Here is a 60,948-nt window from a genome sequence, read left to right as displayed (position 1 = left end):
GCAAGATTGTGGATGTACCCATTTGTCTTCTAACTGCCCTGCAGGCCTGGCTGCCCAGGCCAAGCCTCTTCCTCACAGGAGGCAACAACCTGGGGGCTCCTCCAGGGCAGGGCAGTGACCATTAGTTCAGGCAGGCAACTGAATGACGAGGCATAGGGCTCAGAATCCATAAAACACCTAGTTGAACAGTTGAACAGAGTGGCATTCTGCACATGCTCAGGGACATGTTCCCCTTCTATCGTCCAGAGACTTTCAGCTATTGGGCAGTATAGAAATGGGGGGGGGGAATTCATTAACACCGCCCCACTCCACTTCTTTCTCTCAGGACAACGATCTCTGCATCTGTCCAGAGGCACTCGGCCAATTACCCCACATGCCCAACTACTCAGAGCAACGCTTGGGGCTGGGTGGGTTTGGGCCACTGCGCCTCTGTGGCGCCCTGAGGCCCTGTGGGTCGGGGTGGGGGACGTATAGGGAGCGCGCGCTGCCTGGGCCTACGCAGCACCGCCACTCCCTGCCCGGCCTCGTGGCTAGGCCAGCTGACGAGGCCAGGCTCAACCAGCCGCCGCCACCCCCGTCACCACGGCAACGGACGCCGGCGCGGTGCATGCCGGCCCGCAACAAAATGCAACAATAAAACTCTACTGGAGGCAGAGGCGGATTACCCAATGGGCTGCCGGGCTTATTGTTGTCGTAGCCAATGACCGTCGCCGGCGGAGGGGGGTTGGGCGCGGCTGCCGGCAGCGAAGGGAGGGAAGGGCGGGAGCGGCCGGCCGAGGCGGCACTCGAAGTCTGTCTGTCGCGGGCGAAGGCGAGCAGGGCGGCTGAGCGCGCGCGGGCCTCTCCTCAGTTCGTTACGCGACGGGCGAACCGGACGAGCGCGGAGGGGACAACTTGCTCGTCCGCTCCACCAACATCCCTTCCCGCCGTCCTCGGAAGCAGCCCAGCAGCACACGGTGAGGGGCGCGTTAAGCTGCGCAGGGGCCACGCTGTCCGCGGGCGGCTGAAGGGGCTGCGAGTAGGGTGCCTGGCGGAGCCGCAACGCCGGGGCTGAGGGGGGGGGGGGGCTGAGGGGCGTCGGCTGAGGGGGGGCGCTGTTACGAGTAATGCCGACACCGCCGTCTATTCGGTCTGAAACAAGAGCCGAATGAAGCCACGAGGGGTGGGGGGCAGAGGGGGGGGCACTGAACAGGCGCAACGGCCCTCACTGCTTCTAATAAAGCCTTAGAGGTTCTGCTTCTTTTTTACGCCCCCCCCCAAAAAAAAACCCCCAATCACAAACGCTTTAAAACGTTTTGGAATAGCCCTTGTGTTAGGCGCTGCACAATACCGAAATCCGTATAAAATCCCAGCTAGACCCTGGGATTTGCAACAACGTGCGAATGGGAGGAGCCATGAAAATGGGATTTTGTAAACGTTGGGGTGGGGATATATTTTTCGGAACAACGGGGGGGCTGCTGCTGCTGCTGCTGCTATTATTATTATTATTATTATTATTATTATTATTATTATCTGCTAGGTAGTGTACAGCTTAAAGCATCGCAGATGGGTCTGTAGTTAGCGTTTGGGGTGGGGACGCAAAGCATGTGGAAAGGTATAATTAAAACGCGCAGAATAGTTGTGTGGGTGCGGCTGGGATTCTTGGATACGCCTCGTGGGCAAAATGGGCAGCTGAGGGGGGGTGCCCTTAAATGCCAAGTGTACTATGTGGGAGGGGTCCTGGGATGGTGGAAGGGAAGATGTATAGGGAGTTTCTGGGGCAGGCGTGGAGTTTTGGGAGGGCGGCTTGTGTGTGGTGGTGGTGGGCATATTGTGAAATGTGTAGGGCATTGCAACTTCGGAAGTAGATCTAATGTCTCTTACAGTTTTGTAAGAATTATTTATAAAACACCCAGACTCCTTATATGCATTGATTTGGGGGCGGGGTGTCTCTCTGGGTGTCTCCGGATATTCTCTAAATTAAAATCCCTTAAAATAATGTGCTAGACATTTGTGCAATGTTTTAAGTCCCAGTTTACAGTTTAAAATTTAATACAAGCAATAGACAGAAGGTATAGGGAATATGAGAGGGAAGGAATCAAAATTTATTTATTTATTGCATTTTTATACAGTCCAATAGCCAAAGCTCTCTGGGCGGTTCACAAAAATTAAAACCATTCAAAGTATAAAACAAACAGTATAAAACATGATATAAAAACAATAGTTTGAGGGGCGGGCCTCTTGAGGGGAGCAGTGCATAAACAGTGACTCCTGTCTGAGGGTGAGGATAGCACAGCCTCGCCCCATTTTTCCTTCCCTCCTGTATGGAGAAAACTATTTTGGGTGTGTTCATTTGCAGGGATGATTTCCCTGCATGGATCCATTAACATTTGGGGGGAGGGGGGGGCTATGACTGTGGAAGGCTAATTGGTGATTAGGGGCATTATGTTGGGAATTATGGATTGTTCTTTGTGGGTGTTAACTGTTGGGGGCCTTACAGGAGTGAAGGAGGTGGGTGGAGTTTATTTTTGAGATAGTAGCCTTAAGATGGGAAGGGGCACGACTGGGTAAAGTGATTTCATGGAGTTAATATCTCGGAGTGTTTCTGAGGGAGAAATGCACCAAGGGCTATTGGCACTGAAAGTGATATATCAGAATATGATTTGAGTGACAGGGACTGTGGGTGTCTTTGGAGGATTATTAAGGAATATTGGTGGAGCTGCTGGGTGTTTCTTAGTAATTCTGAATAAATAAGCTTTCAGGTTGAATGGTAATGAAGGATATATGTTAGTTGCATTCCTGTGGGGTGGGTGGGCACTGAGACATCTGGGAACAGTTAGGTTCTGCTCTCATATAATGTGATCTGCACGACAGAAAGGTGCATGTAATGTTTCCTTCGTTCAAGAGTCTCATTTCAGTAGTGTGTACATTGTTCAGCTCAGCTTCCAAGATAGGGTCTGTGTTGTACTGCTGCACATTTGCCATGCAACTTAAAGTGTTTAGCATATTGGTCTCTTCCTGCAGAAAGAGTCTTATAGACTGGATCTGTTAAAACAGTGGGAGGAAATCAACTGCATAGGTATTCTTTAGCTCATCAGAAATGGTAACAAGCGATCCTGATCTCCTCATGTGTTTCTAAGAGATTGGAGAGATACTTCTGGAAACTCTGCTTCCATTACAGAACTGATGGTGCTACTAGCATGGGTTATTAATTCTTGACCATTGTGCTTCCCAGGTAACCATGAGTGATCGAAAAGCTGTGATCAAGAATGCGGACATGTCTGAGGAAATGCAGCAGGACTCTGTGGAGTGTGCTACACAGGCCTTGGAAAAATACAACATTGAGAAGGATATTGCTGCCCACATAAAGAAGGTAATTCCAAATCATTATTGCATACTGCTAGTTCAGAATTCTTAGTATAGAGAAGCTACTACTGAGAAAATCTAAGCACATGAAATTGTGCCCACAAAATTCTTAATTGGCAAAGGTGGTAGAGTGTGTGCGTGTGTGTATAGGGGGGCGGAATCTTAGGAATGATCCAGTCTGCCAGGGAGGAGTTGGCCATTTCCCTACAGCTTCACAGTCTGGTCAATGTGGGTGGTTCAGTTGCATGTCTGTATCTGAATTAATCCTAGAGGGCTGAAAAACATCTATAGTTCTCTGAACTTGGCTGAGCTGCTGAGAAGAACATAAGACTCTCTGTGAAAACATATGCCATTGTTCTTTAAGGAGGCAGTGGAGTGTACGTAACCTAAAAGCATTTCTTAGCATAGCTCTTAGGCTTGTAGCAAGATACTGACACTGGCTGGCAGATATTGAATGACATTAGTGACAAACCCTTAACATTTGATTCATTGACAACTACATGTCAGACTGAAGACTTCTAGCACAATGACACAAATTACATCAGCTGAGATACATAGACTAGCACAAATCTTACAATGTGAAGTTAGACCTGTAAAACACACACAGAATCAGCCCTCCATGTGGGATTTGGTACAAAATTGACATAAATTAGTTGAAAATGGAATTACTCCAAGCCTTTGTAAGGAAGAAACTCTGTTGTAAGGCACATCAGCGGTATGTTTTACCATTAAAAAATCACAAGCCATTCACAACATTGTCTTTCAAAATATATAGAGAGAGATTGGAATGGAATGGGCAACTTGTGGCTCCCCAGATGTTAGTGGACTGTAACACGTATCATTCCTCACCACTGGTGATTCTGACTAGGGCTGATAGGAATTGCAGTCCAACAACATCTTGAAAGTGATAAGTTGCCCTCTGTGGATTAGAAAGTACTGCTGCCATCAGCACATAAACAGCTTTTAAACACTGTAAGGAATAATATTTGCAACACCTTATTGTGGGGATTGTCTATGAAATTTGAAGAATCGCTAATGCTGTCATCACTGTTTTATATCAGCCCCTGTATACTTCTCTTGCAAGCCATGAGTTAGTTTTCATAATGGCTTGTTTTGGTGCACATAGATTTACTATGCTTAGTGTTCTGGGGGTTTAAACTGATGTACATTCTTAACAATTCCTAGACCATGCCCTTTTAAGTGAATTGAATTAAGAGTCCAGACCTTCATATGTGTGGAGTCCTATACTACTAATCAGTAGTGTTCTCTTCCCCTGGTGCTATTCGAAACCTGTGAGTTTGCATGGAATGTCCTTGCAGCCGTTCTCAAGCAACTTGCTCCAATCATGTAGTAAAAATATGTTCACAGTGTGGCCCAGCCCAAGTGATTAGAATAAGGCAAATTCATTCTTGCTCAAGATTATTTAGCATACCTCATTGAGTGAAACTGTTTAACACCTTTGAAACTAAGATGTTAAGTTATTCTCTTCCAGGAGTTTGACAAGAAATACAATCCTACTTGGCACTGCATTGTGGGACGAAATTTTGGCAGTTATGTGACTCATGAGACAAAACACTTCATCTACTTCTACCTGGGTCAAGTTGCTATTCTCCTCTTCAAATCTGGTTAGAATATGGGACTGTTACACCCAAATATGCATTCGGTTACAGGACTGCACGCTAATTCCAAATAGACTGAAGTCTTCAGCCTTCCCCAGGGAACATACCTTGATCTTCAAGCCTTTTGTTTTAACGGACAGGTACTCCTCTGTACCAATTTGTGTTTTTGTTGTGGCCATAAAAAAATAGCAAAAAAGTGAACTTGTATGTATTTTCTTTCTTTCAAAAAGTTCCTTTTTCTAATAAAACTGTTGGGCATACTCAGCCTTTAATAACTTATTCTAATAGTTCTATATTTAGCCCAGTTCATCTAAATGACTATCAGCTCTTGCACTGTGGATTTAAAATTGAAACGGCTACGTATTTGTCTAAATTAACTGGATTCTTCCCAAGCTTAATCACAAGATTCGTGTCCTGCTTGCTTTTGGCAATAATACTCTAGCGGTTGAGCTAATGGAACCTGATAACTCCTCCCTGAGCTTGCTAATATATGTGGATTCTGAGCATATTTATGTGGAAATAAATTTCATTGACTTCAGTGGGACTTTCAAACAAACATATTCAGGATTGCATAATTTTATTGATGAGTTAGAAGGAAGTCCCACTGTGTTCATGGGTTTATGTCTAAGTAATTGTGCATAAGATGACAGCCTAAGGGTTTGACACGGGTGTAACTAAGAATGCTTTATCATGCATCTCCTGGATCTTTAATGCAATATAGTAATTATGAATTCAAATGCATATTCTGGGGGCAAGTGATTCTTCAGTTAAGTGTCAGTTCAGAAATATTTGTAGAAATGCCAGGTTACTTGGTACATAAATTCTAAGCCAAGACTAGGGAACCAAGTGCTAAATTAAATTTTTGAGAAGCTTGGGTGCCTCATTTCACTGTTGGTGGGGGTGAAGGCAGAGGTTGAAGACAAAGAGTAGGGCCAAAGGCAAAAAATTTAAAAAATCAGCATCTAGTAAGCTCTTCCTGCCAGTAACTCAGCCTTAGGAGAGGCATTTCAACATTTTGGAATGGGGAAAAACTGCACAAAAGCCATGAAAACACCAAAGGATCTGTGCTGGGATGGGGAGGATTCCTTGAGGGCTGGATTCTGCCCCCAGGAAGACCAGAGGTTCCCCACTCCTGAATGTAATCAAAATAGAATGTTGGACTGGTTTGCTGGAAATCATTGCCTCTACTTGCATTGCCTGTAGAAAATAAAACCTAGTGCAATGTTAGGTAAAAAATATAGGTTAATGTGCATCCCCTGTAGACACAGGTAAGTTAATAGGGAGCCATGGAAATTGTTTCTGTATGTCTTTCAATTATCCGTGGAGCTTCTGTACTAGAACTTGACCATACCCTCCCATGAAATATATAGAAAATAGGTAGGTCCCTTCCTTTCTCAAGGAGAGTTGTGTGTCATCACAGGTCTCCTGCTGAGAGCTAGTACTTCCTTGGAAATTTCCATGATTGTTTACTTTTAACACAAGGGAAATTGGAGTAAATATCTAAGAATTTATCTTGTATTTATTTATTTATTATTTATTTAGAATATTTATATACCGCTCCTCATTGAAAAAAAATTCGGAGCGGTGTACAAGGTAAAATGAAAATAAAAACAGAATAAAACAGTTAAAACAAAATTTAAAAAGAAGCAAAAAACAACAACAACACAGAAATCCAAGGCTGCATGTTAAAGAAAGGCTTCTTGGAATAAAGATGTTTTCAGGAGGCGCCGAAAGGAGTACAAGGTTGGAGCCTGCCTGACCTCCAGAGGCAGGGAATTCCACAGGAGGGGCGCCACCACGCTGAAGGCTCTTCCCCTGGTGGATTCCAATCGGAGGATGGATCTAGATGGAACCACCAGGAGCAGGACCTCAGTGACCAGGCAGGTTGTTAAGGGAGAAGGCGCTCTCTCAGGTATCCTGGTCCCAAGTTGTTTAGGGCTTTGTACACAAGTACAAGAGGTATGTGATCAATGACATAAATGCTGGGTTGAAATAGATCCATTCAGTATCCTGGGGAAGAGGGTCTGTCTGCATACCAACAACCCACTGGGCTATTTAACCCATGGTGAGGCTGGGGTGTGCATGTGGCTGCCATCCTGAATAAGCAATCCCCACTTGGGGATTGTCATCTTGTATGAATCCAGCGAGCATGGGTTATACAAGGGTGTCCAATCCTCACATAACCCATGTCTGATTTAGGGTTGTGTGAGGGCGTAACCAATGTTCACTGGCTTTGCATGGCACAACAAACCCTGAGTGGGGGTTATATATGTAACCTAGTAACTGGGTGCTGCATCTTATCATGGGTTAAATAACCCATTGTCCCGGTCAGTGAGTTCTTTGGAGATTTTTAAAATGTTTTGCCTTGAACCTATATTATGGAGGAAGATTTACATATCAAAACATTGTTTTTGATAACCTTTAATGCCTTAAAATCATCTGGCTGTGGAGGAAACATCTTTAGCTAGCATAAACTTAGGAATACTGTTCTATCCCAACAGGATAGTGTCATTCGGTTAGAAAACTTACATTCTTATAATACCTTTGCTTAAACCACTGTCTAAAAGGATGTAATGAACGAATAAAGGGCTTGGAAGGAATGCTAGGATACAAATCACCCCCAGACTGGAAGTACATTATCATCACAGGCAGAAGCTTTAACTAACTTGCCTAACCTTACCCCTTAGCAAGACCGAAAGTTATCTGTATGATCCAGGAGTTTCTTACGTCAAAGGCTAGAAACTGGTAAAAGATGACTGCCATGTTTAAGGCTGAGGCAGTTTTATTCAGTTTTGCAACCACAATGCCAGGAACTAAGGTAGCTACACAGCCTTCCACAACATGGTCCCTACCAGATATGTTGTACTACAACTCCCACCATCCTCAGCCAGGATGGCAATTGACCACGCTTGCTGAGGGTAGTGGGTATGTGGCAGGCATCAGGTTGGGGAAGGCTGCACCCTTGAACTCAGTCATGAAGCAATTAAAAAAAGCCACCTAAAAGAGTTAACTGTGCTGCTGAAAAACACCATTGGCAACTTGGGAGAAGGAAGCTCTTTAAACAGAACAAACCACTTTTTCTAGTTTCAGAGGGGGTGGGGGAAGCAAGAGACTTCAACTATTGGTTGTTTTTATCATGTTCCTCATGGTTTTAATTTTTGTGAACTGCCCAGAGAGCTTCGGCTATTGGGCAGTATAAATATGAAATAAATAAATAAAATAAACTAGGACAGTCTCTGCCTAGACAGCATATAGCCCCTTCTGCTTGTGAGTGGGGTGTGTATATAAAACTCCTTAGGAAAAATGTTCAGGAACTCTTAATTTCCTCAGCAGACTCCTCACCTCTTGTTTCTGAGGGAGGAGGGGAGGTCTAAACTTCGCAGAAATAAAGCACTGGAACTTAGGATTCCCCATCAGAGTTTGTTGCCCTTTCTGTTTCTGAGCACAGAGTTCTAGCTCAGTTAACCACTTGATATGTTAAGGTACAGTCACCTCACATTACACCAATTTGGAGTATCCTGGACTCGTTTTCATATCCTGAGATTTCCTTGTAACTACTCAACTTCATTGGAATGCTGTGGTCTTGATGAGTCGGATTGAGGAGAGAATGTGGGGAAGGAAGCGACTTCTACTTTTTGTCACTGAACCTGTGGATATAAGGAATCCTGGTAGATCGTGCTGTGGCAAATCAGTGCAGAATGACTGTAAACTCCAAGGAATAAAACGTCCCACTGCTTTGAGACACACACACACACCTAAGTTTAAACTGTCATCTAATGTGGCAGGATGGACAGATCTTGCCCCTTACTTTTCCCCCATTCAGGGCACTTAAACCAGCATAGGATTACCCTGTTACCACAGAATACAATCCAACTCAGGTTACGAACTTCAGTTTATGTTGGAAGGAAGCACATACTCTACTTTTCCACTGAAATCAGTGTTTTCCCTTGGCTGGATTATGCCATTAATGTTTAACATAACCTATTTTCTCTGTTTAATTTGTAATTATTGTGTTGTTCTTCAGGCAGTCAAACCTTTTAGCAGTGACTACTGCTTCTTGCACCTTGGCTGGTGCAAAAGTACCCCTCAATTGATGGGGGGTTACTGAACAAGCTGTAAGCTTGGCTCCTGCTTTCAGATGGAGGCAGGCATGAGAGCAACCGTGTCCAGGATAGAGAGCAACTTACCACTTCTAGGGTTGCAGCAGAATCTTGAAGCAAATGCTAAGGCAATATGCTTTTTTGCTTTGTATTGTTATTATTCAGTCTTAATACTCACTATAATGTGTCATCTGTAATCGTAAAACCCCAAAAGGGTTCTGCATACATCTATAATGATGTTAACTTCTGCCAAAGGCATGGTAATTATGAGGCAGTCAACTATGACCATCATATGGAGAGCAACTGTCACTCACAACACCATATGGTGACATACAGAGGAGTGTGAAGAATAGGTGCTTGGCTATGGAGAGCAGCCTTTACTGGACTGGGTTCAGGTGACACCGCGACATAGCTGGAATGGCTTGATCATGTGGGGATCTGGTCTCTAATACAGGGATCAGTGCCCAAGCTTTCATCACATCTGGGACTAGTATATGGCAAAATGGGTTTCATGTGATAAACTTCCCCATAGATCATTATATATTCGCATCCATATATGCAATATTTTTACAAAAAAAATGAGATAACTAGTCCTTACCCAACATAGTCCAAGGGCCTGGGTCTGAAAAAGGGACAGTCACTACAATCTAGACTGAACTAAAGTAGCAGCCTTTTTATAAAAAAAACAATAGCCTATGACCCTAGTAAAATTATTAGCCATTATGCCACATTGTGTAAAAATAATCCAAAATGTGTAGCAAGTGGTGCGATAAATCTGGCATTCCTAATTGGACCCCAGATGGTTTAAACTGACCAGAAAAGATCCCTGACATACTGAGAATTTTGGGGGATTCTGAAAATTGCACATTCTAAGTAAGTATTGGGCAAATCTTGGTTTTTAGATTTCATGTATGGACAAAATAGTTGATAGCCCAGGTATGGTCTGTCTTCTGCATATTATACACCACACTGATTGATCATATCTCTAGTGATCCAATGTTCCTACTATGAAGCAATACTCCCCTCCCCCAACATCTGTCAGCACAGTTCCTTCTGGATTATTATTATTTATTTATATAGCACCATCGATGTACATGGTGCTGTACAGATAACACAGTAAATAGCAAGACCCTGCCGCATAGGCTTACAATCTAATAAAGTTGTAGTAAACAATAAGGAGGGAAAGAGAATGCAAACAGGCACCGGGAAGTGTAAACAGGCACCGGGAAGGGTGAAGCTAACAGTATAGAGTCAGAACAAGCTCAAAGTTTAAAAGCTATAGGGAAAAGAAAAGTTTTTAGCTGTGTTTTGAAAGCTGTGATTGAGTTGGTAGTTCTCAGGTGTTCTGGAAGAGCATTCCAGGCATGAGGGGCAGCAGAGGAAAATGGACGAAGCCGAGCAAGGGAAGTAGAGACCCTTGGGCAGGCAAGAAGCATGGCATCAGAGGAGCGAAGAGCACGAGCGGGGCAATAGTGTGAGATGAGAGAGGAGAGATAGGCAGGAGCTAGACCGTGAAAAGCTTTGAAGGTCAACAGGAGAAGTTTATATTGGATTCTGGAGTGAATTGGGAGCCAATGAAGAGATTTCAGAAGCGGAGTGACATGGTCAGAGCGGCGGGCCAGGAAGATGATCTTAGCGGCAGAGTGGTGGACAGAGACCAGCGGACTGATGTGAGATGAGGGGAGAACCGAGAGATAACCAGTGCGTGAACGAGAGTCTTGGCAGAAGAGACAGACAAAAATGGTCGAATCCTGGCAATATTATACAGGAAGAAACGACAAGATTTAGCTACTGCCTCGATATGAGGAATAAAGGAGAGCGAGGAATCAAATATAAAGCCAAGGCTACGAGTTTCCTTGACCGGAGTAAGCGTGACATCGTTGACAGTAAGAGAGAATGAGAGATGAGGAGAAGGTTTAGGAGGAAAAACAAGCAGTTCAGTTTTTGCCATATTGAGTTTCAAACGGCGATGAAGCAGCCAGGCTGAGATATCTGAAAGACATGCTGAGATACGATCGTGGACATCAGGAGAAAGTTCCGGAGATGAGAGATATAGTTGTGTGTCATCGGCATACAGGTGATATTGGAGGCCATGAGATTGAATAAGTTTACCCAAGGGCAGCATGTATAGAGAAAACAGCAGCGGGCCGAGCACCGAGCCTTGCGGAACCCCTACTGAAAGGGGAAAGGAGGAGGACGAGCTGCCGTTAGCCGACACGCTGAAAGAGCGACCCTCTAGATAGGAGGCGAACCAGTTATAGACAGAGCCACAGAGTCCAAGGTCATGGAGGGAATCTAAGAGAAGATCGTGATCAACCGTGTCAAAGGCTGCAGTTAGATCAAGGAGAATAAGGACGGAATAATGGCCCTTAGACTTGGCAGTGAGAAGATCATTGGTGATCTTGGTAAGGGCTGTTTCAGTGGAATGCAAAGGACGGAATCCAGATTGAAAGGGATCCAGAGCAGAGTTACTAGAGAGAAAGTCAAGACAGCGAGAGTAGACCACACGTTCCAGAATCTTTGAGACAAGGGGCAACAGAGAGACAGGTCGGTAGTTAGACAGAGAAAGTCGATCAAGAGTGGGTTTTTTGAGAATGGGAGAGACAGTAGCATGTTTAAAAGCAGAGGGAAATGAGCCAGAGGACAGAGAAGAATTAATGATGTGAAGCAAGGACGGGAGGATAGCGGGGATAAGATTAATAAAGACGCGAGAGGGAATTGGATCACGGGAACAAGTGGAAGGCTTCGACGAGCGCAGTATTTTAGACAGTTCATCAGCTGAGACTGAGGGGAACGCCGAGAGAGTTGCAGGAGGAACTGACAGGTGAGGCACAGGAGCTGGGAGCGGAGCAGAGCTGGCCAGATCGGAGCGAATAGTTTGGATTTTAGCATTGAAGAAAGAGGCAAAGTCATTGGCAGATAGAGAGGCGGGGAGAGATGGTGGATTAGGTTTCAGGAGAGAATTGAAGGGCTTGAAGAGCCGCTGAGGGTGTCTAGCATTTGACTGGATCAGCGTTGAGTAGTGCTGCTGTTTGGCCAGTGAAATGGCAGAAGAGAAAGAGGAGAGAACAAATTTGTAATGGACAAAGTCCGCCAAGTCCCTGGTCTTACGCCACAGGCGTTCGGCTGCCCGGGAGCAAGAGCGAAGGTAGCGGAGGAAAGAGGTGAGCCACGGTTGGGGTTGAGAGGGGCGAACTATCCGAGTTGTAGATGGAGCAAGATTATCAAGAGTTGAAGACAATGTGGAGTTAAAGGAGGAGACGGCTGAGTCCAAGGAGGCGGCTGTGAAGACAGAAGGAAGAGAGGAGGCTAGAGACTGAGAGAAAGCCTCATAGTTGATAGAATGCAGGTCACGACAAGGGCGTGAAGCAGGACGTGAAGGCGGGGGATTGTGAGTAATATTGAAAGAGACTAGATGATGATCTGACAGAGGAACGTCAACAATAGAAAAGTCCAGGACAGAGCAGTTCCGAGTGAGGACAAGATCCAGACAGTGTCCAAGGGAATGTGTGGGTGCTTCAGAGCAGAGCTTGAGATCGTAAGAGGAAGATAAGGAGCGAAATCGTAGAGCTGCAGCATCGTGAGGGTCATCCACATGGATATTGAAGTCACCCAAGATCAGAGTAGGAGAGTTGTCAGAGAGGAGAAAGGACAGCCACGAGTCCAGATCAGAGAGAAATTTAGAGGATGAGCCAGGGGGGCGGTACAGAACTGCAACCCGCAGTCGCAGCGGAGCGAAGAGTCTCACCACATGTGCCTCAAAGGAGGAGAAACAGTGTGAAGGTGGAATGGGAAGAGGCTGGAACTGGCACAAACTCGATAAATAGGCTGGTACCATCTTGAGGGATTAAATGGCTCCTTACTCTTATTTGGGATTGCTACTGAAATTCTACATTATGAAAAGCTTATTGCTATGACCTATATAAATATGCAAATTAAGCAAACTGGTATTTTGTTTGTTTTGCAGAGATATGCAGGGCACTAAAGCCCCACCTCCAATAAGCGGAGGTATTATTTCATCCTTTTGAGATTTCAGCTGGCCTTAGCTGCTTCTCAGGAAACCGAGTCCTGCCCTCAGTATCATGTCTCAGGTTTCTACACTCCTTGGGAACCCCCATCAGCTTCTCCTATAATCCTTGACATGTTCCAAGCAAGAAACACTTAATTTGTATTCTTTCTTTCAGAAAAGTCAAAGGCTGAAACTAAACTTTTTGACAAGTCGATGTATCTTTTGACAGTTGATGTATCTTCACATCTGGTTCTAATGGAATACAGGGGGCCAAACCTGTAAGGGAGCACAGGCTAAACCTTTCTGTCCCAACTGCGATCACTGACAAATATGTATTGCCCCATCAAGAAAAAAGTTGCTGGGTTGAGGAAGGGTATGCACCCTCCTGCACTAGAGATTCATGGTGGCTGCCAATCATCTCATTCCACTCAAAACAACGCTTACGTTATTAGGTCTATCTATGGCTATTGTCCATAACGAAATGGAATCTGAATATGCAGAGACTGTATACCTTTGAATAAAATGTGATGAGGGGGCACACAGCAGGGATGGGTTTATGAATTTTCCAGAAATATCAGGCTGGCAACTCCTGGAAACAGGATTCTAAATATTTGGTGTGATCATAAGACAATGAGAAGTGCCATGTTGGATCAGACAAGGGTCCATCTAGTCCAGCACTCTGTTCACACAGTGGCCAACCACCCATCGGCCAAGGACCAACAGTTGCTAGGGAACATGGGTGGGAGGGTGCTGTTGCACCATGTACTGGGCGATGGCTGGATGGACCCTTGGTCTGATCCAGCATGGACATGGTGCAACAGCACCCTCCCACCCATGTTCCCCAGCAACTGGTGCACACAGGCTTACTGCCTCGAATACTGGAGATAGCACTCAACCATCAGGGCTAGTAGCCATTGATAGCCTTCGCCTCCAGGAATTTATCCAACCCCCTTTTAAAGCCATCCAAATTGGTGGCCATCACTACATCCTGTGGTAGTGAGTTCCATAATTTAACTACGTGCTGTGTGAAGAAGTACTTCCTTTTATTTGTCCTGGCTCTCCCACCAATCCTGCAAGGCAATATGAATAATTCTTAAACAGTACAGAAATATCAATAGAAACACAACACTATATAAACTCCCATATCCCAATGGGACAATATAAATATTTGAAAATCTAAATACTATTTTTAATAAATACACCAAAGAACCTTACCAGCTACTATCTGTTGTTGACAGACTGGATTAAAGTCCCTTAAATACAAGTAGGTACAGACCTTTCATTTTAAGGCGAGTTTGTCTTCAATCTCCTTTGTGACGCATTGCTACTCCAATGGTAGCTGACTTGGAGTTTTATAATGTGACTGTTCTCCTATGCAGCTGCACTTCACAGAAATCCATCAGATATAAAAGTAATTTTAAATCACTGACTTTAAGCCCCAATTTCAAGTGGTTAATGTAGTCCTTTTGTTGTCATGCAGCAAGATGAACAGACGTTTTAAGTAGGCACAGCTGTCAAATGACTTCCAAAAATTTAACAGTTGCCTTTTTTGAGGCTTGAAATTTAGATTCTTCTAGGGGATCAATTCATTTTCTGTTTTGGTGACATGGCACCAAATATGCTGGCAGGACCAGGCATTTGAATTTTACCATCAGAAAATTCTGTCCACCTTTCTATTTTCCTTCAAGACATAAAAGATGAAGGTCACAGCTTGAAGCCAGAATGAATGGCGACAATGCCTGAACCCAGGTTTTGATATTCCACCTTCAGAAAGCCTGCATCTTCAATCATCTCCTTGAATGTCTCCTGAAATGCAGCAATAGTGATACTGACATTAAACGATAAAACTCATATACTGATTCCTGAATTCTTCAGATTGGCACTAGTAGATGTTATTATATTTTCCAATCCTATGCATTTTTCCTCAGAACTATATGAAGAAAGTACAATTGTACTAATTCTTAGGCAAATATGCACAGGAATGCAGTTTTAATGTTCAAAGTCTATGTAGAGGACATTTTACCTGATCCGGAAAGCGTCGGATGCTTTCTACAAGATACTGGTAGGATTTCCAGTCACCAGCAATAACTTCACCCAGCACAGGGATAACCTGAAAGCTATATAGATCATACAGACTGAAAATAAAAATGTCAGGTTAGTGCAGGTACCACAGATCTATTCACACTGGACTTTCCTTAAACTGGTCTGTGTACAGTAATTAACGTATTTTCAAATGTTTGAGGTATAAGTTCAACAAGGGCACCTACAGAAGTTTTCCTTCCTCTAGAGGACCAAAGTCCAAACCCAAATACTTCCCAGAAGAATTGTAAGATGTTCCTCTTGGAACTGGCATTTTGTAGCAACAAATAAATGGGAAGAAACTTATATTTAATTAGGTACTGACCTGGTTCACACAACACAACAGCCCAACATTGGTTAATTTACCCTAAAAACAAGCTATGTGTTATTCAAGCAGCCTGTCGTCTTGGTTCACGTGACATGGCAAGCTGGATGTCTGCCACGACACGCCAACCCTGTGTGTGTAAATTAGCACACCGTGGTTTGTTGTGTCATGCACATGTCCATTGTGTTTTCTCTCTTGGCTTCCAGAGGGCATTTTAAATCCTTTTGAGAAGAAGCAGGGCCAAAAACCTAGGCTGACCCCTCCAGTTCAGCCCTGCTTAGTGATAAGAAAGAGGGTCTAAGCAGACTTTCACAAGAATTTACCTTTCCAGTTCCTTTTCTTTGCAAGCAAGATCTTCTCTTCCCCCCATGCTGACACACAATAGGTGGGGACTGAACTCCTCAAAAGTCAGGAGAGGGGACTTCCCCTGTGCCGTTGTCCCATTAGAATGACCTTTCCCCACGGCTGGACTCTGCTACAACTGGTAACAACTAGCAGTGACTGAAACTGCAAAGCACATTGGTACTTGTTTGAGGTACAACTCCATGCCCCTTGGTAGGGCTAGAAAGAGATATCACCATACCAAAGCACCTTGCCTCCCTCCCTACTTTGCAGGGCAGATGAGGGACAGCATCACAGAAACGCACCTTGCCCTGACCTTCAGTGCCAAAACAAAATCACACTTTCTTCAAAGAAAGAAGTGAGTAAATTACATAAATTATATTGCAGGTCTGAACAGTGATTTGGCTCATCTAGTTCCTAGCTGGATGCTAGGGAGCCTTCCTAGTACCCAGTTTGGAACGAGAGAAGCAAGGTAGGATAGAGACTACAACTTATAGCCAAGCCCACTCCAGTGCTATTAGATAGCTAACCTTCTGGTTCCAGGAACACCCAAGGAACATTCAACCCAAGATGTGGTCTTTTTGACACCATTCCTGCACGGAGATATGCCAAACCATGACATGGCCTCAGCCAACAATGTTCATAAGGCATTATAGGCTGGATGAGTGGGCAAGAACAATGCCTCTTCTAATTGGGCAGTGCTCTCATCACTGGTGGCTGACATACTAAGTTAGGTTGCTAAACACTCACATGTGTGATGCACAGAGTGTGATGTGTGATGCACAGAGATCATGAAAAAGAAAGACAGGTCACTTACATGTAACTAGCTCTTTTGAGTGGTCTTCTGTACATTTGCACAAACCACCCTCCATCCCCTTGCAGGTGTGTGTCCATCTTCCTGTCATTTATCTACCTGCTACAATGGTCAACAGAAACTGAGCAGGAAAGGTTGGGGATGCACAGCGAGAGTAGGGTGGGACTTTCAGCGTAAAGCTTTCTCTGCTCTAGAACATCCCGAACAAGGCTCTGCACAGGTGCATACCTCATATGCATGAATGCACAGATGACCACTTCAGGAACTACCCTGACAGGTAAGCAACCTGTCTTTCTCATAGATTGTTATCTAAACACTATTTCCTCAAGGGGTGAAAAAATGAGAGAAACCCAAATCCAACCTCGAAATAAGTGAGTTGTTGACTTGACTAAATTCTAGACACAGAAACCGTCCTCCTGGTTTCAAGACTCGATAAGCCTCCTGAAGTGCCTGGAACAAGACAGATGTGGAATGAAAAACACAGTAGGCATAGGGTGGGGGTGCAAGTAGTGTTCGGGTTAATCAACCCTCTGAATATCAGCAAGACTCTCAAATCATGGGGTAGTAGCCAATATTCCTACTTAGAGTAGACCCACTGAAATGAATGGGCCTTAATTCAAGAACATCCATTTCAATGGTCTACTCTAAGAATTAACTTGGTTCCTATCCATGGAGAGCTTTTCAGCTATATACTAGCCCCCCTCAAAGTGCAACACCTGAATCACTGCCAGTTTTGAGCAGTGGAGATGGTCGAAATGAAACGCTCAGCTGGTATAGCTGGATCCTATTTTAGCATCCCTTTTGCTCATCCCTGTTTTCCAGGTCTAGTCCCCAATTTTCGTCTTGATTTAATGATGTCCACCAAAAACATTTATCACTGTAGTCCAGTAAGAGAAGTCAAGATCCTTTAATGGATCCTTCATGCACAGGACAATATCCCTCCTAATACCAATTTTTCAGGAGAAAAAAATGCAAAGACATGCTGCTTTGCAACTCCAAGAGACACCTGACCTCCTACTGTTAGAAACAGGATGTTGGACTACTACTTGGACTTCAATCTAAGTTAGCAAGACAAACTACTCTATCATTAGAAGAATAAAATTAGGCAAGATGCAATCAATGACCCACACGCTCACCTGGTCAATATGAGTGACATTCCGGATACCAAATGCAATTGTGTAAACATCAAAGTTGTCATCACTGAAGGGCAGCTCTTCAGCATTTCCAAGTACCCAGGACAATCCTTCAAAAGAACATAGAAGGAATTGGGCAGTGACACACCCCAAAACTGCTTTCAGAAAGGTTCTCTCACCAAAGAAAGTTTCTTATGAAGAGGCAACACCCACCATCATTCTGAGAGTTGCAAAAGGCAACTTACAGCAAATCGTGCCCCTCCTCCACAGTCTGATGCAATGCACATGCATGGAGTTAAGTTTAGAAAGCCTCCACTGTAGCTCCACTATAGATAGCTGCAAAGCACAACTCATGGTTTCTAAGGACCGGCATAACTGTGTATGCAGTGCTTGTGGTCAGGATGCTAAGAGGAACGTTTGACCTTTATGCTATGCTGAATGTCTAGCCTGCAAGCCTCTCAGTATTGTTCTGCATTTAACAATGATCAATTATTTGGTTCTTTTGGGTTTGTGGCCTGAACACTGACAGTCCTCCAAACCAATGCCACGCTGTTTTAGGGAAAGAGCTGTGCCTCTTCTATATTTATTCATTTATTCATTTATTAAATTCCACAATCACACAGTGAACTTGTGGATTCATTTCTAGATTAATATTTTGAGCTCAGTTAAATAATTCCAGCAGGCTGATCTGAGGAAGAGCACTAGCCCTGCTGAAGACCTCCCTCATGAAGGCACCAAAACCAGCCATTCCAGCAGGCTGTACTGAAGGAGATGAGATGGAGAACAGCCATGCCACCAGCCCTGCTACAGCAATAAAAAAAATCTCCCTCTCCCCTCCACATTCCTTTTTCCTTATGTGTCTTGTCTTTTTAGATTGTAAACCCGCAAGAAAGAAAGTAATTCCTGGAGGCGAAGGCTATCAATGGCTACTAGCCCTGATGGTTGTGTGCTATCTCCAGTATTCGAGGCAGTAGGCCTGTGTGCACCAGTTGCTAGGGAACATGGGTGGGAGGGTGCTGTTGCACCATGTACTGGGCGATGGCTGGATGGACCCTTGGTCTGGGCTAGATGGACCCTTGGTCTGATCCAGCATGGCATTTATGTTTTTAGGAGTATATAACTAGTATTTTAAGCAGTCTTGCTTGTAGGAATGTGTTCAGAATCTACATAATTAAAGCACAAAAGCATTCTATCAGTTTTGGACTTCTTATATTGCAGGGTAATATAAATGAATGCCACAGGCCCAAATCTAGCCACCAAAGACTTTATTTATTTTTTTATTTTTTTATTTATTTGTTACATTTATATACCACTCCCATAGCCAGGGCTCTCTGGGCAGTTTACAGAAATGTGCTCCCCAGGATAAGCTCTAATACCAAAGCCCGTACCCATCCCACCCCACCTATCTCCCTCTCCCTCAAACACACCCACACACCATCAACTGACGATTTGCCCTGGGACTGCAGAAGTAATGGCAAAGAACCTTTTAGCCTAAGGATCAAGAGCCTCATTCAATCAAGAATACCAGCAAGCGAAAATCGGCCTGGCCCAAAGTGTGTTAAATGCCAGCTTCTCGCTTATTCTAGCCTTGAAAATTGATCTCCCTCCCCTTCCCTTGCATGTCTTGTCATTTTAGTTTGTAAGGCTGATGGCAGGTACTGTCTCTGTATGGCCTACAGGCTTGTAGGCCTGCAAATCATGGCTCCCCGCAGAGGTTTATGGGTGAATAGCTGCTTCTGCTTCTAAGCTAGCAAACTGTTATTTTCTGAATTAGTCTGCAACATTCCTCTGTCCATGGGAAGATGAGTCAAAGCATAGTTCTCATGGAGCATACTAACGAGCTTACATTCCAAGGTGATTCAGTCAAAAACCTGACCATAAGACCCTTGGAAACCTAATTAGTAGGGCTTATCCATGCCAAATAGGTGTCAAGAAGTGCCTTACTATCAGTAAGGTTCATTATTACTAATGCTTTTCTATGCTGAGAATGTAATACCTTGTTAGTAAACCTAGTAATCAATCACTTGCTTAACTTGGCAGCAGTGCCAAGTCCAAGTTATGCTATAATTATTCTATCTGGTGGGGGTCCAGATTTTGCTGAAGGGTCTTTTGTGCAGGAAGCCTTGGAAGTCTGGTCCACCTTTATTGGGATATGCCTGATGTGCTGCGAACTATTCCAGTAAAGACTGTCTCCTTGTAAGTAAACCGTGGATCTGGCTCATTTGTTTCCTTGGTAACCCTGAAAAACCCCGAAAGGCCACGGCCAAGGCATACAGTCTCTCTCTCTCTTTTTATTGATGTGAGCCACTTGGGGAGACAATAAGAGTCTGAAAAACAGGTTAGAAATACAATAACTACAAATAAATAATTCCCATTGCTGAAATGACAATCCATTACCTTCAGAGTAGCCAAGGTGTTGTGATTTCTGCTTCCCAAACTTCAGCATCTCCTTGTTAATGTCACAGACCACCACATGGGAACCCCCCAGAGATTTATGCTCCTCTTCCTGGTAAAGTTGGGTGATCTCTTGCCATGACAAATTCTGATGGGATCTCAGCTTCTGTCGGATCTGATGTTCCCACCGGGAACGAACAGAATTGATAAAGCGAAAGGCGATGTCTCCTGCATTTGTTTTGAAAGGAAGATTCAAAATATGGGATTTTCCCTGGAATTAAATGTTACATTTGTGACAGAAAATTTTTTTGTTACATTTTGTATTAATGAGGGGATGCGGATGGCGACTAAGGAGTGGGTCTTTGCAGTGGTGGTACCATGGTAGTGGAAGAGGCCTACCTGGTGGTGCCTATGTTGTGGACTTTTTGATGCCAGTTTTAAAAGCTGTGTTAATGTGTTTTAGTAAATAAAAACAATTAAACAAATGATAAAAATAAAACTATTTGATTAAAAGCTATAAATCCTGTAAATAAGAAAAGCCAAACACCAACAATAACATTCGCTCTTCATTCTTTTTGTTTTTTTAGATTGTAAGCATGTGGGCAGGGACTGTCTTACGAAATATTTTTGTAAGCTGCCTTGAGAGCCCTTTTGGCTAAAGGGCGAGATAAAAGTGCTATAATAAATAATAAATAAAATTCATTCAGACACTTTAGGTGGCGTAGAATGCCAGCCCTCCCGACATCTGCATCAGCTGATCATATCCAGCTGATACTATGGCGGTTGCAATGGCTGCTTGTAAGCTTCCAGGATCAGTTCAAGGTTCTGGGTTGACTTAAAGCCCTCATGGCTGGAGTCATGCATATTGCAGGGAGTACCTCTTCCTATGCCTATTAAGAACACCCCTGCTCTGTATACCATCTACCAGTGGGGTGAGAACTACTATTGAAAGGAGCAGGGCCTTTTCACTAGTAGCTCCACCTTCTTGGCCTTTCAAAACAAATGCAAGACCCATCTTTTTGTTCATGTTTTTGGCATTACGTTTTGATTTTGCTGCTATGTTTATATGGGTTTTGGCTGCAATGCTGTCTCTGCAACTTACTTGCAATGAACTGAAACTATTATTTACAGGTTGTTGAAACTCTCAGACCAGCTTACAATACAAAAAGTAAGCATGCATAGGAACAGGCAAGAAGATCTAAAAATAGTTTGAAAATGCTTGTTTAGTGATGATTTTTATGTTTTATTATTATTGGATTGGATTGTTTTGTAAAAGCATCTTTACTGGAAATTCCTTCAAGAAAAGGAAACACATTCATAGAGATGGATGGATGGATTTCACCCTGGCTATAAGTCATGATGGCTCTATGGAACCTCGAGGTTGAATGATAGTGACTGAATACCAATTGTGGGAAATAGCAATGGGGGAGGTTTTTCCCCTTATGCTTTGCTTGTGGATTTTCTGGAGGCACCTGGCTTGGTTCTGTGGCAAGCAGGATACTGGCTAGATGGGCCCTTGGTCTGACCCAGCAAGACTCTATTTATGATATGATTCTCTGAAGTAAAAAAACCATCTTGGACAGGCAAGTCACATCCTCTCCCTTGCCCGTTAGACAAAAACAAAACAAAAAATGCAGGTCCAAATGCTTTGCAGAAATTCGGTCTTCTAAAATACGGATTTTACACATTCTGCACCTTTATTCTCAAAACTACTACAGGAACAAATACAAAGTAGAGCATCCTTCTCCAACTAGCGCCTTCTAGATATGTTGACGACAACCCCCAGCATTCCCATGCCAGCATAGCAACCTGGATAACTCTGAGAGCACCAGGTTGAGAAGGCTGCACTAGAGAATGGAGGGTTGAATGACTTGTTTCCTCTTTGATACTATAGGAACACAATCATATTGGCTAACCGTGAATGAGATCTGCTATGCCAGTATTCTCAGGTTATTAAGTAGTTTCTACAGAAAAAAAGTGGATCTCAAACCTACGAGCAGTCTTTAAGACAGAATTAAATTTATTTCTTCAGAGTGCATCTTTCAAAACTAGGTTTCCAACATACTGGTGAAGGGGAGAAGCTTTGCTATACTGTTTGGAAGAACACAACTGACACTTTTGAATAGTAATCATAGAAGCTATAAATGCTACTTTAGAATAGGACAGACCCAGTTAAGAAACGTTCAGCATATTCCTTCCTATTCTAAAACCCTAACATTAGATGGCCTTTCTGACTTAATAGCTGGTTCAATATTTGTTCCTTACTAGATGGATTGTGAACACTAGCCAAGACCATCTGTCTTTCTTTGTCTTAGTGATTCCTTAGCTCTCTAACTGGCTTCTTGCCCCACTATAGAGAGGCTCACAATGCAGAGGTCAAAAAGTCTTTGGGCAAGGCAGTTCCAGATCTAACCTGGCACCTCAAGGTCCTCAGTTCTATGAGGGAAAGCTGGTGTCCCTAACTTCCTTAATTTAAACCAAAAACTTTACTGGCCTAACACTATTTGCATTCCTTATTGGTTGTGTAATATTCTTTCCGATGTACGGATAAACCAACGTACGCATTAAAGATTCCTTACCCTAATAAAAAATACTGAAAATCAGAATAAATGTAATGATTTCCCTGCGTTTTAAGCGGAGAAACTCTGCAAGAATATTTCATAATAATTGCATATTTAACACATCTTCTACAATGTAAGTGATAATTATATGAATACGATTTCCAAATTAAGAAAAATAGGACACATTTATTTCAAAGAAATAAAAAGTCATGAGAGTGCTACTGCTTCAACCTGCACATGATCTCAAACTTAGAAACAAAGCTCCTTAATATATCTGTGAACAATATGAGGCTTACCTGTCCCTCCAGCAGCATCAAGTAATTGGGTTCCGGGGTAAGGGTTCATTTGATGCAGCAGGATATCCTTCCAAATGCGATGGATTCCCAGACTCATTGAATCGTTCATTAAATCATACTTCTTAGCCACATTTTCAAAAATTTGGTAAACTGAAATTAGTTTTTTAAACATGAAACATGTCAGACTTACCTACATACTCTGATCAAGACCAGATACTATGTTGACTCCATTGCTATATATTGCTGATATATATTTTCCTTTAACTCTCCCTGTATTTCACAATACATTTTGCAGACATTCAAACTACAAGCATGCAGCCAAATAGATGCATTAGCCCTAACCAGCTTCAGGTAATCAACCCACTGTTCTCCAGCTTTCAAATATTCCTTGCCTGCATTCCCACTACCTTCATCATGTCAGATACATCCAGCCTTCCAAATCCTCAACTCTTGTCCATCCTCACACACCCAACTTCCCTTAGATCTTTGCTATTTAATCCCTCTTTTATTTACCCTTGCCTCCAAGTCCTCTTCCCCCTCAACATCTCTGCCACCTGATGTTGAAAGCTCATATGAAGACATACATTTGCTAAATAGTCTTAGGAAGCCAGTGACCTGGTTCGCACAATTGTTCAGGTTTAAACAAGCCATTTTGTGAACCGCCCAGAGAGCTTCCGCTATTGGGCGGTATAAAAATGTAATAAATAAATAAATAATAAAATAAATAAGCAGTGGCATGTGCTGGGCACCATTTGCCTAATTACCTGCCCGGGCACAGCTTGACTTTTTGGGTTATTTGAGGATTGTTTCTCTCTAAAACAAGCCATGCCGCCTGGGTTCAGACAACATAAGCTGCACCCGGGTGAGTAATTAAGCAAACAGGGCTCCCACACACAGGCCACAATCACTTGTTTAAGCTGCAGTGATTGTGCGAATCAGGCCACTGTATTTTGGCCCCTTGCTCCTGTCTGTACTAGAGCTTTGGAGAGTGACATTAATGAACTGAGTGGATTAACTTTTCAAAAATGTTTTGATCAAAAGTGCTCCCAATTAATCAAGAAGCAGTGTTTTATAATATACAACAACAACAACACTTTATTGTAAGAACTGTGGATGGCAGCTACCATTTTAGGAGAGACATTCCCTCGCCTCTATAACTGTTGAGAAATTGCCCCACTGGCACCAAAGCAAGTACTAGTTTGAGAAGAAGAATTTTCGTTAGGATTGCAACAAGGTAAGGAAAAGGTTAAATTACCCCTCGAGGCCTGCTTTGATCCCGTTTATTATCAATCCCCTCAACTGATGCGATTTCAATCCAGAAAAGCAAAACTTTATGAGATAGATGTAAAGACACATTTAACCTCATGTTAATTTGGCCCTCAGAACTAAATAATTGCAGTACGCAGATCAAGCAGTGCAGTCTAATGAAACAGAGGCTGGCACCTGGTGGGCTATTATTATTTTATTATTGTATTTATTTACATCCCGCCTTTTGTCCAACGCTGGGCCTCAAGGCGGCTAGAGCACAAGCAGGGTGGGTGGAAAGCAAAGGCCTAAGCGCGCATCAAACTAAACAGAAAACAGCGCTCCCTCCCACCCACCCACCCACCCACATTAATCCCAGCCTGCAAGAGCTCGTTGGAAGAGGCTGGAGCTTTCCTTTCAGCCCAGCCTTTCCACCCTCACGCCCCGTGTCCTGACTCCGGATAAGGCAGCTTGCTACGCTCCTAAAACTGCAGACGCAACTCCTCAGGCCTGATGGCAACCTTATAAATCCTCACCCCTTGAGTGCTCTATGTAGAAAAGTGGGCTATACATTCAAATTGTTGTTAAATAAGCATATAGACTCTACTGCTTGGTGAACATTTGCAGCAGAATGAGATGGCAAAGTTAACTTGACCACTTCAAACTGCCCGGGGGTGGTGGGGCGGGGGGCGCGGAGAATGTTCTTTCTGAATCCTACACCCCACCGGACCCGGACCCGGACCCGTAGTGGGAGAACAAGGCCTCCAACAACACGGTAGCTCGGCTGCCCTGCCCCCTCCGCCGACTCACCCTTCTCTCCTTTCTCCGCTTCCGACACGGTTTGGAACCCAAAGTGCGTCTCCCCGTCAGCAACCGGACGCCTCGCTCCGCTGCACAGGCCGCGCAAGAGGAGCAGCCGCCGTTGCCCGTGGCAACCGCCCCAGGCCCGGCAGGAGCCAGCGACCACGGAAGCCGCCATCTTGCTCGGCGTAGCAACGACGCGGCCTCAGGTCGCCACGCCCCCTCGTGGCAGCTCCGCCCATTCTGGAAGGTCGACGGGGAGCAAGGGCGGAGCATGTAAGGTGGAACGGTTCCTCGGTACGTGCTGATGTCACGGGTGTCATCAACACCGCAGGAAAGGCCAGGCCAGGCCGGAGTCAAGGGCGAAGCAATTAATTGACTTCTGCAAAGAGCCTCTTCCTATGGTTTCATATTCGTGGTTGTCTGGGGGACGCTGGGAGTTGTAGTCCAAACACATGTGGAGGGCACCCGGTTCGGGTAGGTTGGTATACTCATTGGCTGAGTTCAGACGACACGCTAGACACGCTAATCAACGGTTGTTTCCCATTCTGTTCCTATCACACACACACACGGTTGATTAGCGTGTCGTCTGAACTCAGCCATTGGTTGCAAGTCCCCTGGAACTCAGTGCAGCTCACTGCCAGTCAAACGCGTCTAGGATTGGGCTGCAATCCTATACACTCTTACTTGGAAGTAGCTTTCATTAGAACACGTTATTTCTTTCTTCAGGGATGATATTTATTAACGGCCCAGGGCTCGGCTTGAGACATTTTGCTGCTTGAAGCAAAGCATAAGATAGTGACTCCTCCCTTCCACCTATGGAAACTGACAGGACTGACAGCTGACTCTCACTTGAGCACTGGTGATGGGACAGCATCCTCCACCTCACCAGAGGACAACAGGTTAGCATAGTGGGTTCAGGTCAGGCTGCCTGGAATACAAACTGCTGCCCTCTAAGACAGGGGAAGATAGAAGGGACTGCCACTGTGCCCTCTCCACACCACCGAGCATCGGCCGCCCGAAGCTACTGCCTCACTCTGCTCATGGTAGGGCTGGCCCCGATGGAGGGATGTGGAAGACGGCTCTCACCTTCATGCCATGCTTGTGGAGACATCTGGCTCAGCACCATTGGAAACAGAATATTGGGTCAGATAAACCTTTGGTCTGATCCAGCACCACTTTTCTTATGGCCTATAAATGGATTCGGTCAGAGCACTGTCACCTGTGAACTCAACAATTTGCCCAGCCTGGCCATCAGATTTCCCAGCCATTTATGGACAACTGAGTTCCTGAGATCAGCCTGCCTAACTTGAGGCACTCACAAGTAGTTATTTATGCAGGTTTGAGATTTACTGCAGTAATGTTTGAATAGTTCTGATCCATAGTATTAGTTTTTGAAATAGTAATTAAAAACTACCTTCATTGCTGGAAGGATAAGTTGCTTTCAGGATTGAGGCACTGATTTAAAAGCAATGTACACAGACTAGTTTACCCACTGTTAATTATCTTACTTATTCAATAGTGGTACTAACTAATGTTAGGACACAAGTTAGGAAGGAATTAGCTACTCCCGATCATGGCAGCTAAATGAGAATTTAAGGTCAGAACAGTTGCTTGGGAGTAAATCCTATTGAAATCAGCAGGACTTACTTCCAAGTTAACATTTATACAATCAGTTATCAAAAAATGCAAAGCAAGCAAGTTACACCTACTCCTGATGATCTAAAAAATATATCATCCCACCAACTTCTGAAGATGTAACAAAATATACAGAGTTATCTAGCAGCTATACTATGTCAGGGAGAACTCAGTGATTTCAACTACTGCATTACAAACCAAGCAACCTGATACCCTCCAGATGTGTTGGATGGGGGTGGTGGGAGTTGTTGCTGTTGTTGTTATTGTTATTATTATTATTATTATTTATATAGCACCATCAATGTACATTGTGCTGTACAGAGTTGTAGGCCGACACATCTGGAGGGCACCAGGTTGGGGAAAGTTATGCAGCTAATACAATAACAAGAAGACGGGCCATTTCTACTTTTAGTCCCCGCCGTTTACGTCAGCGGAGAGGCGAGCCTCGACACAAAGCATGCTGGGAGGTGTAGTTTTTTCTCCCTGTCGGGGCCGACTCTGTTCTTGGCAGAGCGGAGAGGAAAACAACCACAACAACCGACTTGCTTAGCAGGCCAGGCTCGCCCCGCCCTTGCTATAAATTCCCTCATCCGGGCCTTTTCCCTGTCACTGCTGTTGGCGATTCGTCGCCATTACGGGGCAGCGGCGGCGCTGAGGCGAAAACGGTCGGGCTGAGGCAGCCCGGGGGGGTTTCCTGGGGGCGGCGGCGGCGGCACTACTCTCCCCTCCCCTCCCCTCTCCTCCAAGCCCCTCGCCCCGGCGCCAGGGCCGGGCCGGGTCTGGCCTTGCGGGGTGCCCCCGTTCGCGCTCCCTCGGCCGCTCCTCCGTCCGCGGGGCCCCCTCAGGCCCGGCCGCGCTAGGCGCCCCCGCAGCCTCCGACTCGGCGCTTGAGGCCTGTTCCACGCGCCGCCCCGTCCCTTCCCTCGTCAGGGCGAAGCAGTGAGGAAAATGTCGCCATGAAGGTGGCCGAGACGACTGCGCTGCGCCGACCCCGCCGCCGGGCCATGAGCCTGGGCCTCGGCCCCAGCCATCAGCGCTCGCCCGTTCTCCGCTTTCGCAGCGGCGCCTCCGCGGCGCCCGTGGATGCTCCAGAGCTCCGCAGCAGCAGCAGCAGCAGCCCCCAGCTTCGACGCGATGGACAAGAGCAACCCCTGCGGCTCCGGCCTCGGCCCCGGCTCCTCGTCTACGGCGGGAGGCAAAGGGCAGCAGCCGCGCTCTAACTCGGCCGGCCCAGCCGGGGGTGAGTCCAAGCCCAAAGGCGAGAAGGAAGGAAGGAAGGCAGGGCCGCTCGCGGCCGATGTGGGGTGACCGTCGGAGGCGGAAAGGGAGATGCAGGCGAGGTGGCGCCAAAGCGGACGCGCAGGTCTCGCAGGCTGCACCAGCTGACGGAGACGGTGGCGATGGGTTCCGCCTTACCGAGATGGCCTTAAGCCAGCCTTCCTCCAACCTGGTGTCCTGCAGCTGGCTTGGAGTACGACTCTCCCACCCACCCCGACACTCCTGTGCTGGCTGGGGAGATGCTGGGAGTTGTCTTTTGGCAGAGCTAGATAATGTTAAATTCCACAATATTTTAGGGAGAAAAAATCCAGTCTCAGCTTGCTCTTTAACAGGCTTCGAAATCTTACACTGCAGTGGTAAACTCTGGTACTTTGAGGGTGGTAATGCCTGGTATGCTGAGCAGACCCATAAAATATTAGTGCCTCTGTAGGAAAAAACTTTGAATTCTCTGACTTGGGATGAAGCTTAAAATGTACAGCTCCTATCACCACATCTGAGTTACTTTTGGAAGCCCTTACATTTTTTTCTGATTGGTTTATAGGGACATTGACAGCATAATCCTATGCATGGTTATTTGGAAGTGTGCGTATTGCAGCCTTGAACTTCCATTCTCAGTTTTGGGTATTGGTTATATGGAAAGGACTCTTAATTTGAAGATGACTCTGTCATATCAGCTACCCTCGCTCCCAGGGATATGGCCTCGGGGATCCCAAGATTTGATGTCGGAGTTATTTGCACAGTGTTTGTAACTTAAATTGAGGTGGTGCAGTTTAACTTGACTAATGCTGAACTAATCCTTGGTTATTGCTAGTGAAAAATGTAGTGTGGAGATACAAGGTATGGGTGGAGCAAGTATTGCTTTTAGCTTTTGCAGGCCATATGTGCAGGAACTGATTATGTTCTAATCTGCATAGCCAGTAATACAAATGGTTGTTGATGCTGAGGACGTAATCCTCAAATCCTATTAAGGTCAGTGTGACAATTCTGACATTCCACCACTGGCTTCTTATTTGCCAGTTACCAAATGCCAGTCTTTTCAAGGATGGGTGCCAAAACTATATACATGACAACTCTTCTAGAGAAAAGTCCTTGCATGTGAGGTTCAAGTTGCAGAAATCCCCTATATTGTAGTTAGCTACTTTTATGCAAGCACTTATTTAAGTATGGAAGAAGGTTGTAATTAGCCTACCATTATTTTAGTGGCATTTGTATGTGTGTGTATATACATACATGTTCATTTGAGTCTTTCTCGACAGGGTATTGAAACTGTCAAATTACCACAACAGTTGAAGTTTAATACATATAAAATAGAAGCATATTTATGATAATTTTTCAGATATCTAGTCTGAAAATAGAAAGTGTTGCATACAGTAGTTAGAATCTGACCCAATGTCTCCTTTGTAATGGCCAGCATTCTGTTACAGCAAGGAAAGCCGTGTATATGACAAAATGCAAGGGTATGGGTTATCTCTACATGCTTAAAAAAAATCTCCACATCGGAGTTGGGACTTCAGGATTGTACCTGTGTTTGCACAATGTTAGCTGTACTTTGCCCTGGTGTGACTGCTAGCTGAAAATAGCTAGCACTGAATAAAATTGTGTTATGATAGATAGGAGCATAGTGAGATCAGGCCTTAATATTTGCCCCATTTCTATCATTTGCATCAGCTGTATTGGATCCTTGTGACAGAATTTTTGTTTACATTTATATTCTGTCTTTCTTCCATGATGGAATTCAAGGTTGGATACATAGAATCCAATAGGTCTGGCTTATCTGTAGCTGCTTCCTTGGGATTATCCTACATTGAACACAGCAGAAGTGGTGGTGGTGGAATTAACTATTTGCCTCCATGGGCCAACAGTCCTAAAGATTATATTGCAATATATGCAAGAAAGCTGACTTAGTTTTTTAAAAAATGTCCCAGTGTATGTTGAGCTGCCTGCTGCTGAGTGGGAAGAGAGCTTTAGCATACAACAAGTCCTCAATTTAAAAGACAAATAAGGCCCTTATAGACTATAAACAAAAGTAAATATATTAGGAAGTGTGGAAAACACATTCTACTGCACACACAACTAAAGTACATTGTTTATTGCTAACTCTATGTTCATTTGCCATTTTCGCAGCATGATTTAAAAGAGAAAAACTACATTAAGGAGTTAAAACAGCAGACAAACATCGGAATAGGTTGTCTTGGGGATGTGTAGTAACGAAGTCCATAGAATGATGGCAGTGCATTCTTGCATAATCTAAATATGCCATGTTACATCTTCTAGTTGTATGCAGTGTACTTTTCTAGATAAAACTTCCCCTGGGTTATCCTGTTGACTGGCTATTGCTTTGACATAATATAAACTATGATTGGGGAAGGATGGCCTAAGCTAAAAGCAAACTGGTGCCCTCCAAATGTTTTAGATTTTAACTACCATTAGCCCCAGCCATCACGGCCAGTGGTCATGGATGCTGGGAATTGTAGCCCAAGCCATTTAGAGGGCACCAGGTTGGGGAAAACTGGCTTAAGCTGAATTGATTAACTTCGCTGTAGTCAAGATTCCATTTCCTAGGCTCAGTACTTGCATTGTGGTGTTAACATTTAGTTTTATCTCCCTTTTCAGATGGAAAAAATGCAAATGGATCCAAGCAGCGTTATAATCGTAAACGGGAAACTTCATATCCCAAAAATGAGAACTTTTCCAGCCAATCCCGTCGTTCCTCTTCACAGAAAAGCAAAGCTTTTAACAAGATGCCTCCTCAGAGGGGGGCACATGGCAGTGGCGGCAAACCTTTTAGCCCTTCTTTTAATGGTGGAAGACGAGATGAGGTGAGAATCTGTCCCTCAGCCACACTTATTTGGGCAGAAGCTAGAGCTGATAGGAGCCATATGCCAAAACATCAGGAGGGCCACAAGTTGCCCACCCCTCCCCTAATTTGGCGTATTTATTTTACTTGGACTTTGTAAACAACAAAGCCAAAAAAAGTACCCCCATGTAATTTTTGTTTCAATACATCACAAAGACATTTAGCGTAATTTAAATGTTATTATATGCGGAATTTTTTAATAGAAATACTTGCAAAAATGTGAAGACAATAACAATTGCTTCAATTATATTATTTAAACTTAAGGAAAAAACAAAAGGTACTGAAAACTGTTGACATGCTAATTTTAGCAATCAGAGAACTGTGCATGATATGCTGACAACCACTCATCTGTTCAGCAGAGTTCAAATCTCTTCCATTAAGGTCATGGGGGGCACCTTTAGTTTCACTGTCACTGTTTATTAATTCCATTTCACTCTGAGACAAATCTGTATTATGTATTCTCTCACATAGTTGCTGGGCATAATCATCTGAAAAACATTAATTACAACTTCAAAACTGCCACACTTGCCTAATACTGTATTTGAAGTTAGCATACATTCATTTTTACTCATAAAATTATGAAAGGGAAATTTTCTGCAGAAAAATTAAGCACTGAAAATTTTTCCACCGCACATCACTGGTCAGGGGTGGGGAATCTCTGGACCATAGGCCTAATTCAGGCTGCAGAGGTTCCCAATCCGCAGGCCCTTCTCCAAGCTGTACCCCCTGACCTAGTGGGCTTGCAGGGGAGGAATCCGCTTAGCTATGTCCAATTACAGATTGTAGAAAACAAGGGGATTCCTTTACATGCTGTTAGAGTTCCAATTGATGGCATGAGCAGCATGCGAAGGAAAAGGACTTGGCAGATGCTTGCATGAGCTGGTCTTGTACATGCCTGCTGGAGACTCTTTCCTTCACACACCCGGACTGGAACCTGAGCAGTATGTGAGGGAGATGCTCAATTTGCCCAGTGCTTGCAGGACTGGCTCCTACAAGTGCTGGCTGAGTACCTCTCTCTGCGTAGAGAAAGGAAAAATGGGTGAGAGGGGGATGACGCGTCACCCCCTTGATGTTATCCAGCCTGGCTGCTTGTTCCAGGAAGGGCAGTTCGGGCCCTAGACCAATAAAGGTTCACCGAACAGATTCGGTTGTCGTGAAATCTGACCCTTTTTCATTTCAACAGACTCCCGCGATGCCCCTGGCTCAGCTTGCCTTCATGAACTGAGCTGATGGGTTGTTCCCGAAATCCAGGAACCCTTACCTCTTTTGCAGAACTGTGTTGTCCTGCAAATTACAGCCATAATTTGTGGAACAATGCAGTTCAGCAAAAGGAAGAAAAGTTCCCCCTGCTGCCATTGCCACGCACACCCCTCGCGCCTTGTTTGCCTGTGTCAGAATTGGCAAGGACAGCACAAGGGGTGTGTGCATGGCAGCAGGGAGGGAGTTGTCTTTTTCTACAGCTGTGGGAACATCTCTCGCACTTTCCTTGCCGGTTTTTGCATCAGCAAGGAGAGCATGAAGGGTGCACCCAGTGCTGCCGGAAGTCCGTGAGCTGGCCCAACTTGCACAGGTCAAATCAGGCCAGCTTGTGGACAAAGTGAGCCGGAGTCCAGGGCACTGAGCTGCCAAAAGCTCGGCAGACTTGACACCCCCAACAGATTCCTCTGGCATCCTTAGTTCCCAGTCCCTGTAGTAGGTAATACTGTACAATTTGTCTTCAGTTTACTTTTTTAACTAGTGCGCCATCTAAAATACCCAGCTATAAATATTGCCATAGAATCATAGAATAGTTGAGCTGGAAGGGGCCTATAAGGCCATCGAGTCCAACCCCCTGCTCAGTGCAGGAATCCACCTTAAAGCATCCCTGACAGATGGTTGTCCAGCTGCCTCTTGAAGGCCTCTAGTGTGGGAGAGCCCACGACCTCCCTAGGCAATTGTTTGTCTTTACTTCCACTCTGTGCCTGTGGAGGAACCTGTGTGTTTCACCCAAGGCAAGCGACAGATCTAGGTAATAGCTGGCCTTTGTGTTAGAAACAGGGATCAACCATTGCTTCCTTGTCCCATAATCTGATACCTGCAGTACCTAGCAGCAGTGACTCATTCATTCAGTCTCAAATCTCCTATCTTTAGATTGGGTCTAACATGCAGACCTCATTTGCACAACATCTTTTGGGTTTCTTTATTTCTGCCCCATCCCCTACTTTTTGTAGCATTCAATCCAATTAAGTGTTCTAATTTTGGATGGTCCTATTGCCCAATTGTGGATTTTGATTGTCTTCTCAGGTAGCAGAGGCCCAACGGGCAGAGTTTAGCCCTGCCCAGTTCTCTGGCCCCAAGAAGATTAGTCTGAACCACTTGTTGAACTTCACCTTTGAACCTCGTGGCCAAGCAAGCCACTTTGATGGGGGTGGCCGTGGCACCTGGGGGAAAAGGAACAGATGGGAGAACAAACCTTTCAACAAGGAGCTCTTCCTACAGGCCAAGTGAGTGGGAGACTGACATGGGGTTTTTAGTTGATATCTAAGGGAAGTTGGATATTTGGGGATTTAGTGAAACTCCTGTGTTTCTGTTCTGTAAAGTCTGATTATAACGCTGTTTCCCTAGTCTTTGAATTATGAGGGCAAATGTTTTTCATAGAATGAGAGTGCTGTGAATTTTAAGTCCAATTTGGCTCAGTACAGTGGAACATTATGAAGCAGGCTCTTTAAAGGCTTTCAAGACAGGAGTACCTGGGATTATTGTGCACTTTGTAATTTGATACTCCATGTTTATATACACTTCAGAAGTCTTCATTATAGAAACACATCTTAACATTTCAGAGTAGTTGAAAGGTAGTTTAAGCAAATGGGGACACCTTCTATATTCCCTCTCCTTGATACCATTTTAGACTTGATTTCCTGCATGAGAGTGATTCATATAATACAGCCTTCCCCAACGTGGTGCCCTCCAATGTGTTGCCCTCCAAATGTGTTAACTAGAACTCGTATTATTCCAAGCCAGATATGGCTGTTGGACAGGATAGCTGGGGAGGGTGGGAGATGGGCACCGGATTGGGGAAGGTTGATTCAATGCTACGGTAATCCTGCTGTTTTTAATCTTGTCATAAATAACTGTGATTAGTCACTGCTTATCCAGAATCCTTTTCAGTTAATTGTTAGTAGGTAATTACAATATGTGATTATCTGTTTAAAATACTTTGCGTTCTTTTCAGCTGCCAGTTTGTGGTGTGTGATGACCAGGATTACACAGTTCACTTCACTGATCCAGATACCTTGGTCAACTGGGATTTTGTGGAACAAGTGGTTAGTAGCAATGACTTGTCTTTAAAGCTTTACGACACAGACCTATGTGAACTGGCTGCTTCTCGTCTACTGAGCTAACCTGTCACTTGCTCATATAAGACAGTCTGGGTAACTGTCTCCAACTAAATATAAGAAGCTTTGGAAATATCTAGATCTCCAAAGGATTGCCTGTCTTGTTATGAACCTGCCCAGTTATTAACATCTGCAAGAGAGGCCCTTTTGAGGGCACCCTTACGCACAGAGGAGCTGAGGAATGGGGTATTTCTCAGAGTAGGGCAAAGTTTTTCTCTGCCTGGAGATTGTGGGGAGCCTGGGAAAGAACATGTTGGACTGGAGGTTCCCCCAAGGAAAAAAATACTTTTGAGAGAAACATAGCATAATAAACTGAATTTTGTTGCATGTTCTTAGCGGATTTGCAGCCATGAAGTGCCCTCTTGCCCAATATGTTTATACCCACCCACTGCTGCCAAGATCACCCGCTGTGGGCACATCTTCTGCTGGGCATGCATCTTGCACTATCTGTCTCTGAGTGAGAAGACCTGGAGCAAGTGCCCCATCTGTTATGGCTCTATTCACAAGAAGGACCTCAAAAGGTAAAGATATTATATTCCCTGAGCAATATCTTCTTTTGGTTGGATAACAAGTCACCTGTCTCTCACCACTTTCCTTTTTCTGTTTGTTTTTTGCAGTGTTGTTGCTCTAGAAACTCGTCAGTATGCAATTGGCGATACAGTTACCATGCAGCTGATGCGACGGGAGAAAGGAGTCTTGATAGCACTGCCAAAATCAAAGCTTACAAATGTGGAGCAGCCTGTTCACCTAGAAGGTGAGCCTCAAGGATGTTTGAAATCACTACAATCTGCATGAATTAAGGTTGAGGTGTGTGTATTTTGTGTATATGTAGAATGGGACGCAAGCTATTATTTAACTTCGCCCAGAGCAGCTTACAAATAATCAGTAAAAGACTCGCTACCCACGGGCTACTTCAGAGTTGGGTCTGCATGAGCCCCATTGAAATGAGTAGGAGCTGCACAAAAGCAGATCTTGGCAGCGTTACTTGATGGTCCTCTATAAGAACTATGGAAGAACCTGCTATTGCTCAGTGTGAATGTAATCTACCTAGATGCACTGCATCAGAAAGTGTGGCATTAATTAATGTTCTCTTTAAATGCAAGATGGGATTGAGCACATATCTCCGATCAGTCAGTTGAAGTAAATGGTTATTGTGTTCAGACTTGCTTCTGCTTCTCATAAATCGGTCTTAAAGTATTAGGTGTCTCTTATGAGAAGGACACGCTTTGCTTCAACTCCTACAGAAGTGCAGGCTTGAGTTTTAAGAATATCAAGTAGAACATGGATGGCTAACCCGTGGGATGTATCCAAACTGGATGGTTATGTGTGTTTCATGGTGTAATTAATTTTTTATGTCTCTGCCCAGATGAGCAACATGGTCAGTATTCAAAACTGCTTCTCGCCTCTAAGGCTCAAGTGCTGCATAAGGTGATCTTGGAAGAGAAGGCGGCACTCCTGCGTCAGTATGACGAGGAGAAACACACCCCTGAAGCATGTTTCATTGAAGCAGCCATTCAGGAGCTGAAAGTGAGGACCCTCTAATTTTTTTTCTTAATGTGATGTAGTGGTAGGAAGTCAATGAATTTTACTGGCCTGCAGTGTGACACCTGTTAGTACAAATGCTAAGCATTGTTGTTGCATATTCCCCTATTTCAGCAAATAGCTTGAATTTTGGAGGGAAGAGGGAGAAATAAACATGAATACCACAGAGAAGGGTAGCTTGAACTAATAGGTGTAGATAGATGGCTTCCAGTTTCGTATTTCACATTCACAACCACCTTGCGCAATGTGTCACTGAAGAGCTAACCAAAGAAGTTCAGTGCCACTGTCACCAGTGCCCATTTCTGGATCCTTGATAGAACATGAATGATGGCTTAATTTCAAGGTCAGGCCATGGAATTAGCAGGTGAACTCTCTGCTAGGAGAAACTGAGGAACCACAGCAACCACTAAACCTTGTACTGGGACATCTGGTTGTTTGGGGGCTTATTCAGTGTCATAACTTCATCCTCACTATAGTCATTGTAGGGGAGTAGCATGTCCCAGAATATACAAACGTTCAGCATGTTGGAGGGATAAAATTGTCAACTTTTTCTTGCTATTCTCATATTGCATCTCTAGCTTACAGAGGAAGTCTGGTACCCCAGGACAAGCAAAAGAAATGGGAGTGAGCATGTTGTACATGCTGGTGTGCTGAGATTAAAAAAAAGTGTTTGGCTTGGCTTTTAGGATCGAGAGGGCAACTTGATGTCTGACAAATATCAAGACAGTGCTGTTGCAGATACCACAGTAGCTGTGGCAGAACTAGTCTTGATGGAGCCATCTGACAAAGAAGCAGTGGCGTTGTCTCAGGAGAGGAAGGTGAGAGAGCTTGAGTTTTGCTGAAATACTGCTTTTATTTTTATGTATTAAAACATTTGTATCCCACCCACATTTACATCACAGGGATCTCAGGGCAGTGTACAGGTAAAACAGCCTTCTCTATTCAGTACTATTCTCTCCATTAGAATGGAGTAAAACATAATTTGAGTACTGATGCCCAAAAGACTATTAAACTGGACTTGCCCTTGGTAAAACCCTGTTTGCTCTAGGGCAGGGCTGGGGAGCACGTGGCCCTCCAGCTGTTGTTAGACTGCAACTCCCATTATCCCTCACTGTTGTTTACGCTGCCTAGGGCTGATGCAAGTTGCAGTCCAATAACATCTGGAAGGCCACACATTCCTCTAGAGCGGTGATAGAGCTGCCATCTGAATGTTCAGGGTAATGGTTTTGAAAGTCTTATTTGAGTGGGTTGAGAAAAATAGATGCTAACGGCTTCCCATTGTAACAGTGTGTTCTAGAGTATCTTTCTGCTTTCGATGAAGAAGTCCTGAAATCTCCTTCTGTGGAGTCTGCAAGTGCAGTTCCACCCTCCTCAGAGACAGAAGCGACAGCGGTGGCTGATGCAGAAGAGTCTGGTGTGGATCTGGGAGCCGCAAGTGAAATGGGTGAAGCTAGCCTGCCTGAATCTGCCTGTGAGAAATCTAAAACGGCATTCAGCAGTGGACACACAAGTAGCTCCCCTTGCTATTACTTCTACCAAGGTTAGCCTAATACTGTAATGCATTGGAGGAAGGCTTTAGAAAGTTAGCTCAGGGGCTGTTCAGACAATATGCTAAGCCATGGTTAGGCCGCTAACCCTTTTGCAGCAAATGTTTAGTGAGCGTGTTTAAACTGTGGTTATGTAGCCACTGTGGTTAGGAATGATTCACACAACATGCTAAGTTATGGTTCACATGACCCGCTAAGCCATAATGTTTAGCTGAGAATGCTTAATCACTGTGGCTTAGTGTGTCGTATGAACAAGGTTTCTGAGTTGCTGTACCAACTTCCTCCTTGTTCGTTAAGGGAGTGGGATGGGAAAGAGACAGTGGCTCCCTGATGATGGGTTTGGTCAACGAAAGATCAAAACGGATTGAAATTTAAGAAACTGCCTTATCAATGAGACAAATAATGACAATGCACAACAATGTGGCCTCTCAACCTACACTCTCTTAGTGGCATTTGCATAGTCTGGTCAGACGGTTTATTTGAAATAACTCTTTAGCTGTCTGGATACTTAATTTGCAAGGCTCTCAGTAATGAGACTGAGTCCAGATTCAAAGTGCAAGTTCTTGACCTGATTTCTGGTATGTGAAGTCTCTGAAATGTTTATCTGCTGCTTCTGAAGTTTGAGGCTGACTTGTTAAATTGTTAGCCATGTGGGGTGGTCCAAGGCAAGATGCTGTTCCCTATATTTCTGATGTTTAAGTGAGAGAGCTATTAGTTTTGTAGCCAAATTGGCACTACCCATAACAAGAGGGGAGATATCAGCAGGCTTGGGGGAACCATGAGGTTTACGGAAATACAACAGGTCTTTAGTAAAATAATAATAATAAGGAGAGTACCCCAAAACAGCCCAATGAGGGCTAGGCGTGCTCAGCATGGCCACAGAATGCTTAGCAGGATGAGGGAGGGCTGGAATGGTGATACACATAGATATAAAAATAACAGAACAGTCACATTGGCCTGGTTCAGACAACATGCTAAACCACGCTGCTTAAACACGAAATGGTTGATGGAATGCATTATGCATTCCATTAACCATTTTGTGGTTAAGCAGCATGGTTTAGTGTGTTGTCTGAATGGGGCCATTGTCTGGATAGGTCCTTTCATGGTTCCAAACTGAGTTTGTGAGATGATGTCAGATACCTTAAAGGATGTGCAGCAGCCTGTGGGTGCAGCATGTAAAGAAGAGATATAGATCTAGAGCTGCTGCCTCAAGTGGAACTAGAGGGGGGTGCCCCATTTCTCATGTTTTCAATAACTGTCCTATGACTTTTCTTCCAATACTGTAGCTGAGGATGGGCAGTGTATGTATCTTCACCCTGTGAATGTGCGATGCCTTGTGCATGAGTACGGCAGTCTGGAGAAGAGTCCAGAGAAGATTACTGCTACTGTGGTGGAGATATCTGGCCACTCCATGACAGAGGTAACAGTCCCCTTAATTGACGGATTGACCTTGGTGGCATTTGGCTGAGGGAGGCCTTAGACATGCTCTTCTTGAGGCTTAAGTGCTAAAATCTTCCCTTGTGGAAAAATGGTTGAATTCTGGCAGCCTGCTGGGGATGGATTTGGATGCATTTAAGAGGTTTTTCTTGCACTTAGGATTACTCACAACTCACACTAATTGGCTTTATTTGACGAGTGGAGAATTGGAGGTTTGGGTTAAGTAAGGCATGATTTGTGGACTTGATTAGCATTCTCTCCACACAGGTGACTTCTAGGTGGGGATGGGGGGTGTTCAAAGATCTTGTAACTAACCGCAACTCCTGTCTGCAGGATGTGCGGCAGCGTCATCGCTACCTGTGTCATTTGCCACTCACTTGTGAGTTCAGCATCTGTGAACTAGCTTTGAAGCCTCCAGTTATTTCGAAGGAAACATTGCACATGTTTTCAGGTGAGCATTAGGGGTTCTACTTTCTGTTGTAAAAGGAATTTTTGTGAGCAAGTCCGAAAGGATGATGTGGCCTCTCTACAATAGCTGTGTGTTTCCAGCTGTAGTGGAAGAGTTGCCATTCACGTATTTAAGGTTTGTGTTAAGAGGAGAGGGGTAACTAATGGAAGTGGGTTTATCGGGTTAGCAAAGCAATAAATACTGGCAGGTGTGAAGGCTGGATCCTGCAGTAGAAAATTAAACCTTAAACTAAGGCACCCAGGTTGGGCTTCTGGAGGGCTGGGCCTGGAAGGAGGTGAGCTGCTACCCTCTACCAAACAGGCAGGGAGGAGAAGATGAACAGATGATTGTTTTGCTGCTAGTGGTTTGTCTCACCTAGGATCTCTCTCAATGGCTCTTAGATGATATCGAAAAAAGGAAACGCCTGAGGCAGAAGAAAGCTCGTGATGAGCGACGTCGGGAGCGGAGAATTGAGATGGAGGAAAATAAGAAGCAAGGCAAATGTGGGTGGTGCTTTTGGACTCAACTAGGTCTTTGTGATGGGGAGGAGGGGCTTGGGGTGCTGGTTGGCATGCATGATAAATACCTTACTAAAGGTAAAGTTAAAGGATTAATTGTGCCGCATCTTGGGTTTTCATGACTTATCCTGTCAAGGTCGCCAGCGCAGCGTGACTGGAAACAGGCCAGTGGACATGTAGAAGTAGTGGAAATGGAACAAACCTATTTTAATACTAAAGTTAAGGAACTTCTCAAATGGTTGCTTCCCCTCAGCAGCATAGCTTTTAACTCTTCCTCCTGGAAGGAGATGTAATGTACGCGAGGGAATAGATGGCATTTGGATTTGCCTGAGTAACTGCATTGGAGGAGGTTTGTCCTAGAGATGAAACATCTGGTTTTCTTTCTAGATCCTGAGGTTCGTATTGCTTTAGAGAATCTGCAACAGTTCCCTGCCTTCAGTGCTTGTTCAGGAGAATCTGCTGACGCTGAGAACCAAAGCAGCAGTCTGCTGTCCTCTGATGAGAGAAGCCCTGTGTCTCAACCAGGTGAGCACCTGAAAGAGACTCAGGTAGCCAATCAGTGCACTCTTTCGCTAAAGGATTTAATTCCAATTATTCAGCTGGACAGTGGCAGCTTCATCGTTTGCATCTTAGCACCATCCACAGGGTTAATAACAGTATCTGCTGGGTAGCCAAGCACTTCCATTGACAAAGCACTTGAACACCTGAATAGCAATTCTCAGAAGTAAGGTGTGTCTCCAGCTATGCTTAAAAATCAAGTTATAGGACACACACAATAAGTCTTGGAAGGCGGAGAATGACCGCAAGGCGTGGCGTGGCGAACCCCATTCTTGGGGCCCTGCCTCTTGGATAGGTTTCCTCAGTGTGGCTCTTGGGTTATACGTGTGGCTTCTCTCCTTGCAGAGTCCTTGTTGACTCCACTGTCACCTGCAGCCAGTCTTGGCAGCCCTTCCCCCTGTGTTGGGAACCCGGAGGAGGAATCTGCCCTACCCTCATTTGCCCAGGTATGTGCCTTGTGCAGAACCTTCTGTTGTACCTGATTAACCCTTCAGTACAAGAAACTTTTGAGGAGTGAGATGCGAGTCAAGCAAAGTCTAAGTTTCAATCGGACTATAAAATGGCTGAGTATAATCTGAAACACTGTAGTCTGCTATGCATTTTAGCAGTCTTTTGATCTATTAGCATGCACTCCATTGATCTCAAGCTGCCATTTATTTATCCTTATTTAGTAACATATCAGTAGGATTTGGCTACTGCGTTGTGAGTGTCTGGTCCTGATTCTGTCTTTGTTCTTGATAGATGTTGAGGGCTGGAAAAGCGAAACCAGAAACATGGAATAGTTTTCAGCCAAAGAAGAAAGGTGAGCAAGTGATGATTCTTTAGCATCTTCAAGGGATTGGCTTCTCGAATAGCTGTGCACTCAAGACTTAATCTCTGTTTCAATATATTTCTATATATATAGCATTCAAGGTAGCTAACAGTGATAGAATACAGTAAACCAGGCAATCATCTCTAATAGTAAAATGAAAAAGCAGATATCAAAAGAGCAGGGATCAAAACAATGACAAGACAGTGCCACATTATTTATGGCTCATTTTCACATATTCTAATCAAGGCAGGCCAACAAGTCAAAAACCTGTCTAAAACTTTGTGTGGCAATAGAAGGCCATCAGAGAGGGGCTGTGCAGGGCCTCAGTTCAGAGCTATTGCATGGTGCTTGTGACTGTGATCTAAAACTGATTGCTTTCTTCCAGAAGAGAACACCGCCCTGGCACCTCCGGCTACAGGAGACAGTGATGGGGAGAGTGATAACTCAGACCGCGTACCTGTGCCTAGTTTCCAGAACTCCTTCAGCCAAGCTATCGAGGCAGCCTTCCTAAAATTAGACGAACCATCTACTTCCAACCACCTCTTGGGTGAGTGAAGGAAAATGTTCCAGTAGCATATTTCTGTGAGCCCCCTAACACTGATATAGTGGTGCAATTGCCATAGAGGCTCTGGCTCTCCAAAACGTAGAATTGCCAGTCACGGCCATTCCAAACTTGTGTTCCTCTGATAGTAGTGCAAAGTACTGAAGTATGGCACAGGCAAAATTAGCTAGATGGTCACCTTGTTCTAACATGGGTGTATGTGCATTTTGCTTACATTTCAGAGCCCACACTGTGGCTCCAGCAGCAAGTGGCAGAGCACCCTGGCTGTACTGGGGAGTTACGTGGCTTACGGTCTTGCTTGAACTGCTATGATACCATGGGAATAAGGCTTAGCCAGCCCTGCTGAATAAGATGCTGTTGGACTCGATGGCCTTATAGGCTCCTTCCAACTACTATTCTGTGATTCTATGCCAAGGGTTGGCTCTGGGACCTTCTGCATGCAGAGAATCATAGAATTGCAGAGTTGGAAGGGGCCTACAAGGCCATTGAGTCCAACCCCCTGCTCAGTGCAGAAATCCACCTTAAAGCATGTCCTCTGCAACTGGCTATGGCCACTTTCCTCCTCATAGGCCAAGAGTGCACAACCAGAAGTCTGCATGCTTTAATGGTGCTTCCCCCGCCCCCAAGTGACCCTGATGCAGATTGTCTGCCAACCCGTGAGAAAAGAACAATATGTATCAGGATCGCTGAGACGTGCTGAGTGCATCTGTGATTCCTGAGTCAACATGTGCAACCTCTGAACCCTGGGGCTTGCTTTAGGCAGCAACCAGCCAGGTATCCAGATCCTGAGGACTTGACTAGGAAACCGAGACAGTTTCTGATCCAAAGCCTGGTAGACCCTGGGGTGGCGCTTGCAGATGGATACCTTCCTACGAGAGCTGCTGTAGCCCTTTTCTGTCCCAGCACTGCTGACTGGGTTCTTGTTTCCAGCTCTTTCCTTTAGCCCTTGGAGAGTGGGAAAGGTGCTTGTCAAGCTGCCCAGCAGCTGCAATTGTGGGACAGTCCTTTTATGTACGAGGGCGGAAAAAGTAAATTGTTACATGGGAGTAATTCCTCTAGTTTAGCAAACCTGGTTGGGGAAATGTTGCTCCTGGAAACAGTCTAAGTTGACGGTGTTTCTTTCGCAGATGAAAAAAGAGGCAAGAAAAAGAAGCAGAAGCAAAAGTTGCTGTTCAGCACATCAGTGGTTCATACAAAGTGATCCTGCTAATGGACAGATTCTGTCTCCTGGTTTCTTTTGTTTGCTTTTGTGTTTTGCTGCTATAGAGAAAGTATTTTAAGTTTGAGCAGGAAAAAAATATCTGTTTCTGGGACTTAGGGAGGGTTAGGGATTAAAAACGAATATACATTCGATTCGCTCGTTGATACCAAAATGAAATATTGAATTGCAGACCCTTCGCCAACGTTGCAGGGTTGTGCCAAGCTTAAAGCCTTTGGCATGTTTTGCAGTTGGACCATGGGGAAGAATAGCGTGGCTGAGGTGGTCCACCTGCTTTTGCCACTGCAGGGGCAGAAGAGCTTCTAATGCTATGAACCTGGGTGGAAATAAGTCTAGTGGCTGCCGTGGGCTGAATGAAACATATCCTTTATTGCCTGCTACTTGCCTCTCTCTGGAAACAGGTAAATAAAGATACCATGCTGTAGAGCACTCACTGATTGCTACTTCCGTTTAATCAGAAACCCTTACAAAGAAGAATGGGGTGGTAGCGGCAGCGGAGGAAGTAATTGGGCTCCTGTCTCCAATTGCTCATTTTAATTTTTCTTCAAAAGGCCAAGGACTGCAGAAGGTATGTTTTGGGAAGTCTTTCTGAAAAAGTGACTGGATTCAGCAGGCCATTGTATTCAGCAAGGCAGGAGTAAATCTTGCCCAGATCTTGTGTAGGGCTGCTCTGGGGAGTTACGGTGCTAATTAGATTATTTGGAGGGATATTAGAAACTTCTTCCTTGTGCAGAGCAGCTGGTTTGTATAAATAAGCCGTGGACCTGAACGTAGTGGCCCCATTTGCTTGGTTGTGGGATTCAAACTGGGGTTTTACTATGTATGTTTCAGCCATACTTCTCTCCTTATCCTCCCAGCCTCTTTTTTGTTTTTTTTGGGGGGGGAAAGTTGTTTCATTCTGCACTGCTTGTGGCTTGATCTGAAACTAATTACTACTAAAGTGTCAGTTCTGTTGAATACAATGAACTTCAGTGTACTATACCAGCAAAGGCAAATAGTTACAATAAAACCATATGCACAACGGTGGGTGTATTTCCATAGCTGTAGTTTATTTTCTTGTATCGAAAGGTCCTTTTTGTTTAGGATCTATTAACTGTGGGAGAAAAGAAGCCATTAACAAGCATCTTCCACCCAGACCAATACCTGCTTTAGACAGAGATTATTGTCTTCCTCACTTAATAGCAGTCAGCCAGAGCAGTTAAGAGCACAAGGTACCCTCTTGAGAATACCCAAAGTACACAGAAATGAGTTAGGAAGTTGGGGGGGGGGGGGTGCACCCAAAAGTAAACTTCGGGCCACCTAAACCTTCAGGGGAGTGGCATACTTTCTAATCTGGCCCAACTCTTCATTTGGGCACAGGACCTGACAAACATACAGGCCCATACCCACTGGGTGTGATACGACCTTGTTCTTTGATGGGAAATGCAGAAAGTTAGCTTGGAACATATATCTAGAAATCATACTTGCAATTTTAGCATGCAAAGAAGCCCATGAATCATAGAATAGTAGAGTTGGAAGGAGCCTATAAGGCCATTGAGTCCAACCCCCTGCTCAATGCAGGAATCCACCCTACAGCATCCCTGGCAGATGGTTGTCCAGCTGCCTCTTGAAGGCCTCCAGTGTGGGAGAGCCCACAACCTCCTTAGGTAACTGATTCCATTGTTGTACTGCTCTAACAGTCAGGAAGTTTTTCCTGATGTCAAGCTGGAATCTGGCTTCCTTTAACTTGAGTCCATTATTCCGTGTCCTGCACTCTGGGAGGATCGAGAAGAGATCCTGGCCCTCCTCTGTGTGACAACCTTTCAAGTATTTGAAGAGTGCTATCATGTCTCCCCTCAATCTTCTCTTCTCCAGGCTAAACATGCCCAGTTGTTTCAGTCTCTCTTCATAGGGCTTTGTTTCCAGACCCCTGATCATCCTGGTTGCCCTCCTCTGAACACGCTCCAGCTTGTCTGCGTCCTTCTTGAATTGTGGAGCCCAGAACTGGACGCAATACTCAATATGAGACCTAACCAGGGCTGAATAGAGGGGAAGAAGTACCTCACGTGATTTGAAAGCTATACTTCCCTTAAGGCATCCCAAAACAGCATTTGCTTTTTTTGCAGCCACATCACACCGTTGGCTCATATTCAGCTTGTGATCTACAACAGTTCCAAGATCCTTCTCATTTGTAGTATTGCTGATCCAAGTGCCCTCCACCTTGTAACGATTCATTTGGTTTCTTTTTCCTAGGTGTAGAATTTGGCATTTATCCCTATTAAATGTCGTTCTGTTTTCAGCCCAGCACTCCAGCCTATCAAGATCACTTTCAAGTTTGTTTCTGTCTTCCAGGGTATTAGCTATCCCACCCAATTTTGTGTCATCTGCAAATTTGATCAGCGTTCCCTGCACCTCCTCGTCCAAATCATTAATAAAAATGTTGAAGAGCACTGGGCCCAGGACAGCCCTGCGGTACCCCACTCGTTGCCTCTCCCCAGTTTGAGAAGGTACCGTTGATAAGTACTCTTTGAGTCCAATTCTGTAGCCAACTATGTATCCACCTAATAGCTGTTCCATCTAGCCCAGTTTTAGGTGTGTACTGCTGCTTTACAGCAGAAGCAGTGGATTGTGCAAAATTAACCAGGGACTGCAGTATATGTAGTGTTTTTAAAAAGGCTGTGATCAATGGGGAACATTCCACCTACACAGGCACCTCTCAAACTACACACAGTGTGTGCATTGTAGTGGGAGGATGTGGATGGGGAAAGGCATTTCAAAGAGATCTAAAGTTACCACATCCTGCAGATGGGTTGGGAGAAAAATGTGTATCTTAATGGCAGCCAAAGTGGACAGCTCTTGGCCAAGCTCAGGAAAAATGCTGTGAACTGATACACTACAACTGTAAGAAAACCTGCAGAGGCCTGTGTGATTGCTATAGCACTATCCTTAATTCCACTGCTTTTTGACACCGTGAAGGAAACTGTTTTCAGGATAATTTGACTTGCATAGCAATAGTGGCACTTAGGCAGTGTGCGCGTAACGGCAGCAAATCATGAGTTTATTAATTAACCCATGATCTGCCATGGTGCATGCTGGGTGCATTTCACAGCCTTTTTGAATATTCAACCCCTGATTAGGGGTTGTTACACGATGACAGTTAGTAGTTAGAACAACTGTGGGTTGTTCAACACATGATTAATGTGTTTAATCAACCTGATTGGGAAGTGCTATACGACATCCGAAACTAGATGTGTTAAAATCTACTTTCGGACGTCACATAGGACTTTCCAGTCAGGGGTTGAATTTTCTAAATGGTCATAGAATGCACCCAGCATATGCAGCAGCAAATCTTGGATTAATTAAACCACGATTTGCCATCATTACATGTGATGCAGGTCACTATGTACTTTCAGAGTGAGTTTATGCTGTAAATACCAAATACAGCTGAAGTTTATCCATAAAATAGGTATATTACCATGATTATATTTAGTTCCCTACCATATCAATTTGCACACATAATCAAGAAGTTTGCAAGTTTATTTTGGGGTTATTAATGTGTGGTGCTATTAAACCATTTTATATCCAACACTGATCTTTTTAAAAATATCGTTAGTAAACCTCTAGCATATGTATTCAAAGATGCTATAAAATTTCACATTAGACTGTGCACATGCGCACGCCTTGTTTTGTCTATGGACATTCAATTTAAATTTGTCGTGACTTGAGAAACGTGACTGGGAATATTCAATGTTGCATAAGTGAAAAGTGTAAACATTAACTGATTCATTTCAAAATAGTAAATGCGAAGGGGGATCCATATTAGGAAATGTTTAGCATTATTTTCATTAATTTATTGGATGCCTTTCTCTGAAAAAGACTCAAGGCGTCTTACAGCAAGGGCATAAAAGATACAAAGATTTAAAACAATTTAAAACCACTAAACACAAATAAAAATTACCAAGACCAGGTAAAAACAAACTAGATCATTTTCATTTATTAAGTTTACTATCCACTGCATGTCCATGCTTTTAACCTAAAGTAAATGATTCGGTCAAAAATACTGGTTTAACCACTTTGCTATGGATATCTCTCAGCTCTTTAGATAAAGGGTGGGAACATTTGTATTTGCTGTTGTTCTGTTTCAGCTAGCTTGTGATTAGGGATGACATTAAGAGAAAGATCAACATATACTGGCTGTGTTCAGACAACACAATAGTCAACAGTGGGGAAATAACTCAACAGTTATTTATCTAGGGGGTACTCCCCACACAACATGGCAATAATCAACCATGGTGTGGATTAGGATCAGTGCTTAGTTGATGATTCGTCCATGCTGACTTGACTCGCTCATCCCCTGCCCTCTCTCCCCCCTCATCCCATCAATCATTGCTGCTGAAAATCTGTCCTGCCAGCTGGACTAGAGCAGCAGCCATTGATTTGACCACTCTTGCCTTGTGACTGATGAAATAACCAATGGTGGCCAATGAAGTAACCGGTGGTGCCCTCCACACAGCACGATAACCAATGGTGGTTCAAATAACCAACTCTACACAGTAGTGGTTATTTTGGCCAAATAACTAACCATTGGTTAAAAAACTCCCTCCACAAAACATGATAACCCATGGTGGGTTAAATAACCAACCATCAACTATTTAAACCACTATGGGTCTGAACCCAGTCACTGTGTGGGAGCAGCAGCTTTCTATATCAAAATTGCTTCTGAAACTATTATTTATTTATTTATTACATTTTTATACCGCCCAATAGCCGAAGCTCTCTGGGCGGTTCACAAATTATGTGAACCATCACATAATGGTTTCTCCATTATGAGGATGGAGAAACCTGCAGCCCTCATCACCATCCAGTTTGCTGGATGCTGTGGACTTACTCATACTCTCCAGACGCACACCTCTGAAAATAACTTCCTCTGTGTGTGTGTAGGAGAGGTAGAGAATGGATTGGGTGGCAAGAGGACATCCTGCAACGATGCAAACTCCACCCTCCATCAGCTGTAGTCCCTGCGGATCAACAGCCCTTCATAGGAAAGCAGAGTCTCAACCATGTTCTATATACAACACATGTAATTGGGGTGGGGGGGGGAATGCAGTTTTGCTAAAATATAAAGCACACGGTGAGAAACAGACTAGTTGCACTGTTCCTTAGGTACCAGAAAATGTTATTAAATGGTAGTGTTTTATTTTATCATTGTTACTTTCAAGCCTAAATGGGATGTACAAACACTTTTGATTTTCCTAATTTTACTGCCACCTAAAAAAGGGAGAGGGAAGATGTGTTGATCCTTGCCAGCAAGCATCATGTGAACAGGCTTATTCCTCACACAAGAGTCTCTGGTGTGCTCTTGGTCAGGCCATCTCCATGCTATCATCACTGTCTTCATCTTTACTCTGTAGTGGCTGCTCTCCCACAAGTGCACAGCTCTGCACTGACTCCTGGATGGCTTGTCTATCGGCTGTAACAAGAAGTTGAGAGAGCTCTCACCAGATACCATGGTTGACATGCCAAGCCAGGGCACTGCGTTCCTCCCGAGGTATGCACCCATTGCTTGGTGCAGAGGATTCTGAGTAGGGTTGTACAGCACTCTGTTTTTGCAAGATGCTGATAAGACTCAAGCAGAAGTAGGCAACCTAGTGCTCTCTAAATGTTTTGGACTACAGCCCCAGCCAGCAGTCATGGAAGTTGTACTCCCAAAACATCTAGAGGGAACCCCTGCTGTCGAGTCTCAATTGTGCTCTGAATGCATGGAATGCAAGCTACAGAACATTCACAATGCCCCCACAGCTAAAGGGGGAAAAGCTGGAGTGATGGACTCATTGCTTTCCTGAGACATTTGTCCCCCAGTGCTGGTTTTCTCTTTGGGGCTCCCCAGAACATCGTTGGAAAGCACAAAGATGACCTGCATTCTCCAAACTAAGCACTCATTTAAAAAGGTAATTTAAGCCTGAGATCACGGAGACCGTCCTGGCATGCTCCACTAGCTCAAGACTGTAGGGAGATTGGAGGTGGGGAAGGAATTGCCCTGTTCAGCCCCAGCGCTGGGTAAGGTCATAGAATCATGGAATAGCAGAGTTGGAAGGGGCCTACAAGGTCATTGAGTCCAACCCCCTGCTCAATGCAGGAATCCACCCTAAAGCATCCCTGACAGATGGTTATAACTTGCTTACAACTTGCACCCTGATTCCTGGTCCAGCAATGAGACGTAGGAGGGTCTGTGTGTTCCAGAGAGGCCCTGTCCTCATTTTAACTCTGCTTTAAGAAATCGAAGCTAAGCAGTTGATTACCTTCACTGGTGCAGTTGCGCAGTAGCAACAGCAGCTGATCTCTGTTGTATTGAATCAGGAATTTTTGACACGTGCGAATTGTAGCTGGTGGAAGAGAAGGACAAGATCAGCAACTTCACAGGCAAGAGAGGATATGCGACCTAAAATAATCCTCATGTGCTAAACAAGAGCAATAAGTTAAAATGAATCCATGAAACAAAATTCAAGCAGCCAAGAGCGTCCATCAGAGAAGAAGTGCTAGAAAATGTGGCACCTGAAAGACTAACCTGATTTATTGACACAGAAGGGGGCACATAGTTCCATAGAACTTGGGGTCGGGGGGAGACAGCGGTCAAAGCAGCACTCTGCAATGAACTCTCCAGTTGCAGGCGTCACAATATTTTATGTAAAAGCTTTAGGTTACATTAAGGGGCCTTTAGCCAAGGTGCGTGGGACCCTCCAGATCAGGCCCCATGTTTAACATCATCAGCCTGTGAAGCATAATGAATGAAATTATTTATTTACCTTTCAGCTTCTGTGCCCACCTTCTCAAGCCTGTGGGAACTAGAAACTTTGTGCTGAGGAAGTTGAGATTCTAAGGATGGGTTCATACATTCAACCCTGAATGCCTCTGTCAGCAAGCCAGGGGCTTTGCCCTCTCTGGCAAATTCCTACCCCCACCTGATTTCTCAATGCATCACAAAGGCTGTAAGGATGTTGGCTGCATCTATGTCCTTCCAAGAGGATGATGGTCATGTTACCCTGTTGCAGCAAAAACAACGGGTTTTGTGGCCCTTTAAAGACTAAATACATTGATCATGGCATAAGCTTTTGTGGACTATTGACCACAAAAGCTTCTGCCTATGCTCTAATCAATGTGTCAGTGTTGAAGGGGCCGCAAGACTCTTTGTTTTCTTCACGTGGATAACCATGCTCACTCAGAGTCCCCCCAACCCTTCATCTTACAGGCAAATGCATGGGACCAGCAAGAGCCAAGCCCATGAAGAACAGCCATCTTTGTATGGTAATCCAGTCCTCCCAGAGGACTTTTTCAAGCTTGCCTGATAAAAGGAACACAACTAGAAGATTCCTTTCAAAATCCCTTTGATATAATGGACAATGTCCAGGCAAGCTTTTGCCAGAAAAAAATGTGCTCATCTTTCAGGGGCCAACAAGACTCTTGCACTTTTCCAGGCAGGCTAGAATTCAATTGTTGATATGGAGAATTAGGTCAGAAGGTAGAAGGAGAGAGGAAGTGTTGTATCCAATTCTCCCCTCCTTATAATGCTGGCAGAAGAGCGGAGCGAAGAGGCCACAGCGGTGAGAGCAGCTCTCTTTCACAGTCTCTCTTTTAAAACCTGTTCCATTTAGAAGCTACTCAAGACAAACTTGGAGAAGGTGGGAAGGGATGCTGAAATTAGTCATAAATGATGGCTGCTATGCTGGACACTAAGGCTGTCATACTATGCGCACTTACGTTGGAGTAAACCTTGAAAGTGTGGCTTATTTCTGGGTAAACATGTATAGGATTGCACTAAGTATTTTAAAGCAGCAATATTTACTATATATTAATATATTTATTTGTGTATTATTGACATTTAAATACTTGGCTCTCTCTCATTTTCATGAGATCCAAAAGAAGCAACAGATACCCTGGGGGCAGGGCAGGACATGAAACTTATTCCAGACAGGTTTCAACCTGTGCTGGATGGAGTTGCTCTTCCTCTTAAGGCCCAGATTTGCAGCTTGGGAATACTCAGGGGATAGTGATGACCTGGAATGTAAATTACCAGCTTTGGATGTCATAACAGCTTTTCATTTCCTGGAAAATTCCTGGATTATTAAAGCATGGTCATTCATGCTTTAATAATCTTGAGACTATATGGGGCTGCCCTTGAGAAGTGTCCAGAAACTTCTAATGGTCCAAAATTCTACAGCTGGACTTTTCTCTGGGGTTGGCTGGATGGAGTACATTATTCCAGTCCTTTTCAATCTGTACTGGCTACCTATTGTTTCCAGGCCCAATTCAAGGCACTGGTTCTTGCCTTCAGGGCGCAATCCTGTGCATGTTTAGATGGAAAAAAGTCCTTCAACTCCCAGCATTCCCCAGCCAGTCATGCTGGGAGCTGTAGGACTTTTTTCCATCTAAACATGCACAGGATTGCACCCCTAAAGCCCTAAGTGGCCAGTAGGGATACACGAGCAGAGGAAGAACTGCCTCCTTCCATACATAACACCTCCTACCCTTCAGAAAACATCAAGTCAAGTCATCTTCCAACAATGTAGAGAACCCCCCCACCCCCAATACGCTGACCTCTTTGTTTCCTTTTCAAAACCTCACCAAGTCCTGGCTGCTCCAGAAAGTCATTGGGGAAAGCAGATGGTCCCTTTGTTTTCCTGTGATACTTATTTCTGCTGGTTGTCTATAATACTGCTAGATTTATACTGTTATTTTTATTGCTGCCTTTTAATTTTTGAGTTGATTTTGGTTTATGTGCTTATTGTTAGATGACGATGATGACTGTTGTTGCAAACTGCTTTGAATTTATTTTAAGAGAAGCAGAGTAATTTTTTGAGAACAAAAATAAACAAAGCACCTGTTTACATGATCACATATGCTGGTGCCCAGCGCATACTGAACAGTATTAGGCGAGATTCTAATTAGGGGTGAGCAACACACGGACACATGGTGGCAGCTGCCCCCCTCAGCCCACCCCCTATTTACCAGCAGCAGTTGGGTTTTTTAAAGAGAAAAATGATGGGTTTAACACTGCAGAACACTGAAAGGGTCAAATTAAGTTTCTTTGCTAAATCAAACAATTGTGGGAAATTGGCACGCTGGCTAATACTACTGGTGTTGAACTAGAGTAGTTTATGGTACTAGAGAGCTCCGGCTATTGGGCGGTATAGAAATGTAATCAATAATAAATAAATGGTAGCGCAATGTAATAAGTGGATACCCCCCATAGCCCCTACAAATGGATACAGAGTGGTTTGCTGCTAAATTCTGATGGCAAATCAACAACATTTTTTTTAAAAAAATTGGAGCACTACCTGTGAAGCCACAATGGCCCCCAGACTTCCTGCAGTTTTCCAGCCCTTCTCTAAAATGGCCTCATATTCTTCACTTCTGGCAGCTCACTGCCACAGGAATGACGAATCCAGGCTGTCTACATTGAGAGTTCACTGCACAAGAGGAAAACCCTGAGCCATTTATATTGCTAAAAATTAAAGATCTCAAAGAAGAGAACTCACCTCCAACATGTATCGTGTTAAAAGAACAGGGATAACGTTGGTTCTTGTTCTCCATGTGAGTGATAAAGGGAAGTGATGACCAGAGGAGCCGATAAAAGTCCTTCCGGCAACACAGCAGAACTACTCCCGTGTAGGCATTAAGGTATTTTACTGGGGAAAGACACAGAAGAGACTGATAATTTACAGATGGAGGGGGTGGGGGTGGGTATGAACCACACATTGCGTCTCACCCCCCGCCCCCACCCGAAGAATCCCACCTTTTCTTTGCAACCTTTATGGTAGCAGGGATAAGTTTGAAAATATTGAGGCAAAGATGAATTAAAGTCGTTTCCTTGTTCAGTGGACAAGAGTGTTAGATTTGGAGACCTAGGTTCAAATCCCATCTCAGCCATGAAATTTATTGTTTGAACTTGGACCAATCACTATCTCCCAGCTTAACCTCCCCCACAGGGTTGTTATGAGAACAAAATAACCCCACACATGCCACCCTGAGCACTTGAAAAATATGAAATGCTAGCTAAGAAAAACAAGTTCAGCTACCATGATTTGTAGATGAGGCAAACTCAGATCTCAAGAACAGTGCTGTGAAAACACACTGACCCTGTTCAGAAGACATGCTAAGCCATGGTGGTTAAGGATTTTGAGCTAAACATGGGTTAGCGTGCCGTGTGTACCATGACTTAGCATGTTGTGAACCATTCCTAACCATGGTGGCTGCACAACCACGGTTTAAACATGCTCACTAATTATTTGCAGCAAAAGGATTAGTGGCCTACCCATGGTTTAATGTGTTGTCTGAACAGGCCCACTGAGTCCTTCAACTGTGGTTTAACATTTATCTGTAAGATGGGAGAAAGGGGTGGATGTACTGGTGACCGTATCACTGTCAATAGTCACATGTAATATGAAGACAGGAAAAAGGAAAGGAACCTCTTGTGCAAGCACTTGAGTCATTACTGACTCCTAGAGGGACGGCTGCTTTGGCTGACATTTTCTTGGCAGACTTTGTAGTGGGGTGGTTTGCCATTGCCTTCCCCAGTCACAGTTACCTTTCCCTCAGCTAGCTGGGTACTCATTTTACCGACCTCGGAGCCGGCTGCTTGAGAACCAGCTTCTGCCGTGGGGAGAGTTTCGGGTGCGGTAACTGCCGCTTACCACTCTGCGCCACACGAGCCTCTAAATATGAAGATAACTGGAGACTGGAGCAGGCAGGGACCATCAGAGCCTGCTTCAGTTGGACCCCCCTCCCCACAGGGCTAACATCTTCACCTTGTGGGGAAGAAGGAGCTGTTGGCTTGCCCCTCCATTGGGAGATGAGAGGACGGAGCAGGGCCTTCCCACCAGCCTAAACAGTCTCCTTCATTTCTTTTTATTTTCTCCCTCTTCCCTCCACTTTTCCTTGTGTGTCATGTCTTTTTTTTTTAGAATGTAAGCCTGAGGGTAGGGACTGTCTTCTTTATTGATACATTGTAAACCGCTCCGAGAGCCTTTTGGCTGAGGTGCGGGATAAAAATACTCTAAATAAATAAATAACTGAAGTATTTAAAAAACCTGTAGTATACTGAGCAAAATAGCTACTCTGTATAGTTCAAGTATATATAAAAACTATATGGTATTACATTAAAACATCAATAGAAGCGATAAAGAACAGAGACAATGAAAAACCAAACGCATTTTGACCATGCAAGGTCTTCAGTGGTCTAATAAAATATACATATACATAATGATATATTTATTTCTTACCTGCCTCTCCCTTTGGATCGAGGCGGGGAACAACATTAGTAAAGGAATCAAAACATCTTAAAAATTCTTGATTTTACATTGATCTGTGTAGGCCTGCCGGAAAAGGCTAGTCTTCAAAGCTGCCTTAAAATCACAGAGTTAATTTTACGAATCTCCTCCGGCAGGCCATTCCACAATCTGGGGGCGACAGAAGAAAAGGTTCTCTGGGAAACTGATGTCAGCCTAGTCTTGGCTGACTGAAGTAAGTTCTCCACAGAGGACCTGAGTGTGCGGGGCGGACTGTATGGGAGAAGGCGATCCCATAGGTAACCTGGACCCAAACCATTTAGGGCTTTAAAGGTAATGACCAACACTTTGTACTTCGCTCGAAAACTAATTGGCAGCCAGTGGAGTGATTTTAATCTTGGAGTAATATGCTCACCCCTAGATGTACTGGTGACCAACCCGGCTGCCATATTTTGAACTAGTTGAAGTTTCCGAACTAGGTACAATGGTCGCCCTATGTACAGTGCATTGCAGAAGTCAAGCCTTGAGGTTACCAGCGCGTGCACAACCGTCTTTAGGTCTTCTCACTATAAAAGCGTAGAGAGTTATTTTTGAATTGTCATAGCCACTTAACACTCTAGTCTGTTTGTCTTTTAAAGGCTCAATATGGCTCTAGCTGTTATCCAGCTTATGGCTTTTGGATAAGCCCTCTTGTCCCAACTGATGGAGTTTTTAAATGGCAAGGAGCTGTTTTCTTTATGTAGCTAGTCCAGCACAAAATGCCCACCTGACAGACAAACCTCCTGACTTTGCTGCCTTCTTGGGACTGCAAAAAACAGGGAAGCTGTCAAGCACCTAGCAGATCAGACTACATGGCTGATGAGCTTTCAGATCTGTGATTCCTCAATGGTTTTCATCCTAGTAGAAGACAATGTTTTAGATCTCTTCCAAAGCACTGGGAAAGTACAGAGCTCTAGGGAGACTGTAAGGGGCGGGGGCTCAGACAGTTTTCCCTATAGAAGGAGAGGCTAAGGAAGCCCAGTGACCATAGCTGCAAAGCCCCGGAAACCAGACCTGCAAAAGCAATGGAGCAACACGCTAGCCCAAAGTCTCCATGCATTCGTGCAACAACATTCTTCACTGTACTGTGAACGGTTCGCTCCTCAATGAGCTGTCGACAGCGGGGGTCTTCAGAGATGATCTCACAGAGGAAATACCTGCAGAAGCAGAGAGGCAGTGAACACAGGGTTCCTTGTCTTGAAGGCACCCATATTAAACAGGACAAGGAGCCACCGGGAAATCGCAGAACTGGCCACCAGGCAAAAACATGTGGCCCTCCAACATTTTGACCTACAGCTCTCACCAGCCCTCGCCAATGCTGATGGATGATGGGAATTGTAGGCCAATATTTCTGGAGGGCCACAAGTTACCCACCTCTGCTGGACAGGATTTAAAGTGTCTTTGATCTGCTCAGTAGTCGAGCACGTGCTTTCCATATGAAAGGTCCCTGGCATCCCCAAGGTAGGGCTGGGAAAGATGAGACTGGCCAGGGATGATGGGACTTGTAGTCCATGCCTCCTGGAGGACGCCAGGCTGGGAGAGGCTGAGCTATGCCTTTGAGCTGAGAGGGGAGGCCACCCGCCATAAGCACACGCGGTCAGGAAGAGCTCCGGCACTCACCTGTTCTTAAACCTCACCATCTCCGCTGCTGCTGAGGAGCTTCCGGGAGCAGGGGAGCTGGAGAGACAAACCGCTCAGACTTCCGTCTATAGGTTTAAAGTGGCTTCGCTCTAGCCCTTGGCATCTCTATGGCAGCAGGCCCTTTACGCCATAGAGATAGAAATTTGAGAGTCGACGCACCACTTGGATTTCCGGTTCCAACATAACCGCGCCCCCCCCTCCGTCTCGGATCGTAAGCGAGAGAAGCTCCTAGAAATCAATGGAGAAATTCAGGATTTCTCCACTAATTTCTGAGTTTTACCTGCGTCAGGGGACATTTAAAAGCGCCTTCTTTGTGAACTCGGAAATGACCTATACAGGCAATTGAGTACTTTATTATATTTACGTATCTCTGCGTTCTATATTTTGCATCGGACGTTAGAGTGGAAAAGCCGTACCGTTTTATAGCGGAAGTTCCGAAAATGACTGCATGGGTGTGTGAGACTCTCTAATCAGTAGACTCTCTACACCAACTATCTCTATTATCCATTTTGCCCGTCGAAGTTGGAACTCGGTCCACCCAATGGGAGGGAAAGCTCTGTTCCAGCTGACCAATCAGCGCGCGTACACACCCTCGCTGGCGCCCGCCTTTCCCTGCAAGCTTAAGCAGGATTGGTTCCTCCTGGCCTTCCGTCTCGTTTGCGCGCGTGTGCAAAGAGTAGCGGCTGCCCCTCCCCCCGGCTTGGAGGACGGCGCTGAGGCGCTTTCCGCCTCTGAGGGGAGCCCGCGCCTCGAGTGTGAGGCGCTGAGGCGGCAGCATCCTTGTAAGGCTCCCTTAGGAAAACATTCACACGTTAAGACGGAGGACACGATGTCTGTCTCACAAAATAAACAAAATATTAACATTTTTAAAAGGCGCGCGAGTTCCACACAAACGCACAGCGTTCTGAAAACATAAGTCGCGGTGGGGCCATTGAAGACTAACAATTATTTATTATTTATTTATTAATTACATTTCTATACCGCCCAATAGCCAGAGCTTTCTGGGCGGTTCACAAAAATTAAAAACATTCAAAGTATAAAACAGTATAAAACCATAATATAAAATACAATTTAAAAGCTCAACCAGATAAAAACAGCAGCAATGCAAAATTATGAATTTAAAACACCAAGTTAAAATTTATTTATAGACTGTTAAAATGCTGGGAGAATAAAAATGTCTGCACCTGGCGTCTAAAAGCATATAATGTAGGTGCCAAGCGAACCTCCTTAGGGAGCTCATTCCACAGCCGGGGTGCCACAGCAGAGAAGGCCCTGCTCCTGGTAGCCACCTGCCTCACTTCCTTTGGCAGGGGCTCACGGAGAAGGGCCCCTGTAGATGATCTTAAGGTCCGGGCAGGTACATATGGGAGGAGGCGTTCCTTCAGATAGCCTGGCCCCAAGCTGTTTACAGCTTTGAATGTTAGTACCAGCACTTTGAATCGGGCCCGGACCTGGACTGGCAGCCAATGAAGCTGGAAAAGGACTGGTGTAATGTGATCTCGCCAGCCAGTCCCTGTTAGTAAATGGGCTGCCCTGTTTTGTACCAGCTGAAGCTTCCGGACCGTTTTCAAAGGCAGCCCCACGTATAACGCATTGCAGTAATCCAAGCGAGAGGTTATCAGAGCATGGATCACTGTAGCTAGGCTATCTCTGTCCAGATAAGGGCGTAGTTGGTATATCAACCTAAGCTGATAAAAGGTGCTCTTTGCCACTGAGTTCACCTGTGCCTCAAGTGACAGTTCTGGATCCAAGAGCACCCCCAGACTACGGACCCGATCCTTTAGGGGGAGTGCAGCCCCGTCCAGGACAGGGCAAACATCACCTCGCCAGACAGATGAACCACCCGCTAACAGTACCTCCGTCTTCTCAGGATTGAGTCTCAGTTTATTAGCCCTCATCCAGTCCATTACCGTGCCCAGGCACTGGTTCAGAACAGCCACTGCCTCACCTGGGTTTGTGTATGCCACAAGTCCGTTATGGCACACATAAGCCCCCCAGCCTGGTGTCCTCTGTCCGGATGTGTTGGGCTACAGTTCCCATCATCCCCAGCTAACATGGCCAAGCACCTCTGGAGGGCGCCAGGTTGGTGGAAGATTGGCATAAAGCAGTCTTTCCCCAACCTGCTGCCCTTCAGGTGTTTTGGACTACAGCTACCAGGATCCCTGGCTACCGGCTGTGCTGTCTGGGGCTGATAGGAATTGAAGCCCACAACATCTGGAGGGGCCCAGGTTGGGGAGGGCTGGCATAAGGCGTTGCGGAATTGAATCCAGTTCATATTGTGCATTATTATGAATAATATCGGTGCATCTTTATTGCTTATTAATTTATCCTGATGGTTAGCCACCTTGACTGCCATAGAAAGGTGGGACCTAAAACGATAAATCCACCCTTTACATTCAAGTGTAATTGGGGATAACACTTTGTTTTGAGCCTGTGGAGTTGAGCAAAAGAGAGTTAATGGTCAAAGAAACCTACTGGCTGGATATGACCAGGCATATCCTTGATCAGGCAAACTACAAGCCACATTTCAGGCCAACACGGACGGCTGCCTTTGCTTGTTGTATGACTTGGAGAAAACAGAATTCAGCCCTTCAGCAGTGGGCCCTACATCAGAGGAAGAGGATTTTACTACATCACCTAAGGTGGGGTTTTCTTCTTTGAGGGTTCATCCCCCTCCGCCCAAATACTAGGTAAAAGTACCCAATTCGACTTCCATTAACTCTTTCTATATACCTAGCTCAGCATCTTCCAATTTTGTTAATATAAAAATCTGTCTAGCTGACCTCTACCTTTCTTTTCCACCAACCAAGGAGCCTAGATGGTTTGCCCAGGATTAGGGATGCACGGATTATTATTATTTTTTTTAAAAAAAACACGTTTTATGTGTGTTTTGTGGATTGTTAAGCGTCTTCTATTTTGTCATCCAGTTATTGACAGAATTGGGTTTTTTTAGGGATGTTTGAGAATTTCGTTCCACTTGTGCAAGTGTGTATTAGTACACGTATACACTAATACAAGTGCAAATTTGAACAAATCTCTCCCCCTCAAAAAATTAAAAAAAAAAAAAAAAACGCAGCTTGGTTTGCAGGTCTATGTGACTCGGAAAAGGCCAGTCTCCACAGATTCTACAGGTTGGATTCATAGAAACATGAACTCAATTGTATTCATTGCAGATTTAGAATCATAGAATAGCAGAGTTGGAAGGGGCCTACAAGGCCATCGAGTCCAACCCCCTGCTAAATGCAGGAATCCACCTTAAAGCATCCCTGACAGATGGTTGTCCAGCTACCTCTTGAACACCTCAGTGTGGGAGAGCCCACCACCTCCCTAGGTAGCTGGTTCCATTGTCGTACTGCTCTAACAGGAAGTTTTTTCTGATGTCCAGCTAGAATCTGGCTTCTTGTAACTTGAGCCCATTATTTTGCACTCTGCACTCTGGGATGATCGAGAAGAGATCCTGGCCCTCTTCTGTGTGACAACTTTTCAAGTATTTGAAGAGTGCTATCATGTCTCCCCGCCATCTTCTCTTCTCCAGGCTAAACATGCCCAGTTCTTTCAGTCTCTCCTCATAGGGCTTTGTTTCCAGACCCCTGATCATCTTTGTTGCCTTCTTCTGAACAAGCCCCAGCTTGTCTGTATCCTTCTTGAAGTGTGGTGCCCAGAAATAGACACAATACTCAAGATGAGGCCTAACCAGGGCCGAATAGAGGGGGGAACCAGTACCTCGTGCGATTTGGAAGCTATACTTCTAATTAATGTAGCCCAAAATAGCATTTGCTTTTTTTGCAGCCACATCACTCTGTTGGCTCCTATTCATCTTGTGATCTACAACAATTCCAAGATCCTTCTCACTTGTAGTATTGCTGAGCCAAGTATCCCCCATCTTGTAACTGTGCATTTGGTTTCTTTTTCCTAGGTATAGAAATTGGCATTTATCCCTATTAAATTTATCCTTATTTCTCCAACATCCCCATGCAGGATGGGGACAATTCCAAGTTAATAGCTGGATTTTATATTTTAAAAAATGAAGGATCTACAATTTCTACTTCCCAGTGGTAAATATCCAAAATCCACAGTTAGGCAATACCTTTATTAATATTTTGGATTTTTTTTTCCTCATGGACCAGCACAACTATGTTTGTATGTTTGTTTTTTAACATGGTTTGGGAACTATATAGTAAGTCAATTACTTCTTGATACAAGATTATTTTTGGTGGAGGGGGGAGTGTTCCAAATAGGGAAACGAACAGAGAAAGGGGCAGACCTCCCATCCTTGCAAAGGTGTCTGCCTACGGTGGGGGTGGGGGAGCCTTCAGTTGTAACTCAGAGTTTTTCTACATGAGGCACATTTGTAATTCCTTACTAACAATTGTTTATGGGTTCTTTAGATGATGACATGATCCTCCAGTTTCACTTTGGTTTTTAAGAGCACTTTCCCCATTTTTTTGGAGCAGGGAAAATGGGGTGTTATTTCTGAAAGCAAAAGAACTAGTTGTGTATTTGTGCTACTCTGCTATAGCACAGCACCACCTAGAGGTTATGTAGCAGGAAAGGAAAACGTGTAGAGTTTGGATATCAATTCTGAGACAGAACCAAAAGTAGATGAAGCGATTAACAGACTCACATAAAAACCCCTCTCAGACAAAGAGACAAAGAGCTGAGGATCGGTAAGCTACATCTTGGAGTGCTGGTTGACTTCCCAAAGATCTGATGTGGGAGCAGTAAACTTGGGGTTATCCATTGGACTTTTAAACTTTACCTCCATCTATGTTCAATCTCTATATTTGTTTTTACAGAAACCAAATAGTCCAAAATGTGAAGAAGTCTTCAGTGATCTCCTTCCTAAGGGAACCAGATTTGATCCTGCACCCCTGGAACGTCTCACCGCCAGGAGAAGTGGGATGCATGTAACAAACATCCCGTGTTGGTTGTTGACCTTTTAAAAGGTTTGGGTTTTGTACCTTTTGGCATTTTGAATTGAAACAAGAGGATTCTTTGGTCACAAACTGCACCCATTAGTAATTTATTCAAATGTTTTAAGCATTATTATTTTTTCCTGAGAAAGCTGAGGGGAACATTTCTGCTTTTAGCCTCCCTTGTTGGTCTGCTGGGTGTTCTGGTGACCCCCCATAATGCTGTAAGATGTTTACAGCTT

General features: G+C 44.5%; 4 protein-coding genes across 8 annotated transcripts; 2 read left to right on the top strand and 2 right to left on the bottom strand.

Annotated features, from left to right (window-relative positions):
• The first annotated feature begins 764 nt into the window (after positions 1 to 764).
• On the top strand, positions 765 to 5,224 carry DYNLL1 (dynein light chain LC8-type 1). The gene is made up of 3 exons (XM_063144038.1): positions 765 to 956; positions 3,215 to 3,352; positions 4,838 to 5,224. The coding sequence occupies exons 2-3, from the start codon at positions 3,221 to 3,223 to the stop codon at positions 4,973 to 4,975; spliced, it is 270 nt and encodes an 89-aa protein (XP_063000108.1). The 5' UTR covers positions 765 to 956; positions 3,215 to 3,220; the 3' UTR covers positions 4,976 to 5,224.
• A 1,327-nt stretch (positions 5,225 to 6,551) lies between these two features.
• On the bottom strand, positions 6,552 to 25,246 carry COQ5 (coenzyme Q5, methyltransferase). 3 transcript variants are annotated; one of them, XR_010026294.1, is made up of 8 exons: positions 25,073 to 25,246; positions 23,018 to 23,167; positions 20,164 to 20,388; positions 17,770 to 17,876; positions 16,995 to 17,083; positions 15,097 to 15,208; positions 14,350 to 14,879; positions 6,552 to 8,611 (listed from the first exon to the last, which is right to left on the bottom strand). XR_010026294.1 is itself a non-coding variant. In XM_063144403.1 (7 exons), exons 1-7 carry the CDS (start codon positions 25,239 to 25,241, stop codon positions 14,778 to 14,780), a joined length of 954 nt encoding a protein of 317 aa, XP_063000473.1. In that variant the 5' UTR covers positions 25,242 to 25,246; the 3' UTR covers positions 14,096 to 14,777. The 3 variants fall into 3 exon arrangements, 1 of the variants encoding a protein (XP_063000473.1); XR_010026295.1 differs by lacking the exon at positions 6,552 to 8,611 and adding an exon at positions 14,096 to 14,143; XM_063144403.1 differs by lacking the exon at positions 6,552 to 8,611 and having other exon boundaries at positions 14,096 to 14,879.
• A 2,210-nt stretch (positions 25,247 to 27,456) lies between these two features.
• RNF10 (ring finger protein 10) lies at positions 27,457 to 43,884 on the top strand. Of its 3 annotated transcripts, XR_010026286.1 has the most exons (18): positions 27,457 to 27,963; positions 30,594 to 30,798; positions 33,120 to 33,319; positions 34,048 to 34,138; positions 34,547 to 34,731; positions 34,828 to 34,964; positions 35,577 to 35,737; positions 36,439 to 36,570; positions 37,040 to 37,292; positions 38,586 to 38,719; positions 39,070 to 39,187; positions 39,586 to 39,687; positions 40,090 to 40,227; positions 40,606 to 40,706; positions 41,002 to 41,062; positions 41,457 to 41,618; positions 42,761 to 43,253; positions 43,404 to 43,884. XR_010026286.1 is itself a non-coding variant. In XM_063144183.1 (17 exons), the coding sequence occupies exons 1-17, from the start codon at positions 27,785 to 27,787 to the stop codon at positions 42,832 to 42,834; spliced, it is 2,433 nt and encodes an 810-aa protein (XP_063000253.1). In that variant the 5' UTR covers positions 27,457 to 27,784; the 3' UTR covers positions 42,835 to 43,884. The 3 variants fall into 3 exon arrangements, 2 of the variants coding, with proteins under 2 accessions (XP_063000253.1, XP_063000254.1); XM_063144183.1 differs by having other exon boundaries at positions 42,761 to 43,884; XM_063144184.1 differs by having other exon boundaries at positions 27,458 to 27,941; positions 30,593 to 30,798; positions 42,761 to 43,884.
• A 2,783-nt stretch (positions 43,885 to 46,667) lies between these two features.
• On the bottom strand, positions 46,668 to 55,819 carry POP5 (POP5 homolog, ribonuclease P/MRP subunit). The gene is made up of 5 exons (XM_063144185.1): positions 55,773 to 55,819; positions 55,167 to 55,309; positions 52,365 to 52,514; positions 49,131 to 49,214; positions 46,668 to 48,301 (listed from the first exon to the last, which is right to left on the bottom strand). Exons 1-5 carry the CDS (start codon positions 55,790 to 55,792, stop codon positions 48,195 to 48,197), a joined length of 504 nt encoding a protein of 167 aa, XP_063000255.1. The 5' UTR covers positions 55,793 to 55,819; the 3' UTR covers positions 46,668 to 48,194.
• Positions 55,820 to 60,948: the final 5,129 nt, after the last annotated feature.

The sequence above is a fragment of the Elgaria multicarinata genome, chromosome 18 (genome assembly GCF_023053635.1).
Source record: "Elgaria multicarinata webbii isolate HBS135686 ecotype San Diego chromosome 18, rElgMul1.1.pri, whole genome shotgun sequence".
Classification (NCBI taxonomy): Eukaryota; Metazoa; Chordata; class Lepidosauria; order Squamata; family Anguidae; genus Elgaria; species Elgaria multicarinata.
The sequence above is the reverse complement of the archived record's forward strand: the minus strand, read 5'-3'. Positions and strand labels throughout refer to the sequence as shown.

Bases quoted from the DNA above. Each gene is read 5' to 3' on its own strand.
- DYNLL1 (XM_063144038.1), top strand. From the start codon at position 3,221: ATGAGTGATCGAAAAGCTGTGATCAAGAATGCGGACATGTCTGAGGAA. The intron at 3,353-4,837 runs GTAATTCCAAAT...ATTCTCTTCCAG, and splicing joins TTGCTGCCCACATAAAGAAG to GAGTTTGACAAGAAATACAA.
- COQ5 (XM_063144403.1), bottom strand. From the start codon at position 25,241: ATGGCGGCTTCCGTGGTCGCTGGCTCCTGCCGGGCCTGGGGCGGTTGC. The intron at 17,877-20,163 runs GTAATGGATTGT...GTTCTTTTGAAG, and splicing joins ACACCTTGGCTACTCTGAAG to GATTGTCCTGGGTACTTGGA. The intron at 15,209-16,994 runs GTTGGATTTGGG...TTTTATTTTCAG, and splicing joins AACAACTCACTTATTTCGAG to TCTGTATGATCTATATAGCT.
- RNF10 (XM_063144183.1), top strand. From the start codon at position 27,785: ATGCTCCAGAGCTCCGCAGCAGCAGCAGCAGCAGCCCCCAGCTTCGAC. The intron at 34,139-34,546 runs GTTAGTAGCAAT...GCATGTTCTTAG, and splicing joins GGGATTTTGTGGAACAAGTG to CGGATTTGCAGCCATGAAGT. The intron at 41,063-41,456 runs GTGAGCAAGTGA...GCTTTCTTCCAG, and splicing joins TTTTCAGCCAAAGAAGAAAG to AAGAGAACACCGCCCTGGCA.
- POP5 (XM_063144185.1), bottom strand. From the start codon at position 55,792: ATGGTGAGGTTTAAGAACAG. The intron at 55,310-55,772 runs GTGAGTGCCGGA...CTGCTTCTGCAG, and splicing joins ATGGTGAGGTTTAAGAACAG to GTATTTCCTCTGTGAGATCA. The intron at 52,515-55,166 runs GTCTGGTTTCCG...GTCTTTCCCCAG, and splicing joins TTGCTCCATTGCTTTTGCAG to TAAAATACCTTAATGCCTAC.